General features: G+C 56.7%; 3 protein-coding genes across 7 annotated transcripts; 2 read left to right on the top strand and 1 right to left on the bottom strand.

Annotated features, from left to right (window-relative positions):
* The first annotated feature begins 10,033 nt into the window (after nucleotides 1–10,033).
* On the top strand, nucleotides 10,034–41,256 carry ZC3H4 (zinc finger CCCH-type containing 4). 5 transcript variants are annotated; one of them, XM_055145487.1, is made up of 15 exons: nucleotides 10,034–10,492; nucleotides 10,648–10,816; nucleotides 25,250–25,469; nucleotides 25,704–25,814; nucleotides 26,568–26,790; nucleotides 27,858–28,012; nucleotides 28,346–28,442; nucleotides 28,537–28,676; nucleotides 28,811–28,915; nucleotides 30,400–30,511; nucleotides 30,875–30,984; nucleotides 34,892–35,238; nucleotides 35,321–35,664; nucleotides 37,409–37,651; nucleotides 38,282–41,256. In XM_055145487.1, the coding sequence occupies exons 2-15, from the start codon at nucleotides 10,653–10,655 to the stop codon at nucleotides 39,817–39,819; spliced, it is 3,909 nt and encodes a 1,302-aa protein (XP_055001462.1). In that variant the 5' UTR covers nucleotides 10,034–10,492; nucleotides 10,648–10,652; the 3' UTR covers nucleotides 39,820–41,256. The 5 variants fall into 5 exon arrangements, with proteins under 5 accessions (XP_055001462.1, XP_055001467.1, XP_055001464.1 ...); XM_055145492.1 differs by lacking the exons at nucleotides 10,034–10,492; nucleotides 10,648–10,816 and adding an exon at nucleotides 10,954–11,091; XM_055145489.1 differs by lacking the exons at nucleotides 10,034–10,492; nucleotides 10,648–10,816 and adding an exon at nucleotides 11,611–11,663.
* Nucleotides 41,257–46,661: 5,405 nt separating this feature from the next.
* TMEM160 (transmembrane protein 160) lies at nucleotides 46,662–49,187 on the top strand. The gene is made up of 3 exons (XM_004607708.2): nucleotides 46,662–47,473; nucleotides 48,462–48,554; nucleotides 48,855–49,187. Exons 1-3 carry the CDS (start codon nucleotides 47,101–47,103, stop codon nucleotides 49,118–49,120), a joined length of 732 nt encoding a protein of 243 aa, XP_004607765.2. The 5' UTR covers nucleotides 46,662–47,100; the 3' UTR covers nucleotides 49,121–49,187.
* Nucleotides 49,188–49,273: 86 nt separating this feature from the next.
* Nucleotides 49,274–66,499, bottom strand: NPAS1 (neuronal PAS domain protein 1). The gene is made up of 12 exons (XM_055145979.1): nucleotides 66,359–66,499; nucleotides 65,183–65,371; nucleotides 64,424–64,659; nucleotides 55,921–55,994; nucleotides 55,557–55,646; nucleotides 54,474–54,651; nucleotides 52,596–52,711; nucleotides 52,345–52,502; nucleotides 51,360–51,466; nucleotides 50,944–51,091; nucleotides 50,179–50,273; nucleotides 49,274–49,840 (listed from the first exon to the last, which is right to left on the bottom strand). Exons 2-12 carry the CDS (start codon nucleotides 65,302–65,304, stop codon nucleotides 49,389–49,391), a joined length of 1,776 nt encoding a protein of 591 aa, XP_055001954.1. The 5' UTR covers nucleotides 65,305–65,371; nucleotides 66,359–66,499; the 3' UTR covers nucleotides 49,274–49,388.
* Between the last annotated feature and the right edge of the window lie 1,459 nt (nucleotides 66,500–67,958).

Here is a 67,958-nt window from a genome sequence, read left to right as displayed (position 1 = left end):
CCTTGCACGCGGCCGACCTGGGTTCGATCCCCGGCATCCCATATGGTCCCCCAAGGACTGCCAGGAGCAATTCCTGAGTGCAAAGCCAGGAGTAACCCCTGAGCATCGCTGGGTGTGACCCAAAAAGCAAAAAAAAAAAAAAAAAAAGCAAAAAAATAGGGACAAAAGAATTCACAGAACTCTTTTTGGGTCAAATTTTTGACTTGAGGGCCACACCCAACAATGCTCAGGGCTTACTCCTGGCTCTGTGTCTGGCAAATATGCACAATTCTGGTGGGGTCAAGAATTAAATCCAGCCAGCCACAAGGAAGACAAGTGTTTTGTTTTAGCTCTCCAGCCCTCTGCAACATTTTCAACATTTTGTGGCTGTGTATTTTGTCTCTATTTGTTGTTTTTTTGGCTTTTTGTTTTTGTTGTTGTTGTGTTTGGCTTACACCTGGCCATGCCCTGGGGTTACTCCTGGCTCTGCACAGAATTACTCCTGGTGGTGCTCAGGGGACAGTAATGGATGTCGGGGATGGAACCGGGGTCAACCACATGCAAGGCAAGTGTTCTACTTGCAGTACTAAGGCTCAGCCCGGTCTGTATTCTTTGTAGCCAGTCGTGGAATTCAGGCTGTTTGTGCCTGCTTTGGGCTTTGGCCAATAACGTCCTGAAACAGGATTCTTTTTCCTCTTAAACTTTTCTCTTAGAGACCCTGTCAATTCTCTTGGTTAGATCCCCGAAGAAAGGAAGCTTGTTTTTCAGTCACAGCTGCAGAGAACCGCTTTGGAAACAGAGACTTTGTAACTTAAAGGGGGCGGAGAGCCCTATTGAAGAGAGAGGCCCCCAGGGGGTCTCAGCATTACCTAATTACCTCCACACTGGTGATTCTCAATCCCACCTGCACATTAGAATTATCCCGGGAGCTTTTCAGCAAATACAATGCCCAGGCCCCACCTTCAGAGACTGATTAATTGGTCTGGGAGGAGCTGAGACACTGGGATTTTTATAAAATGCTCCCCAGACAATTTTAAAATGCAGGCACGCTGGTGTGCACAATGCAAAGAAAATCTGTGTACAGCCTCACTCCTGTCTCTGATTTGTCCCTGTTTTACCTGTTGGAACCCTTAGGCCTGTTTAGAGGATAATAGATTGAGGCCAGAGCAATAGTACAGCGGGTAGACCATTTAGCCAATCTGGGTTTAATCCCCAGCACTCCATAGGGTCCCCCAAGCGCAGCCAGGAGTGATCACTACTGCAGAGCCAGGAGTCAGCCCTGAGCATTGCCTGATGTAGAAAAAAAAAAAAAGATAATGAATTGAGCAGCTTTTAACCATACTTTGTTTTGTTTTGGGGTCACACTAGGCTGTGCTCTGGGCTGACTCCTGACTCTGCCCTCAGGAACCTCATGGCAGGGCTGGGGGACCATATGAAGTGTGGGGACTGAATCTGGGTTGGCTGACGTACAGAGCAAATCCCTGGCCCCACAATCATACTCTTGTTTTTTGTTTCGTTTTGTTTTGTTTTTCCTTTTTGGGTCACACCCGGGGATGCACAGGGGTTACTCCTGGCTTTGCACTCAGGAATTACTCCTGGCGGTGCACAGGGAACCATATAGGATGCTGGGAATCGAATCCGAGTTGGCCACGTGCAAGGCAAACGCCCTACCCGCTGTACTATTGCTCCAGCCCCCCATACTCTTTTAATTCTTCTGTATATTTAGCAGTTACTTTCGGGAATTAAGTAATAGAGATTTGAAGACTAAGCTGTTTGGGTATAAAACAAAAACCAAACCTAAAACAAAGTAGGATGCATTAGAGTAACTGAGGGCTGTAAAACTTATTGTTTGGGGCCTGGAGAGATAGTACAGGGTTTAAAGCACATGTCAAAGTGGGTTTAATCCCCAGCACCACACCCTCCCTGAGCAATGCCAGGTTTGGCCCTATAGGTCACTCCCAGCCCTTCCACCCCGCAAAAAAGGATTTATCTTTTGGACAAACCTCTGAAAACAAATAGTTCTGTAGAATTTCAGCATGAAAAGTTAATATCAGGGGGCTGGAACAATAGCACAGCGGGCAGGGCATTTGTCTTGCACATGGCCGACCCCAGGTTTGATTCCCAGCATCTCATATGGTCCCCTGAGCAGCCAGGAGTAATTCCTGAGTGTAGAGCCAGGAGTAACCCCTGTGCATTTCCGGGTGTGACCCAAAAAGAAAAAAAAAGAGAGAAAAGAAACAAATATAAATAGTATATATAAAGTGTAATATCGAGGGGCCAGAGAGATAGTACAGTGGGTAGGGCACTTGCCTTGCATGTGGCCGACCCAGATTTGATCCCCAGTACTCCCATATGGTCCCCTGAACTCCACCAGGAGGATCCCTGAGCACAGAGCAGAGGAAGCCCTGAGCATCGCCAGATGTGCCTTCCAAAAAACAAACAAAAATAATAAACGTGAATAGAAGTTAAACATGCTAATGTACATTGTAGACATTCTTTTCATTTTGAAAGAACAATCATCAACTTTGCTCCTCAGTTGACCATCCCCGATACTGTTCTGAAGACCTGCTTTCCTCCCTAATGCCCAAATAATGGCCTCGTCCTCATTATTATAATGCTCAAAAGATCCCCACAAATTTCCGAAACGCCCCCTAGGGAGCAACCCTTGTCCCCTTGAGATCCACTTGAGGATCAAAAAAACTCATTAATTTCCTGCCTTAATTTCCAAAATATCCTCTAGGGGGCGACATCATCTCCTTGAGAACTGGGTAAGAGTCTGCATCTAGTCTTGGCTTCCTTAAGGCCTCTCCCTGCGGACAGATCTGCAAGGAAAAAAGCCAGTGGAGAGAGAAGGGGAATGTCAAAGGCTGATAGCAGCAGAGTCCAACTCACAGTAACATGTTTCCTTTCTTTTGCAGGGTTTTGCCCACATTCCCTAGAAGGTTTCTGTACAGGTTATTCCTGGAACTGGAATTGATTCCAAGGTGCAAACTTTGCTCGTGGGGGGCCTGGGTTTGCAGCCCTGGCCTTGCACACGGCATCAGGAGCAAGTTTCCAGCACATAGCTGGAGCAATCTCGGAGTACCACTGGGTGTGGCATTCACACCCCAAAATTTAAAATTATATATATAAAAAAATAGTTATAAGGAACTGAATCCACAATTTCACACATTAAAAGCAAGTACTGGGCCAGAGTGATAGTACAGCAGGTAGGGCGTTTGCCTTGCACGCAGCCAACCCGGGTTCAAATCCCAGCATCCCATATGGTCCCCTGAGCACTGCCAGGAGTAATTCCTGAGTGCAGAGCCAGGAATAACCCCTGTGCATCGCCAGGTGTGACCCAAAAAGCTAAAAAAAAAAAAAATTATATATAAAATTAAAAAATTATATCCCCCCCCACCTGTGGTACAAAGAAGACACCAAAGAGTCACCCAGGAGCTGGGGAGGGGGGATGCGGACAGGTCCTCAGCCTGAATAACCATTGACCCAAGAGCAGTAAGGAACAGGTGCCAGGGAAAGCTGAGGTCAGAATGAGAGGCATTAACAAAATTTCCATCTCTGAGAAGCCCAGGAACTTGCTAGCTCTCATACATGTTGGAGACTCAGCAGGAGGGTGGCTGAATTTTTTTGTCTCCATTGTCACCCCATAAAAGAAGATTGGGGATGGTTACTCCTGGCTCTGCATTCAGGAATCACTCCTGGAGGTGCTCCGGGGACCATATAGGATGCTGGGAATTGAAATCGGGTTGGCTGCGCGCAAGGCAAATGCCCTACCCGCTGTACTATCACTCTGGCCCAGTACTTGCTTTTAATGTGTGAAATTGTGGATTCAGTTCCTTGAATTCCCTCATTAACCAGTAAGTGGCAAATGGCATGTACGTAACACATTTTTTTGTTTGTTAAGAATCCACCACATTTGGCAGCTCCCTGTGAATTCAAGGTGACTTTATTGGGAGGCTTGGAGATCACAAAGACAATGACAGGTGCAGGTAGAGCCCTTACCTTGCTTGCTGCTAACCCAGGGTAGATTCTTGGCATCCCATGTGCAACCCCCCCCTCCACAAGCCTCACCAGGAATGATCCCTGAGTGCAGAATCCTGAGTAAGCCACAACACTTCCAGGTGTGCCTCCCAAACAAAAACAAACAAAACAAAAAAGATTGGGATTTTTGAGTGGGTCAACAGACTGGGGTATGGTTTGAGTCAGGTTGGAGAGGGAAGTATGAGGGGGCTCTTTATCTGGTCCAGGATGTGGCGCAAGACTCATCTCTGCTTCACTTGTGTCTCCAGTTGGTGGGGGCAGGGACCCCAGCTTGTTATGAAACTCTGCTTCTGGTGCTTGTAGCTAGAAAGCCAGGAGACAGGGTTAGAGTGGGGGCAACGTGTTTAGTCAGATGCTTGCAACCTGAGATGGTCCCCCCAAAACCATTTTGTTCCCAGATCAGCTCTGGGGTTCCTGGAGGGCTGGTTGGGAGTCAGAATGGCTGGTGGCCCAGAGTGTTTCAGGGTCAGACTCGCTGGCATCTGCAGTTTTTCCAATCCCTGAGGATAATGGTCTGTTTCTAAAACTCAGAGATAAAGTTTGCTGGCGGGTTGGTAGGGCACTTGCCCTGCACATGATCACTGGTACCACGTAGGACCCCCTCCTCCCCCGCAAGCTCCACCAGAAGTGACCCCTGATAGCTCTGCACAGAGCCAGGAGTAAGTGCTGAGCAAATTGGTTGAGTGTAGCTTCAAAACCAAAGAACAATAAACAAAACAACCACCACCACAAAAAAAGTCAACTTGGCGATAACATCATTAGACAACATGCATCACTAGGGTGGGGGCTCTAGCTGAGAACCTTTAGGAATATTCCTGGAGGGCCAGGTGTGGCTTTCCCCGACACTTGTGCTCTTGTGCTCGGTGGGACATTAAGTACAATGTATAGGAGACCATTCCTCAGGACTGGGAGGCAGGAGAAATCAGTTCTAAGTATGAAGTTGAGAACCAGGCTGCCATTAACATTGACAGAGGTAGAGTGGATACTAACAAGAGCTCTCCTAAATTTTGTATTTTGAACTACACCCAACTATGCTCAGGGCTTTCTCCTGGCTCTGTGTTCAGGGATCACCCCTGTACTATCTCTCCAGCCCCTACAGTATTCTTTTTTTGGGGAGGGGGGATTGGAGCCACACCTGTCAGGGCTTAATTCTGCCTCTGCACTCAGGGATCATTCCTGGTTGGTTCAGGGAACCGTATGGGATGCTAGGGATCAAACTCAGGCTCACTGCATGGAAAGCAAGTGCCCTACCCAATGCACTATTACTCAGGCCCTACAAAGCATTTCTCAAGGCTCTCTTTTGGCTCAATCACAGGCAAAGGAACTTAAAAGATGGCTTCTCCTCTGCATCCTACAGACTGCAAGCCTCAAGCCAGTCTGAAGTTGCTTTCTCTTACTACCCCTCACTACCCCTTTCCTTTGTTGCTATTGTGGCAATGACTAGGAGGCACACACAGGCTTGGTCGTAGTACTCACATAACCTTTACTTGTGGCGCTTTCAGAGGTAGCTCACTCCATTGCATTGCTGTGAATACTAACCAGCAGAGCTGCCAGAACTCTGCTAGGGACATGTGGGCAACAGTCAGGTATCAAATTCAAACTTTTATGCGAGCAAGCCAGGTACTTTTGCTACGGAGCCATCCCCATGGCTCTGTTTTTCTTTTCTTTTTTTTTTTTGGTCAAGTGGTGATCAGGGCTCACTCCTGGCTCTGTGCTAAGGGATAACTCCTGGCAGAACTTGTGAGACTATGTAGGGTGCTGCAGATTAAATTTGGGTTAGTGGATTGAACCCAGGTTGACCATGTGCAAGGCAAGTGCCCTGCTTGCTGTACTCTCTCTCCAGCCCCTATTGTTGTTTTCATTCTATTTTTTTTTTGGGGGGGGGAGAGTTAATCAGTAGTGCTAGGTGGACTTACATGGTGCTGGGGGTGTCAATAATGGTTGTAGCCATTTTCAGGCAAACATTTTTGCTCTTTAGTATCTATTCAGCCTCTGTTTTTGCTTTCCTTTTTTTTTTTTTGCTTTTTGGGTCACACTTTGCAATGCACAGGGATTACTCCTGGCTCACGCACTCAGGAATTACTCCTGGTGGTGCTTGGGGGATCATATGGAATGCTGGGAATCGAACCCAGGTCAGCCGCATGCAAGGCAAATGCCCTACCCGTTGTGCTATTGCTCCAGTCCCGTTTTTGCTTTCTTAATCATCCAGAGAGTCTTTAACTTTTGCAGGGGTATGGGGCTAGAGCAATAGATAGAAAAGAGGGTAGGGTGTGTGCCTTGCACACAGCTGACCCGGGTTTGATCCCTGGCATCCCATATGGTCCCCCAACTACTGCCAGGAGTAATAATTCCTGAATTCAGAACCTGGAGTAACCCTTAAGCAACACCAGGTGTGACCCCCAAAATAAAAATAAATAAATTTTGCAGGGGTAGAAGGAGTTGAAGGGATTGTGTGGGGGTGATCGTGGAAGGCAGGGGTAGCAAAAAGAGAATGATGTAGAGATGTTTCTTGCTGTTGCTATTCTTGAGTCACATCCAACAGTGCTCAAGCATTACTCCTGCTTCTGTGCTCTGGGACATTCTTGGAGAGCTCAGGAGACCATAGAAGGTATGGGGTATGGGGGACCAAACCCAGCTCAGCAGCATGCAAGGCAAACGCCCTGCCCTTTGGAATCTCTCTGGCCTGAAGTTTCCATTATTGGATCACACCTCTGTGTCACGAGGAATATCTTCTTCCTCTTTTTTTTTTGGGGGGGGGGTCACACCCAGCGGATGCACAGGGGTTACTCCTGGCTCATGCACTCAGGAATTACTCCTGGCGGTGCTGGGGGCCCATATGGGATGCTAGAAATCGAACCCAGGTCGGCCGTATGCAAGGCAAGTGCCCTATCTGCTGTGCTATCACTCCAGCCCCTCTCCTTCCTCTTTTTCTTGATTTTGAAACTTTTTAACATAGGATATTAGCCAGGATCACTTTTAAAAAATACAGCCATCATGACGCTGACACCCAAGGACAGTAGATAGAAGGGCCAGAAAGACTGCTCCATAGCTGGAAGCATGAGCAGATGGGAGAAGGCAGCTGGAATAGAGAAGGGATCACTGAGAAAATGATGGCTGGAGGAATCGGTCGAAATAGGAGATGTGTCCTGAAAGTAGATAATGGACCAAACATGATCACCTCTCAGTATCTGTATTGCAAACCATAATGTCCAAATGTAGAGAGAGAGTATGGGGAATATTGTCTGCCATTGGAGGTAGAGGGAGGGTGGGAAAGGGGCAGGGGTATGCCAGGGATATTGGTGGTGGGGAATGTGCACTGGTGGAGGGATTGGTGTTTGATCATTGTTTGATTGTAACCCAAACATGAAAGCTTGCAACTATCTCACGGCGATTCAATTAAAAAAAAATACTGCCATGTAAATTCCGCATAAGTATGCTATTAAATGATCATCTTTCCTGTGCTAACTAATCTTGTGAGTGTGGGTGTGTGTGTGGGGATATACCCTGTGGTATGAGGGATGCAGAATTTACTCTTGGAAGTACCCAGGGTACCATGTCCACATGGTACCAGATAGAAGTTAGGCTTCAGTCCTCTGAACTTGGCCCCAGCTAGTAGCATTTTATAGAAAAGAATCACTAAATAACCATTATTAGATTATTAGATGTCAATTAGAAGCGAGATGCAGTGAGACAAGAAAAATGGGTTAGGAGCTAGAGTAACATGACAGCAGGTCGGGCATTTACCTTGCACGAGGCTGACCAATTCAATCCCTGGCATCCCCTATGGTCCCCTGAGTACCTTCTGGAGTGATTCCCAAGTGCAGAGCCAGAAGTAAACCCTGAAAACCCCTTGATGTGGTCCTACCCCCACTCCCCCAGCAAAGAAAGAAAGAAAGAAGAAAAAAAGAAAAATGGATTAAAGATCGGAGCTTTAAGGGCCAGTGATTGCACTCGGCCGACTTGGGTTCGATCCCCGGCATCCCATATGGTCCCCCAAGCACTGCCAGGAGCAATTCCTGAGTGCAAAGCCAGGAATAACCCCTGAGCATCGTTGGGTGTGACCCCCAAAAAAGCAAAAAAAAAAAATATGGGAGCTTTAGGGCTGTAGTGATACACAGCAGATAGGGCAGCACCCCATATGATTCCCCAAGTCCCGCCAGATATGATTCCTCAGTGCAGAGCTAGGAACAAATTCTGAGCACCTGGGTGTGACCCAGAAAACACAGAAATGAACAAAGATGAGTGCTTCTACAGTTGCCAGCAGGTAGTCAACGAGACAATCAGTTTATAACAATGAGTTTCTATAGTCCCAGGAAATTTCATTAGAAAAGAACCTTAAGGGCCTGGAGTGGTTCTACATCAGGTAGGGCACTAGCCTTGCCCCAGGCTGACCTTGGTTAGATTCCTGGCATCCCATAGCATCCCCCAAGCACCTCCAGGAACCATTCCTAAGCACAGAGTAAGGAACTACCCCTGAGCATTGTCCACAGTGGCATCCCCCATTCCCTTCCATGAAAAAAAAGGGTTTTAAATATTTTATTATTTACTTCTCCCTGAAGAGGCTCAAATTAGTCTCATGAAAACCACAGATCCAAATCCAGGGTCAGGAGACTTTTTCTCCTTTTATAGTATAATCAATAGATCACATGACTATCTGGCACCTCTCCTTCTCCTGTCCCAGGGTTTTTTTCCTCTCATTTCCAAGAATCCAAGTGATCCTTGATTTGTCAGGGCCTGAAATGCTATTTCCTCTGCCTGAAACGTTCTCTTCCCCTTCATATCTCAGCTGAAAAAGACACCAGCTCCCTACCCAGGTTCTAGGAGCCCCCGTTTACTAACTTGTTTTTTTTCATCTGGAACACGATCGGTTTTCAAGCTCCAGTAGGACAGAACTAAGTTCCTATCGCCCGTCACAGGACTGGTACAGGAGCAATTTAAAGCACTTGAACGGAGATTCTTAGATATAAACTGGAACGAATATTGCCAGAAGCTATGGACAGCCAACCCCGAGGGCAAAACCTTGCAGGTTGGGTATAACCCTGTCACCTTGAGCGGATTACTTAGAACACCGGATTGTCTGCTCGCAGTAAGTAGGAATACTTGCAGCTATGGTTAGGTTAGTACAGTTGCGACTGCAGTGGGACCGGATCAGGGGCTTCCACGTGGAACTGTCGGTCGACTAGGGACCACGCTCCAGGTGCTTAAAGCTATCCCAAAGCACTCCCATCTCCTTGCACAGCCGGAGGATGACGCCACCGGCCAGATGTCTAATGATGTCACCTCCGGGCCAGCAGGGCTGGCCTCGCCATGCTCGCCTCCTCCGGAAATGCACAAGGCTCCCTGCCTCCGGCTTTCGGTTCTATTTCCTCTTCGCAGCCCAAACTCCTTCCCTCCCCTGCTCGCATCTGACACTGGGTTCTTTCCGTCCTCTTTCTTTCGCAGTTAGCACTTTTTTGGCTCTGTCCCGCTGCTTCCGGGGCGAATTCCTCTCAGTCCACAGGGCTCTAAATTAATCTCTTTAGCTCCGCCCTTGTGCTCCTGCCACCAAAGTCCCTTCTTTATCCTCGCCTGGCCTCTATCGACTATTTCCGCCTCCTGTCCTCCACCCCCCCGACGCTGCCCTCGGCCCCTTCTGGACGGACGCCGGTGCCTTGTAGGTTTTCTTTTATTTATTTCTTTTTTTTTTTCCCCCCCTAGACCCGAATGGCTTCGGTTATTTCCGGCTTCCCCCGGTCCTTCCCCCCCACTCCCCACAGCGCCCCTGGCCCCGCCCACCTCCCCGCTTCGTTTCTTTCCGGCTCTCCTAGACCCCGCCCCGTTGACCAGCTCGGCTCTCCTCGGCCTTTTCCGCCACGCCTCTCGCCCTCACCCGGGCGCTCGGTCCTTTCCGCCACTGCCGAGCTCCGCACCACGTGATGCGAGCCCGCCCCACTCCCCTCGTTCCCCCTCCCACCTCGGCCGGCCTCCCGCCTCGGCCCCGCAGGCTCGTCCGGCCCAGGCCGCCATTTTGTGTGAATTTCTGACTGCGGCGGGGGCCGGGCGAGCCGGGGGCACTTCGGGGCGGCCAGACCAGACTGTCGGGTCGACTCTGCGGCCCCGTTTTCCTCTTCCGAAAAAAAATCCTCTTTTATTTATTCTCCCCCTTTTCCATTTTGATTTAACCCCCGCCTCCCCTCCCCTCCTCGGTCGCTCTTCTCTTCCCCTTCCCCCTCGCTTGCTCCACCGCGCGCGGCCCGCGCTAATCACACCCAACCACCCACCAGTGTCCGTGCCCGCCCCCGGGGTCTCCCGCCCCCGCTCCCGCGGGGTGTGTGTGTGCGTGTTGCGGGGTGCGTGTGCGGCCTCTGGGCCCCGATGAGGGCCCCGCGCCCGTGAGCGAGGGAGCCCCCCGGCCGGGGGCGGGCTGCGGAGAGCGCAAAGGCGGTGAGCGGCCGGCGGAGGCCGCGCCAGCGACGCGGAGGTCGGCGCAGAGGTGATCCCGAAACCGAAAAAAAAAAAATAGATCACATCTATCCGTGGCACCCCCGTCCCTCCGCGGGGGCCGTCGGAGCTCAAGTGTGCCCTGCCCGCCACGCCCAAAGCAGTCCTTTTTCGTGCATTAACATCCCCTCCCCCCCGCCCCCCAAGGAACTATGGAGGCCGCGCCCGGGACCCCCCCGCCGCCGCCATCAGAGTCGCCGCCGCCGCCATCGCCGCCGCCGCCGTCGACGCCTTCGCCTCCTCCTCCGCGTCCCCCCGACGGCTGCCCGGCCGCCCCGCACCTCCTCCACCACCGCCTCCCGCTCCCTGACGACAGGTCAGGCCCCCGGCCCGGCCGGGGCGGCGTCCCCGGGGGGAGGAGGAGGAGGAGGAGGAGGAAGGCGGCCGCCATGTTGGGCCGGGCCGCGGAGGAGGAGGAGGAGGAGGAGGAGGAGGAAGGGCGGGGTCGGGGGGTGTCTCTCGCTCGCTCGCTCGCTCGCTCTTTCTCGCTTGCTTTCTCTCCCGGCCTCATGCGTGTCCCCCCCCTCGCGGCGCTCGCCCGCTCTCCCTCGCTCTCGCTCTGTCTTTTTTGGGCGCCATGCTGAGGGGAAGGTGAGGAGGCGCCCCCCGGACCCCCCGCGCCCGCCTGCCCGCCCTGGGGAGGGGGCGCCGGCGGGGCGGGGGGGGAGAGCTGCGGAGGCCCGCGGGGGGACCCGGCTGCCCCCCGAGCGCCCGGAGCGGGGCCCGCCCTGGGCCCGGCCGCCCGTCGCCTGGCTTTGGGGAGGGGGAGGGGCGCCCGGACCCCCTTTTGACGGGGGTGGGGGGCTAGCGAAGCGCAGCCCGCCTCCTGGGGGTTTGGAGTCGGTGGTCTCCCAGGCCCCCCCCCGGCGAGTATCCTTTCTCTTGGGGGGAGCTGCACCCTGCCCTGCCTAGAGAGGTCCCCGAGCTTGCTTAGGCAGGAAGAGGGGGTTCGCCCAGGCCTTTCTCCATCCTTCCAGCGGGGGGGTCCCTGAGAGTGTGAGCTCTGGGACTCTTTTTGGGGGGGCGCGGGCGGTGTTTCTTAGCTATCCCTTAGTCACATTGGCGTGGGGGAATCTAGCCTTTGGTGCACGCCCCTTCCCCTTTGGGGGAGACCCCCCCTTCCCCATGTATTTACTTAAAGGAGAGGGGTCCTCTCGCCTTTCGTAAGTAGGTGATGCGATTTTTTTTTTTTGGTGGGAGTCGGGTGGGCGGCTGAGACCTGGTGTCCCTGCGCTGGAAGGGAAAGTGGATTCCCCCCTTTTTCACGGGCGGGGGTGGGGTTACCTCTTGGCGGGTTAAAATGGGGCGCCATCCCTTCCGGGGGAGCGAATGAGGGCTGGGGTACGGGGCGAAAGGGAGCGCCCGTTCCCCCCTCCCCCGCTGGGCTCTAGAAAGTGCGAAGTGGGTCGTTTTACCCCCCCCCCCCCGCAGCCTTGTAATAAAGGGGCCCAGCCCGGGTGCGGTGGAGGGTGAAGTTGGGGCCCCGCTTTCCCTGCTGTCGGAGGAAGAGGGTTTGGGGGTGCTGCGGATAGAGGGGGGGGCGTGAAGTCGAGGTGACCCTGGGAGCGGGTTGGAGGCTCAGCAGCAGTCCTGGGGGCGAGTGGGGGAGGGGACGGGGACGCGCCAGACTGGTGACTGCGAGGTCGCAGCCGCGTAGGGGGGGTGGCCCGACCACCCGCCCGCCCCTGCCAGGCTCCACTGCCCCTTCCCCCTCTCCCCGCCCCTCCCTTTCTCCACAGACCCTCCTTTGCCTTTTAAAAGAAATGCCACCCATACTCAAAGACACAAGTGCCGCAGTTTGGTGAGCCTTTACGATATTTTTTTTGTTCTTTTTTTTCTTTCTTTTTTTTTTTTTTTTGGTTCTAATTAAATGTATCGTCCTGGGACCCGCAGCCCATCGCAGCCCGACTCCAGTTCCAGGAAATAAACAGATTAGCGAAGGTCTGTTCGCTCAGCCCACGTTGGGCTTCGGGGCCCCTCTTGGGGGTAGGTGCTTTACTCAAAGGTGCTTACACGCTTTATTCGACCTCTGAGGAGTTCTCTTATGTCAGAAGTGTATGTCTTACAATGGGTTGGGATGGTAAGTAGCCTCTTTTATTGAGTAATTCAATTATCTCCCTCTTCTTGTCCCCTTCCTGCCTGCCTGCCTCTCGCCTGTAGACCAAAGTGATGCTTGAGAGAGTGACTTTGATAATGTTCAGATCAGGATTCTAAAACCCTGTTAACCCCTTTTAGACTTTGCACATCCTGTTGATGTTTTAAAAAAAATTGTTTAATTGAACGTACACAGTTTTCTCAAAGGAAAAAAAAGTGTTACTGTAACATGACAAAAACCTCCTTAAAAGGCCCGAGTTTTCAAGCCCTTGGCATCCCTCTCCCCATGGCAAACGATTGCTTTGTCTCGAAGAAAGTGGATACTTCAAGTTCCTTTGTAGCAGACAAGGTTACTAAAACTTGGTTTCTGATACTTGCATTCAAGTCAGTGCTCCCTTCTCTTCCCCTCCTCCACCCCATCCCTCCTCCCCCCAAAAAAGGAGAAAGAAAAAATAGTGGTTCAAGTAGATCCAATTTTCTCGTTTTACTCCAATGTCTCTTATGGTGATGGACGTTTAATTAAGCAAGTCATTTGTAAAGTACTGTCGAAGCACCAAATCTGTAAACTGTGTCAAGCCGCATTCTCCTCTGCCTGTCTCCACTGCTCCTTTGTTCGAAAGCACATGCCTGACCGTGAAAAGTTGATGCGAACGTGTTACACGCCCAGTCATGGTGGAGAGGAGCGAACACTATCTCCGGCCCCCAGTATGCCCCCCTCCCCCCCACCCCTGTCCAACACGTAACAAGGAAAAAAACAGCCACAGAAATGACTTGCAGAACCAAACACCACTTCTGATGTGTTTTACAAGCATATGTTCTTCCGTTAAAAAGACAAAACACGCTAAGGTCCATCTTACCTCTCGCCCGCCTTTATTAGCACCAACTTTTAACACCCAGCAAACTTTTCCACTCCCAAAGATGCTGCTTCTCCTTTTCCATCCTTCCAAGGAAAAACAGTTCACTTAACACAGAGGGGAGGAAACGCAAACTGCCATTCTGTTGGGGCCACCTGTTTTGTTCTTCCTTTTAATATGGACACCCCTTAACTGCCTGAAAGAGGTGATTTGAGGTTTGTGGGAGGAAAAAAGTATCCACTGTACAGTTCTTGCAAAAAAATGTCTGAAGCACAAACTATAAACACATTGTCCAGTGTGCAGGGTCAGCCAAAATATGAATTGCATTTATTTCCCATCCTTTGAAATTCCTCCCCCGGGAGCCAAGAGCAGAGACTGAATGCTAACAGTTGAACCTTCCAAATATCAAGGACTACTAAGTTCTAGAAGAATGCTGTTAAGTGGACTTTTTAAGATAAAATGTTAAGGAAATGGAATTTCTTTTGTAGGGGAAATTCTAGCAATTGTTCCTTGAATTGGAAAATTTCCCCCAAACATTTAAGAAGTTCTTGGTGGCAAACCAAAGCAGTGGTTGATTATGTCTTTTTTTTTTTTCTTTAACCCCCTTCTCAAAGGCATCTCAACCATCATATTCAAGAAGTCCCAGTAATTATGTGAAACTATCTTTTGGTAGCCTTTGTTTTTGAAATGTCACAGTACTACCTTTCTCCCCAAAAGAAACTGATGTACCAGTCTTAGTTAAAATTCAAATTAATGGATGTTGCAAAAAAAGCAAATGAAAAAAGGGTGTCACTTAGAATCCCTGATTTAACTGTAACTCTTAAACACTTAAACTCTTTACCAAATTAATATTTTCTGGGGAGTGGTCTAATCTGAAAGCAAATTTTCCCAGTAGGACCCAAGTCCATTGTGCCAGGAAATTGGAAAATTCTGATCACCAGACCCCTGTATTTCTGATCCCCTTCAAATGGGTTCTTAAAAAATATATATATATATATATATTTATATATACACCTCCTTTCTTTCCCTAGGCTTTCTAACTTGTGTCCTCTTCTTCCAAAAGGGTAGGGGGTTTTCATTTGCTCTGAAGGCTTAGCATCTTTGTTCTGGATGAGCTAGGAGAGCTAGCTGTTGGAGAATGTTCTAGGGCTTCTGAACCAGCAAGGCCTGCTGCCTGGCACAGGTGCTTTGCACCTGTGGGAAAGATGGCTTTTCCAGCTGTGGACCACCTGGCATGTTAGTTGTATTCAGTTGATTGACTTGGAGTTTGTAGGTCAGGTGGTGGCAGAGAGACCATTTCCTATTGAGCTGGTTTAGTGCTCTGCGGACCTCCCTTCCCTTCTCCCAGATCTTTTTTCTGACTGGGAGAGGTGACTGCCTCAGGGTTGCCTTATTGTCATTTCTACTGAGTTTTGTTGTTGTTGCTGCAGCTATCTGGTCTAAGCTCCAGCTCCAATTACAGTTCGAGACCTGTTCTTGCTTTCAGTCTCCTGGTTCCAGACTCTGGCTAGTGAGTAAATAGTAAAGTGAAATGGTCCTTTTGAAAGGAGCCAGGCGTTGGCCTGCCCCTCCTGACACAATAGGTGGGAAAAGGATGGTCTGAGGATTCCTGGTTGTCAGGGTTATTGAATCAGCTGAACCCGAGGCCCTGCAGGCACTGTCTGTTCCATGGCTGAGGGAATGGTGTCAGGATAAATGGTCGTAGGGCATTTTCCTAATTCAAACCCGGAAGAGTGGGAAAGCTGCCTGTTTGCAAGGAGCCAGATACCGTTCATTTGAGAAAGGTCAGACAGATTGCAGGGAGCCTGAACCGCCCAGAGAATTGGCCTGTCTCTTTGGGTACTTGGTGAAGGTGCCTGCAGGAATGCCCTCGACCAGCTTCTACTGTGGCTTCAGCAGGAAGCCCTGGACTGCTGGAAAAAGCGAAACTGTGATGGTGCCTTGCTCTTGGAATGTTTTATTCCGCCCCCCCCCCCCGCCCTCCCCCAGCAGAACACAGGATATTTTCGAAGTACAGTTTGTTTCTCTTGGCCAAAATGTCCTGAATGGGGGATTTGTCTTGTTTTGGTCATTTTACATCTGTGTCAGCTGGTGACTCAGCTCTCTCTGCTAGGCGAGCAGCAAGCGCTGTTGAACATTGGACCTGGGACAGGAGATGAAGGTTTTGGGGGCTGACCAGCCTGCTTGGGTAGGCTCTGCTGCCTTGTGCACTGGGAAAGCCTGCTCCTCAGGCTCCGAGGGGCTCCCACAGAACGCTTGGCTGTCGGCGTCTTGTTTTTCTCTCTTACGTGACCGTAGCGGGGATCTTGTTTTTTTCTCTTCACTGACTCTAGCAGTGGAAATTTGAGCTAGAACCTGCAGTCTGCTGGACAGACAGAAGCAGGAACATCTGGGGTTCCTGGCGGAAGTCAGAAACTTCCTTTCGTCTGTCAGCACCAGGCGCCCCCTTGCCCCTCAGGCTTGTGAGGACGGGAAGCCATTTTAGGGCCATGGTTCTTGTTTGCTCAGAGCTCTGATGAGAGAAGCTAGCACAGGCATGCAAGTGGCCTCCTGTCCTGTCCCCTGTCCGCCTTTTGCAATTAGGATGACTCAGTGCTTCAGTCCTGCTAGGCCTCTTGAGAATTGGGACAAAGCACAGTCCTTCATTGCCTGCTGACTAGTTCTGCCACCCCTCCCTCCCCGGGAGCAGGTCCTTTAACCCCTGAGAGTAAAGGTCCCAGCTGCCTGCCTGCTGGCCGCGCCTAGCCCTCCGGGAATTTGGCTGAGTCAGTTTGGGTTTTGTTCTTCCAGTAACCTAGCTGTCCCTTGCTTTGGTTGGAGCAGGAAAGTTTTCCGAGCTTGAGGAGCCTCTCTCCCCCTGGGATTTTATTTAGAGAGCTGTGCACGGACTGGCACTGTCCGTTCCAGGGCGTAGATGGCCTTTGTGGGTCTGACTACTGCCCGCCTGTCCACAAAATCAGTCCTTCTTGGTGAACCATAAGCCAGAGCTAGGGCTGGGCCGTGGCTTGGTGGTGGAGCACTTGCATGCATGAGGCTCTGGGAAAATTGTGAGGTCTGGCTAAATGGGCAGGTGACAGGCAGAGCCAGCCTGAGGACCTGGGCTCAGCATCTGGCCAAGCTCCTGGTTCTTGGGCTCAGAAATCATAAACCTCAGACCCATTAGGTCTCCCGGAGCCCCTGGCAGGCTGTAGAGCTGTGACGGGACTCTGGGGGCCGGGGGACCCATTGAGTTAGCTGTGGACCCAACTCAGTGTCCTGATCTTTCCTAAGGTGGGACAGTTTGTCACTTGGAGATAAAGATGACCTGTTAGGGACATGCGCTTCTGTGCGTAAGTGTATTTGCAATACCTCAGGGGCTCAGCACTGAGAAAGGGTCAGTGAAGTCCCTTGTCCAGGTCACAGCTCCAGGCAGCTGGAGGCTGACTAAGCTCCAGTCCCAGTGGCCATAGGCCTAGTGGAACTGGTGTGGTTTCCAGGCTGCAGTGGGCAGCCCTGAGTGGGCTGTGAGGCCACCAAGTAGTTTGTCTTTTAGGAAAAAATGGCAGAGGCCAGGATGGAGGACAACAAGGATTTAGTGTGATGGGTTGGCCCGAGAGAGTGCCCTGAGGGCTCGGCCTGTAGAGGCTCTGTCATCCCTGTGTTCTGTTCGGACCTTTCCTGATGCTGTTGAAGGCATGGATTTCCAGTGATCGGAGGAGCCGGGGACTTCCCGAGGCCCCATGTGGGTTAGAGCCTCCGCATCCTTGCTCTGGCCTGGCCCCTGGCACCTAGTGTCACTTGGCTAAATTTCCATTGCAGGTGGCTTGGATTAGTGCCCTCCTCATTTTCCTAACAGACACCAGGGCTTGGGTTTCCTCGGGATGCCAGACCCTGCCAGTGCTTGGGCTGGAGCAGTCCCCGTTACAGGGCAGACTCTGGGCTGCGAGGTGAGGACAGTCATGGACCCCACATCCTGGCAGGGACTGACTGGTAGCCGCTCAGTCACGCTTGGGCTCTTGCTGGTCATCCAGGAAGCTGTGATAGACACCAGGTGGACATTAGTCAGTGGTCACCCCCCACAGGGACCCAGTCAGGTTTTTTTCGTACCAAGTTGAGGAAAACTGATGTCCGCTGGGGTGAAGTGGATGAGGATACTGTGGTCAGTGGAGACTAGTACTGGGCTGGTGGAATGTTGGGGCGACTGCCGGCTTCTGCTCGGCTCTCCAATAGCCTGTGGCTGGCTGGAAATCAGCAAATAGCTGTGTATAGATCATTGCAGTTGTTGAGAAACCGGTGGGGTTTTTGTTGTTGTTTCTTTTGTTTTTTGGGTCATACCTGGCAGTGCCCAGATGTGGACACTGGGGGTTACTTCTGGCTCTGCTCAGGGATCGTTCCTGCTGGGCTCGAGGGACCCGGTGGGGTGCTGGGGATCAAACCCGGCTGGCTGCGTTGTAAGACAAATGCCCAGCCACTGTCCTATCGCTCTGACCCCTTAATTGGTGTATTATTAATAAGAAAATTTGCTTAGTTTGGTTTTGTTTTAGGGGCCGCACCTGGCGATGCTCAGGGGTTACTCCTGGCTCCATATTCAGAAATCGGGCAAGTGCTCTGTCCACTGTACTATTCTTTACCAGGTTTAGCGAGAAAATTTAAGAGTCCTAGTTTCTGTCGCTGTTTCTGGGTCACACCCCATCCAGTGGTGCTCAGTGCTCGAGGGGTCAAACTGGAGCTGCTCAGAGGCTTATGTGTGGGCTGGGGATTAAAACCAATCAGTAGCATGTCTGATAAGCCATTACCTGCTGTCCCATCTCTTCAGCCTGGCTCAGTCTCTTAGTTTTTAATCTTTTTTATTTTGTTTATTTATTTATTTTTTTTGCTTTTTGGGTCACACCCAGCGATGCTCATGGGTTACTCCTGGCTTTGCACTCAGGAATTACTCCTGGAAGTGCTTGGGGGACCATATGGGATGCCGGGGATCGAACCCGGGTCGGCCGCATGCAAGGCAAACGCCCTACCCGCTGTGCTATCGCTCCGGCCCCTATCTTTTTTATTTTGGGGGGCCACACCCAGTGGTGTTCAGGGCTTACTCTTAGCTCTGGATTCAGGGATCACTCCTGGCGGGGCTCAGAGGACCATATGGGGTTCCGGGGAATCACACCCAGGTTGACCCCTTGCAAGGCAAATGGTCTGCCTTGTGTGCTATCACTCTGCCCTGCCCAGACTCTTAAGAGGAAGTGATTAGGGCTGGGAAGATAGCTGTAAGAGTTGGAACCCTGGATTCCATCCCTGGCTCTCTGGTACCCCCACGCCCCCCCAAAATGGAAAGGATTATTTGTCTTGGTTGAATGTACGTTGCGTGAGCCAAATTGATTCCTTCAGAGGAGATCATGAACACGGAGTCTTACAAGTCTTCACAAGGTGTGTGATTAGATTTTCTTTTCCTGCCTGGAGTAGGAGAAACCGGCTATCCTTGGGTGAGACTCGGGTCTTCGCCACCTGGGCTGAAGCAGTCGATGGCTAGATGCAGGTTCAGGGCTGCGACGGGAGGAACCCCATTTATCAGGAACATCAGCTATTTGCAGAGCCAGTGGGAGGGGGTAGCTAGCTTCTCAGGAAGAGGAGGTGGCGTCTGTGCCTTGTCCAGGACCTGGCTTGTTTGAAGCTGTCTACAAAGATTGTGTGTGGGCATTAGGGGCCTTTTCTGCACTTGGAGTCTCCTTGTTTGCTCTTCACCTTGACTAGGATTCTTTTTTCCATAAACTCTGTCTCTGGTCACATTTTGAATGCCTCTGCCTTCATTTGATGACGGGAGGACTGTACTGGCTTTGCATCTTTGCCCGTGGAAACTGTTGACTCCTAAGCATTTTTCTGGGCCAGGTTAAGCACTCGTTTTAATGATCTCAGTGAATTCTCTGGAGAATTTCACCCAGCTTGAGACTCTGCCGCTGCCTCGGTGCTGGAGCTGAAACCAGGGCAGGGTATTCAGAGAACTTGCCTGCTGTCTTGATCCCTCACTTGGTCATTTCTTTGAACAGTGTTTCATGTCTTCTTAAGACTTAATGTCTTCCTTCCCTTGCTCAGTGAGACGTTTCAGGGCGGCGGTTGTTTTGCCCGTTGGCCTGTTGAGTAAATTATTCTTTAGATAATTTCTTAGGGTGTGTGTCTGTGCCTGTGTTCTCAGTGATGGCGCGCTGGCCAGGGGCCAGATCTCGGGTTTCAGCCCTGCGGTTTCCTGCTTTGGGGGAATTCCTCCAGTCCCCAGCCTGTTTGCCTGTGTGCCAAATGGAGGCGCCGCTGTGCTGCAGGGTGGGGGCATGTTGCAGTGAGCTGTGGAGGCGGGAAGCGCTCAGCAGGCCGCTGCCAGGTGGGAGATGTTAGGAATGAAGATTTCCTGCTGCTCTTGGGCCTCTGAGACGCCTTCGATTCCCTTGCAGAGGGATCGGCCTTGGTGAAGGTGATGTGCACGGCCCACCCCGCTGTAACCAGCTCCTCACCTTCTCGACCCTCAGGTTGAAGCTGTGCAAGGGCGTGGATCTGGGCTCTTGACACCCTTGTGGGGCAGGGGGATGAGTCCCTGAAGTTGTGTTTGCCTGAGACTGGCTCCCCTGGGGCCATGCTCCTGGCAGCAGTACTCACAGGGTCACTTCCTTCAGTGTCAGGGGCTCACAGATCACAGATGTGCCAGAATCACGCCTAGCACCTCAGCCCAGCACTGGCAATCAGATGTGAGGTCACACTGGCAAGCAGGTGCTTGAGCCATGGAGCCACCTCCTGGCCTGGCAAGTTCACTTCTTGGGAGGGGGAGGGGAAGGCCTTGGGCCCCTCCTGGCGGGGCTTTTGGGACCCTGTGTGATACCAGGCAGAGTTCGTGCAAGGACTCTGTGCTCCCTCCCACCAGGAAGGTCACTTCTTAGACCTTGACTCTGTCCTGTCTTTTCAGCTGGTGGCGCACAGGGTGTCTCCTTTCCCTTTTGAACTTTTATTTATTTATTTATTTATTTTGAGGGGGTATGGGAAGGTTTGACTACACCCGGTGATGCTTGGGACTTGGGAGGAACAAAACAAGCAAATACCAGGAATTGAACCTGGGGTTCTCAAGTGCAAAGTTTGCACCCCAGCCCTTCGGACTGTCAGACCTTCTCCCTGTTCCCTCCATCCTTACTGAAGCAAGCCCCAGCCTTAGCTCATTTCATTCAGTAGGAACCCCTCCAGTTTAGGAGTTCTTCTAAAGAGCGTCACCTGGATGGCCTGATTGGGCCTGACAAGATTACCAGTTACATCACGTTTCAGGCTGCTCCGATTTCTCCCATCTCCCCGTGGCCAACTTCTGGCAGGTTTGGATCTGGGTCTAGTCACAGGCAGAGAGGTGCGGGCTGAGGGGCGCTGGGCCCTGGCTTTGCTTCTCCCATGGCTGGTTGGTGCTGGCTCCCTGGCTGGGGCCAGGGTGGGCACGTGGTCATAGTGACGGTGATGTCACAGAGCCTGACTGTGAGCAGCCCTGAGAATGTTGAGGAGCAGGGTGACCCGGGGCGCATCTGCTCTTGCTCTCTGGTCAATGAACCGTGGTAGTATGGACACTGAAAAGCATGTGCAAGGCCCAATGGGTTATTTCAAGAACTTCCTGCCTCTGAAAATCCCTCAATGAGGGCCACCCCACCCCGGGGACTGCTGCAACCACGTCCTAAATTGAGGGACGGTCTTGGGGGGCCCTCTTCAAGTGGAGCCCAAGCCGCGAAAAGCAGGACTCAAGGCTGTGGTGCCCAGTGTCCGGCCAGCCCACGGGGCTGGCACTGGGGAGCCTGGACACCTGCGTTTAGGCGGGTGGTTAAACATTTGAAGAGGCGGAGCCGCCTTGTAATTTTTATAATTTTGTCCCTAGTTAATGGGTCATTCAGAGCCTACCCAGGCCATTTGTTGAGAGTTTGGGCAGTTAATGATCCTAACCCCGACCTTCACATTAACCTAAACGCCTCTTGTCAAGGGCACTCATGGTCTTCAGGTAACAGCCACTGTGCCCAGGAGATTGCATCTTTGTTATTGTTTTCTGCCTTTCTGTCTCTTTCTCCCTCTTCTCTCCACCTCCCCTTCTCCTCCCCCTACCTCTTCATTTCCCTCTCTTTAGGATGTGTCTCCATCTCTCAGCCAGGTAGAGCCCCAAACCCTGGCCTCAGGGACGTGTCTAAAGGATTCTGGACTTGCCATGCCTTGTTTGTGTACAGACTGTCCGCTCTCCTGACACGGTTCCCTGGCTTCCGGTGCTGCCAAGAATCCAGCTGAGGAAGGGGCGATGTTGGTCTCTTGGTCCATTTGACAGCAGGCTTTGTGGGGAGAGGACGGTGACCTCTCAGGTCCAGAGACGTGCATGTAGCAGTGCTCCTTCAGTGCTGAGGGACGTTAGCTGTGGCTTTTTGAGCAAATACTGCCTAGTGAATATTCTAGCAGGCATGCTCTATGTGTGGCCTTGTGGTTTTTGTTTAGTTAAAAGAATTTTTGGTTGGTTTTGTTTTGGGTTCATACCCGGCAGTGCTCAGGCCTTACTCCTGGCTCTGCACTCAGAAATCACTCCTGGCTGGTGCAGGGGACCCGATGGGGTGCTGGGGATTGAACCTGGGTCGGCCGTGTGCAAGGCATGTGCCCTCCTGGCTGTACTAATACTCTGGCCCTGGGTTAGCTTCTTGAAGCTGGTATTTGGTATTTGTGCTTGCTCCTGCATCACGGCTTTGTCCCTGTTAATTCCTTGATTCCTTACCTCCCCACCTGCTGTCCTGAGGTAGGGGCCATGGTTACCCTGTTCTGTGAATGGGAAAACCATGACCAGGTTCCTTCTACCAAGAGCAGAGGTTAGGGAAGAGGCCGAGTTCTACTGAACGCAGCCTCACACTCCAGGTGAAAGATGGGAGGGGGGGGGGGCTTATTCTGAAATGTGAGATTTCTTCCTTTTTCCTTCTGTCTTTTGTTTGTTACACCCAGTGGTACTTTGGAGTCATTGCTGGTGGTGCTCAGGAGACCCCAAGCCTTGCCAGGCACTGCGCCAGGGTCAGCCGCATGCACCCACTGCCCTACCTGCTGTACTATTTCTCTGACCAGAAACAGGAGATTCCTTTCCCTGGGACATTTGGCCCAGTTCGTGTTAGTGGTGGATCCCGTGGTCCGGTGTGTGCCCTGTTGCATTGTTGGAGGAGGCCGGCTTTAGAAGAGGCATCCAGCCCAGCGGGCAGCAAGGAGCCCGGGAGTTCGGCCAGGGGAGATAGAAAGGGTTACTTTTCTTGGTGGGTGGGGTGACAATCTTGTTTGTGCTAGCAGCCTATGGTGCACAGTGACTGCAGCTCAGTGGAACTGCCTTGATGTGGCCTGTCCTGTTCCTCAGGGCTCTTGCCCACTCGCAGCTGCCGGCAGAAATCATACAGCCAGGCTGGAGGAAGGGGACCCAGTATCCGCTCAGCCCTAAATGGGGAGTCTGGAGAAACAAAGTTGCCAGTCTTCTGTCTCCTGTAATAAGTTGTGGGTTTTCCGCCTGGGGCTGTTAGCCTCCTGCCTAGCGGGAGTCCCTCTCTCCCCACCTCTGGAGCTCAGGCAAGGGCAGTGGTTTGGAGTATCCTGGACCCTCTGGAGCCTTTGGACGGCAGGGCCAAGAAGTAGAGGAGCCGATGCCAGGGGGCCCCTGTGAGCCGAGCATTGAAGGCATGTCAGGATGTGGCCAGCTGGCACAGCTGCCCTGGCCAATTCCCAGAGCTCCCCAGGGATGGGGCTGCTGGGAATTTGTAGTCTTTCTCCAGAGGCTTGGTGGCAGGCTGCAGGCAGGAACCTAGTTCATTTCTGGCTTTTCTGGCACTCTCTCGCTCTCCTTAAATGCCCAGTGTCTAAAGGGCCAGTGCTGGTGGGGCTCTGCTCAGGCAGGCATATTTGGTTTCCAGGAGGGAGCCCCAACCTTCTCACACCCCCTCTCCCTTTGCCCCACGGTGCATGTGACCTGGCTTCCCCCTTCCACCCAATCAGGGGTCGCTCTAGCAGGGTGGTTCAGTGTGAGCCCACCTGGGACCTCTTTCTGCATCTCTCCAGGTCCTGGGATGCCGGCCTCCCTGAGACACATGTGCCTTGGAGCCGGCCACACCAGTTTCCCCAGTTGGGTGAGCGCTGTGTGCGCTTGTCTGCAACCCCAGAGGCTGCCTCATGTGTCGGGAATGCCTCTTTCTTCCCTCTTCCTGGAGAGCCAGCCCAGGCTAGCCCAGTGGCTTACCCAGACCCTCATGCCATTCGGGCACCAGCTGCCTCTTTGCATTGTTTCCTCCGAAACATCGGAGTCCTGTGTCCTGCGTTCTATGCCATCCGTGACCTCTTCAGGGCCAGCTGTGAGGACAGGCCCCTGGGTCCCTGACCCAGTTGAATGGGAAATGAGGGTTCACAGAAAGGGCCCAGCCCTGGGGCAGACAAAGGGAGAGAGGGAGTGACAGGCATGCTCTGGGTGGGAGCGAGCCCGGGTGAGCATCCCCCACTCAGGCAGCCCTGAGCCCGGAGTCTTGGGCCCTGGGGTCTCTGCCTTGCTCTTTTGGCCTCTTCCTCTCCTGAGGCCCCTCTCTGCCAGCTCCCCAGTCACTGCTTTCCCAGGGCCGCCAGGGAGGAACTCTCTTGAGCTTGCAAAGTACTCACAATTATGTTTTGCTGCTTTTTCTTTTTTTTTTTTTTTTTTGCTTTTTGGGTCACACCCAGCGATGCTCAGGGGTTACTCCTGGCTCTGCACTCAGGAATTACTCCTGGCAGTGCTTGGGGGACCATATGGGATGCCGGGGATCGAACCCGGGTCGGCCGCGTGCAAGGCAAACGCCCTACCCGCTGTGCTATCGCTCCGGCCCCCTGCTGCTTTTTCTTATTTTTTGGTTTTTGGGCCATACACAGCTGTGCCAGGGCTCAGGGGGCCACCTGTGGTGCTAGGCATTGAACCTGGGTCGGCAACACAAGGCCAGCACCTTCCCCCACCCTATCACTGCGGCTCCTCATTTTCTGCCTGAAACCAGCTCCTACACCTGTGAGAACTGTGTCTCTGGGTTTGGCTCACTGGCTAATCCTTTTGCCAGTGTCTTCCTCCCTGACCCCATGCCCCTCCGCTCCCCTCCAGGTTCCTGGCGCCACCATGCTCCTCCTGTGGGCAGCTATTTTCCTTCTGTGGGTGTTGGGGGGCCTGAGGGATCTCTGTAGTCAGGAAGTATGGGGAGTGGTGGCTGGATGGCATGTGGAGGTGTGGTCACTTAGCGGGTCAGCAAGGGCCAACACAGATGAAGGCCGTGTAGACTCTTTCTCCAGCCACACGGCCCTCCTGTTTCTGGCACAGAGAGCTGGGGCTGACGGGTGGGCCAGACCGTGCGCCATTCAGGGGCCTGGGCATACAGTCTGGGTGCATGGCATTCCGTGGGGGGTGCTCAGGCCCTCACAGGACACATCTGTCCTCTCGGTGCAGAATACCCTTCCCCATGGCTGGGGCCTCATGCACTTTGGGGGAAGGATGCTTATATGAGTGTCATTGAAGCACTGAGCACAGTACCTGGGCAGGCTTCCGCCTGGGTAACTGCCTGTGCTTACTGCGGCATGAGGCACATGGGACGCTTCTCTCTAGCTCAGGGTCCGGGAGCTCCAGGGAAACGCTGGCCAGGGGTAGGTCCTGCACTTGCCTGGGAAAGCAGACACAGACCCCAGGGGTGCTGGGGAGGGGACAGAGGCAGCAGCTCCCCAACTTCCTCCGGCCCCTGGCAGGGTTGTGCGCGGGCTCCACTCCCAGCTTACAGACATCGAGAGGGCCAGGGTCATGTGGGCTTTGGGTTGGTTTGCAGGGAAGATGGTGAGTTGGAAGAAGGCGAGCTGGAGGATGACGGGGCTGAGGAGACCCAGGATACCTCTGGAGGCCCCGAGAGGAGCCGGAAGGAAAAGGGGGAGAAGCACCACAGTGACTCGGAGGAGGAGAAGTCTCACCGGAGACTGAAGCGCAAGCGGAAGAAAGAGCGGGAGAAGGAGAAGCGGCGCTCGAAGAAGAGGAGGAAATCCAAACACAAAGTAGGTCCCCAGGAGTGCGGAAGGCCGCCCCCACCCCCACCAGTGGGCACTTGTCACAGTGTGGGCTTCCTCTGCCCAGGGAGAGGCTTATCTCAGACTTAGGAGCTCACGCTCCACTGCCACCAGTGGCCCTAGGTGGGAAGGTTAGCACAGAGTCCTCCTGGCACATTCAGCATGGCCCGTCCCACTCCGGGGCCACCTGCAGCGTGCTCACAGTCCCCCCATCACCCCCAGCGCCACGCCTCCTCCAGTGATGACTTCTCCGACTTCTCGGACGACTCGGATTTCAGCCCCAGTGAGAAGGGACACCGCAAATACAGAGAGTACAGCCCCCCGTACACATCGGTGAGTGACCTGCGCTCCCAACGAAGGCTGGGTCCTGGTGCAGGAAACTGAGGCTAGCGACTCTCTTGTAGAGTGAGCTGCTCTGAGCAGATGCCTTCCAGTCCTTGGCAGGACTCCAGATATTCCTTCCCCCCTGTGGAATAACTGACCTTCCGGGGCCACCTGGCGAGAGGGAAAGGAAGCAGGTTATCTGAAATGTCTTTGCGTCTGAGGTTAAATTTGTGTCCAGGGAGATTACAGAACAAGGGCATAAATCATACTTGTGTACTTTCCCTGCTGGCAGAACCCCATAAGGAACCAAATCCATGTGTTTTTTCCAGTTTTCATAGAGCTCCTTGTCCAGGGTCTGGAGAGATAGCACAGTGGCCAAGACAGTGGCCTTGCAGGTGGCCAGCCCAGGTTGTACTAAGGCCAATGCCCTACCTGGTGCCGAGCAAAACCATTGACCTGCAAAACTCCAGTAACGGAGAGCCGCTCCTTCCCGTGCTGGGCCCCATCCCAGGAGCTGCCCTCATCTCCTCCTGCTCCCACACATCAGGGCTCGTGCAGGCCATGAGTTCACAATTTCTTTTGGAAAGGAGCGCTTTCTGTGGAAGCTTCCTCTGGGCAAATGGCCTTTGCCGCTATGGCAGGGGGCCCAGTCCCCCGAGTCACCCCACAGAGCCTGCAGGTGCTCGGGCAGCGGGGGGGCGGGTGCCCTCTCGGGGACCGGGCGCCTAGGTTCTGTGCTGGCTCACTTCCTTTCCCACTCAGTCCCACCAGCAGTACCCCCCGTCTCACACCACCCCCCTGCCCAAGAAGGCCTACTCCAAGATGGATAGCAAGAGCTACAGCATGTACGAGGACTACGAGAATGAGCAGTACGGCGAGTACGAGGGCGAGGAAGAGGAGGACCTGGGCAAGGAGGACTACGACGACTTCACCAAAGAGCTTAACCAGTACCGGCGCTCCAAAGAGGGCAGCAGCCGGGGCCGAGGTGACCGCTGGGGCTGCTGGAGGGCAGGGGTGCTTGGCAGATTGATAGAGGTCAGGGAGTGGTTGCCCTAACCCTCAGCCTCTGTTCCCATGCCTGATCGTGACCACGGCCCCTCTGAGCCTCAGGGTGCGGGGGAGGTCAGCATTCCCAATCTTGGTGGGCCTCTTGGGACCTTTCCCTGCCAAAGACTGCCCGGACCCTGACAGCTTCCAGAACCTCCCAATTGAGCAGTTTACTTAGCCAGAGACCCTGCTTGTTCTGAGTTGCCAATTATTTATTTTAACATTCCCTTTTTATTATTTGTTTGTGGGCCATGCCCAGAGATGCTCAGGGCTTACTCCTGGCTCTGCTCTCAGGAATCACTCTTAGCAGGCTCGGGGGCCTGGGATCAAACTTGGTCGGATCCGTGAAAGGCAGGTGCCCTCTCTGCTTCGCTGTGGCTCCGACTCTATGTAGTTGTGGGGGCCATACTGCTGTGGAAGCTACTCCTGGCCCTGTGCTCAGGGGTCTCCGGGTGGTGCAGGGCTGGGGATCTAGCCTGGACCTCCTGCCCCGTCAGCAACTCCTATCCCTGCTTGTTTATACTGTTTTGAGGACAATGGCACCATATGCCATGCCAGGGGTTGGACCACCGTAGCCTGGCACCCTCCTGGCCCTGTCCCCTGAGTGGTTGCTCTGCAGGGGTGTGTAGGCCAGCACCATCAGGAGAAATGTAGTGTAGGCCGTGTGGACTCTGGTGTTTCCCAAGTGAAAGGAGCAGTGGTTAGCACTTTACCCCAGCCTGCAGTCAGTTCACTTAAAAGTCCCTTTCTGCCCATCCGCCCCATCAGTCAGCCTTGCTGCAGGGCCCCAGCAGGGGGCAGCTGCTCTCAGCATGCAATGAGGGGTGCAGGCATGTGTCCTGGCTACTCTTTCACCCCCATCCCAAGGACTCGGGGACAAGTAGGGTGTCCAGTATGGCAGGGAAGACTTCCTGGAGGAGGGCTGAGCCGGCAGGGGGAGGCAGTGTGTGTGCGTCCGTTGCTGGTGCTCCTGGAGGCTGACTCACTTTCCACATCACCACGCAGGCAGCCGAGGCCGGGGCAGGGGCTACCGGGGCCGAGGAAGCCGAGGAGGGTCTCGCGGCCGAGGCATGGGCAGGGGCAGTCGAGGCCGGGGCCGGGGCTCTGTGGGCGGCGACCATGCGGAGGACGATGACGACTTCTACGACGAAGAGATGGAGGTGAGGGTCTGCGGCCGCCCAGCGGGGGTGAGAGGGGCCACAGGGACGGGTGGGGGAGGGGTGGAGGTGAGGGCTGGCTCGGGTCTGGCGCACATGGGGACCTGCTGTCTGGGAGGAGCGGCCTCATCTGGGGTTGATCCTGGGTTGCTGCGCCAGCTCCGCATTCAGGATGGAGAGATGCTCGCTGGGGCCCGGAGGAGCTTACGAGTCCTTCCTGCCCCTGCTCTTGTCGGAATGCCATGTGTGAGGGGGTGCCCTGCCCTGTATGCCTTGGGTCGCCTCTCCCGGGCCCTTGGGTTATGCTTGGCTGCTTCTTCCTTCCTGGAATCCCAGTACGGCGAGGGTGAGGAGCCTATGGGGGACGAGGATTACGACGAATATTCCAAGGAGCTTAACCAATACCGCCGGTCCAAGGATGGCCGAGGCCGAGGTGGGCAGGGAGCATGGGCGGGCCTGTGTGTGTGTGGGGGGGGGGGCACCTCTGCAGACCCGGCCTGTGCTGACCTCTGCCCATCTCTCTACAGGTCTGAGTCGGGGCCGAGGTCGGGGTTCCCGAGGTCGAGGGAAAGGGATGGGCCGGGGCCGAGGTCGAGGTGGAAGCCGCGGCGGGCTGAACAAGGGCGGGGTGAACGATGATGAAGACTTCTACGACGAGGACATGGGCGTGAGTCTGCTTGCCTCCCTCCTTCCCGGCTTCCCTCCCCCTCCTGGGCCCCTCACGCAGCTCCCCTGGGCCTTGCTGCTGCTGACACCCCCTGCCCCTTACCCTCCCATCGACACACTCCGTGACCCTCACAGGATGGTGGAAGCTACCGGAGGAGTGACCACGACAAGCCCCACCAGCAGTCCGACAAGAAGGGCAAAGTCATCTGCAAGTACTTCGTGGAAGGGCGGTGCACGTGGGTAAGTGGCTGAGGGAGCGCCGAGGCCCAAGGGCACAGCCCCCAGCCAGCAGGCAGAAGCTCCTCATCACTCAGTGCTCAGGGGTCATTTTCGGTGGTCTTGGCGATCATGAAGTGCTGGGACTTAGCCCAGGCTTCTTGCATGCTAAACCTGTGCTCAGCATTTTTATTTTACTTTTCTGGGTTTTTAATAAAATTATACCCAGCAATGCTCAGGGGTTACCCCTGACTCTGCACTCCGAAAGTATGCCCTGCGGTGCATGGGGGGACCATATGGGATACCTTGCATCAAACCCGGGTTGGCCACATGCAAGGCAAGCACTCAACTGACTGTCCGATTGCTTTGTCCCCTCAGAGCAATCGGACAGTCAGTTTATTTTCTTTTTCTTAAATTTCTTAAATTTATTTATTAATTTATTTGGTTTTTGGGGCCAACCTGGCGGTGCTCAGGCTTATTCCTGGCTCTGTGCTCAGAAATCACTCCTGGGGATGCCAGGGATGGAACTCACAGAATTCAGTTGGCTGTGTACAAGGCAAACACCACCGCTGCTGGACTAGTGCCCGGGCCCCAGTGCTCAGCTCACTAAGCTCTCTCCTGCCTGGTTTGGGGGGGGATTTTTTTTTTTCTAAGAGGAGCACACTTGGGGGCTGGAGCAATAGCACAGCAGGTAGGGCGTTTGCCTTGCACGCGGTCAACCCGGGTTTGATTCCCAGCATCCATATGGTCCCCTGAGCACTGCCAGAAGTAACTCCTGAGTGCAAAGCCAGGAGGTAACCCCTGTGCACTGCTGGGTGTGACCCAAAAAAAAAAAAAAAAAAAAAAGGAGCACACCTGGTGATGCTCAGGGCTTACTTTTGGCTCTGTGCTTAGGAATCACTCCTGCTGTGGGTTGGGGAACATGTGAGGCCAGGGCTCCAGTCTGGGTCAGGAGCATGCTGTGCCTGCACTCTGCCTCCTGTACCATGTCTCTGGCCTGGACTTTTTTGTTTGTTTTTTTCCTGAAGATTTTCAATCAGTTCATAGGCCTTGAACCTTGTTTATTCAGAGTGTGGGGACCATACCTGGTCCTCTCGTGCAAGGTGCTACATCTCCCAACCTCCACAGGGGCTTTTGAAAACAGAAAACCAGGCAGTGTGGCTCTCTCTGGGAGCTTTGTCCTCACCTCCTTCACCTGCTTTGCTAGAGGGGGACTGGCCCTTGGCGTCTCAGCAGGACACGTGTCCGAGCACAGCAGGGCTGTACCAGGGCTCGAAATGCTTGGGATGAGCTGCTGCCCTGCAGCAAGTTGGGAGGGGAAAGCTGGGTGGGGAGACACAGCTGGGGGCCACTCTGGGGGGGGTCTCAAGCCACTGTGGGTGGATCTCGGAAGCCACCGGGGACTGTCCCCTCACTGCTGCTCCTCCGATGCGGGGTGCAGTGCTGACTTGCCACCCACCCAGCAGGACTCCCTGCTGCTCCCAACCTCATCTCTGCTTCTCTTTCAGGGTGACCACTGTAATTTTAGTCACGATATCGAGCTACCAAAGAAGCGGGAGCTGTGCAAGTTCTACATCACGGGCTTCTGCGCCAGGGCCGAGAACTGCCCCTACATGCATGATATCCTTTGGGACCTGTATGGTCACCATGGTGTCCACGACAGCATCTGTCATCTCACTGCACGGTCTCCCTCATTTCACCTCCCATCTCATCCCCGCTAGCCTTCCCCTCCCTGTCACGTGGATGGGTGACCCGTGGACAGGTTACAGACTCCAGACCACTGCCATGTGCCGTTGCCTGTGGCAAATCACCAGATGTCTCTGCCCCTCACGGCACCTGGGGCCTGGTGGGAGGCGGGTGGAAGGCGACCCCCCCCCCAGCCCAGCTTTGGGCTTCTGCCCCTTCTCTCCCCAATGGAGGAAGTGAGCACTGCCCTCGGGCTGGGGAACCCAGAGCTGACCATTGGCCTTGACTCCTGGGAACGCGACTTTCCGTGCAAGCTGTACCACACAACGGGGAACTGCATCAACGGCGATGACTGCATGTTCTCCCATGAGCCCCTGACTGAGGAGACTCGGGAGCTCCTGGACAAGGTAAGGGTGGCCACATGCGCCTCCCTCTGGCGCAGCCAGTGGACTGCTCCTTCTCCTGGGAGCTGGTCCCAGAAATGGAGGCGGGGAGGGGGATGAGGAGGGGGCGAGAAAAAGAGAGAGGGAGAGATAAGAGAGACTGTGGAGGGGGGACGGGGTCTTGTCAGGAGCTGCTCTCTGCTTTGTGCTAGAATCACTTCTGCCCATGCTGGTGGGGACTGACCATGTAGTGATCTCTTGGCCCAGTCAGCCTTTGTGGCCTTTGCTCGCTTGTGGAGAGGTACAGGTGAGGTTGTGCTTAGCAAGGAGCATTCTCTGGAAGGCAGGGGACCCTGGAACTCCTCTCCCATCAGCTGACGTTGCTCCTGAAGTTCCCTGAGGGGTTGGGCTCCCCAGCCTGAGGGAGGAATGTGGGCCCTTTCCTTCCTGCCCTTTGGGGGCTGCCCTGAGGAGCTGGGAACGGGGCTGTTAGTGTGAGAGGTTGGGACCAGGCCTGCCTGCCCTGCAGCCATCCACTTCAGGGATTTGCCCTCAGTGCCTTGTCCTGGTGACCCACCCATGGCCAGGGAGGGGACATCTTCTCTTGGAGACCACTCCTGGAAAAAGCTTAGGGGACCGTGACCCTGGGAAGAAGCTGCTGTCCTATGGGGCCCCCTAGTGTGGGAAGGAGGAACTGGGCACTGCCAGGCCAAGGACCGCCCCCTGCTGGGGCTGCTGTGTCTGCGCTTGTGCCAACTAGAGCAGCACAGGTGGCCTTGGAAAGATAGACAACAGCAGCTTTTGCTTCACCCACCGAGTACACCCACACCCAAGCAAAAAGCACTGAAACAGCTCCCCCCCCCTTTTGGGCCATACCTAGCCGTGCTCAGTGTTACTCCTGGTTCTGCACTCAGGTGTCATTCCTGGCAGTGCTCGGGGAACCATATGGGGTGCAGGGATAGAACCCAGGTCAACCGTGTGCAAGATTAGCAGCAACCCCCCAACCCCCGCACTGTACTGTCACTCCAGCCCCACAGACACTTTTTTTGTTTGTTTTTTTGGTAACCCCAGCAATACTCTTCTCAGGGGTTACTCCTGGCTCTGCACTCAGGGATCATTCCTGGTAGTGCTCAGGGACTATATGCCATGCTGGGAATCGAACCCGGGTTGCTGTATGCTATTGCTCCAGCCCCGGAAAGCATCAGTTTTATCTCCCATGTAATTTTAAGCCAGTCTCTTAAGTGAAAGTCTCAGTAGGCTGAGAATGAGTGCTAACCTTACAAACGCAGCATAGTATTTGGAGGGTCCAGTGAGCCTTCAGGGAGGCCTTGGTCAGCTAATTGCTGCCTCCTGGTTGGCCATGGCGGTGCTATTAGGGAGCAGACGTCAGCCTTCTCTGGGGTCTTCTCCCCACGTCTCGTTTCGGTGACTTCTTTCCTTCCATCCTGGTGGGGATGCACCTGCCGGGGTGAGCAGTGTCTTCTCAGAGTGAGAGTGAGGAGCAGTCAGCTCTCCCAGACTGGCCTTCGGGCCCTGCACCAGCACCACCAGCCCACTCTGTCGCTAGCTCCTGCCCGCATTTGGACACATGCGTGTTGTGCCCTCTTTTTTTTTTTTTTTTTAATTTTTGGCTATTTTTGGTCATACCCAGCGATGCTCAGGGGTTACTCCTGGCTCTACACTCAGGAATTACTCCTGGTATTACTCAGGGGACCATATGGGATGCCGGGGACCGAACCCGGGTTGGCTATGTGTAAGGCAAATGTCCTACCCGCTGTGCTATCGCTCCAGCCCCTCCTTCTTGTGCCCTCGTGAGCGTGGTTTGCACATGATCTGGCCACTGGCTTTGACGTTATTGGCTTAATTTGGTGGCGCATCCGGGTGTAGTTTGTAGCCATGTTCTTATCTGTCCTTCCATTTTTCTTAACCTCGATCCTCCCTAAAATTCCTGTCGTGTGTTAATAAACACAGGATCTTTGGCTGCCCCGGGACTCAAGATGCCCCCATCACCCTGCCAAACTCCCCCAACACTTCAGTGCCTGCCTCAAGTCCCCCGACTGCCCCATGCCCCCTCCTCCCTGGGCTGTCCCAGAGTCCTGCAGGATGGATCTCAGCCTTTCAGTGGGTGCAGTGGGCCTGTGGGGACTCTGCTGTGGGTCACTGTGTAGCTGCGTTGTGTTCCCGTAGGTCACTTGAACGGTGTATTTCCTGTCAGCTGTAGACATCCCAAATGTTTCTACTTTCAGGCAGAATTTTTAAAGAAAGTTACTTTTGAGGGCAGCCCCTCCCAGCAGTACTCAGGTTGACTTGTCCATCCAGTGGGGGCCTGGTGAGGGCAGGCAGGTACCCTGGGCGCCCAACCCACAGTTTGCTCTCTGGCCCCGGAGTTAATATGTCAGCTCCCAGGCCAATTGTTCCAAGTGTATTTCCTTGGCCTGGTGAGTATCTGGGCCTGCCCGCCCATATGGCTGTCCTGTCCCAGGAAGCCCTGGGGTCCTTCCGTCGTCCGGTCATGTGCTGGCTGAGTTGCCTGGCGAACTGGAGAAGGGCTGTATCCACTGGACTCCTGCACTGGGTTCTAGGCGGGGTTTCGGGAAGAGGCCACAGGCAGAGGTCTGTCGGAGTGGGAGCCCAGGACAGGTGGACCTGGGGGTCTTGGCATCCTGCAAGGAAGAAGCCAGCGCCCCCTGGCTGCAGTGCGGGAGCAGGAATCTTCTGGGTGGCTATTGGGGATCGGGGGCGCCTGTTGGCCTGGTGTTCATGCTCGTCTGCTGTGCTAAGTGGACACAGTGCACTGCTCCCCACACAGCACCCCAGACCTGCCTTGTCAGTGGCTGGCTCAAGCTGGGGGATGGTTTTTGGTTTGTTGCTGGCGAATGAATAACCATGCTTCCGCCTCTTCCTTTCTTTTTAAGAACCTGGCAAGGTTGCAGCTGTGACCAAGGCAACTGAGCAGGGGGCACTGGGAGAATGGGGCAGGTGGGCAGGATGTGGCAACAGCCCTCAGGAGGTTCAGACAGCTGTTCTGTGCCAGGGACTGGGGTTGGAGTTGAGAAGGGCCTAGAAGAGGCCCCATCCCTAGAACCGGGCTGGGGCTGGGACCCTGGAGGAGGCAGGAAGTGCGGCCGGCAAGCCGACCAGCTTCAGGCCCTCTCAGGCTGGATGCCACACATGTGGCAGTGCCCCCTGCCCCTGCATCCCCGTACTGCTGGCCGCGTGTGGAGCCCACCTGGGCTGGGAGACCCATGGCCCTGGGACCAAGGCTTTCCCCTGAAGACCACTCCTTTAAGTGGGGGAGAGGGGGTCACACCCAGCAGTGCTCAGGGTTACTCCTGGCTCTGTGCGTAGGAATCTCTCCTGGCACTGCTTGGGGTTCATATGGAATGCTGGGGATTGAACCTAGATTGGCTGCATGCAAGGCAAATGCCCTACCCCCTGTGCTGTCACTCTGGCCCCTAAGCTACCGATTCATCATATATGTACCCTGGCCAAGGCCACAGTCCTCTTGGACCTACCCTGAATGAAAGAAGGTGCCTGACTCCTGCCAGGAGGGGCCATCTCCACCCCCACACCTCCATCCTCAGTGGAGAAGGAGGAACAGTGGGCCCCTGGCAGGATGTAGGGCTCCCTGGGTCCCCACCTCCCCAGGCCCTGGTCCCAGGGTTTGCCGAGGAGATGCCTAGCTGTGCTCATGTCGAGATTTTACTCCTGTGAAAGGTCCCAGTGCAGTCAGCAGAGGGCAGGGGTTTGGAAGGGAGCATTGGGATCTGGGAGCTGGTTGCAGATCACGTGATGCAGGACTGCGTCTGCCTGTGGGTGACAGGGGAGGTTGCTTGAGGCCCAAGTGCACACAAGGCATGTGTTGCCCTTTCTTTGGTCTCGGGCTGGCCCCTCCCGGCTGTGGTCACTCCCCGGTGCTCCTTCCCCGCAGATGCTGGCCGATGACGCGGAAGCCGGTGCCGAGGATGAGAAGGAGGTGGAGGAGCTGAAGAAGCAGGGCATCAATCCTCTGCCCAAGCCACCCCCCGGAGTGGGCCTCCTGCCCACCCCACCTCGGCCCCCGGGACCCCCAGCCCCCACTTCGCCCAATGGCAGGCCCATGCAGGGTCCCCCTGGGCCGCCCCCGCCTCCCCCACCCCCGCCCCCGGGCCCCCCCCAGATGCCCGTGCACGAGCCGCTGTCCCCGCAGCAGCAGGACATGTACAACAAGAAGATCCCGTCCCTGTTCGAGATCGTGGTGCGGCCCACCGGCCAGCTGGCTGAGAAACTGGGTGTGCGGTGAGTGCGGGGCCCAGGGGCTGTGTGCTGCTTCCCGCGGGGGCTTCACGGACGCCCTCTCACAAGCATTGTTTCCTCCTAGGTTCCCTGGACCCGGTGGTGGCCCCCCAGGGCCAATGGGCCCAGGGCCCAACATGGGACCTCCGGGACCAATGGGCCCAATGCATCCCGACATGCACCCGGACATGCTCCCCGACATGCACCCCGACATGCACCCCGACATGCACCCTGACATGCCCATGGGCCCCGGCATGAACCCCGGCCCACCGATGGGACCCGGAGGGCCCCCCATGATGCCGTATGGGCCAGGAGACTCCCCACATGCGGGAATGATGCCCCCCATCCCGCCCGCCCAGAACTTCTATGAGAACTTCTACCAGCAGCAGGAGGGCATGGAGATGGATCCTGGGCTCCTGGGAGACGCAGGTACGTGGGAGGGGACCCCGCGCCCAGCAGAGCATTGTGGGGAGCGGGCTGCTCAAGCAGGCTGCCTCTGACATGCCCCGTCCGTGCCTCCCATGCACTGCTGGCTCAGGAGCAGCTGGGCTGAGTGGCTAGCGGGCCCTCGCCAGGGCAGCCTCTTTCTAGAAGGTTCCTGCTGGCAAATGTCAGCCTGTCTTGTCCCGTGACCAACAGTTTTCCTCTCTGCCCTTCCTTTCTTGGTGACAGACTCGGGGCAGTTCAGGCAGAGCTGCAGGCTTGGGCCCCTTGACGGAATCCACATACCAGTTCCTGGGTGTGAGGTGCATGCGGCTCTGAGTGAGGGCTGGAAGCTGCTGAGGCAGGGTTGTGCCCACTGCTACTTGGGGACAGGAAAGCCATGTGGCCGGTGGGCGGGAGAACGGGTCCAACCCAGTGCCCACGTGGAGACGGAAGGGCCCAAGTGATAGCCCGGAGGCTTCTGGCCTGCTGTGGTGTCACCTGGGAAGAGGGGAGGTGGGTGAGCATGGGGTGGGCAGGGGGCAGTGCTGGGCTTCACGTGGGGGCTGAGGCCTCTCTTTGTCCATGCTTGGCAACGGGGTGGGTGTCCAGGCCTAGGGTCCCAGTCAGAGGTCAGTGGATATTAGAGGCCCTGTTCAGGGGGTCCTGGGAGCCCTCCAGGCTTGCCCAGAGACTTTCTTCCATGTGTAGGAGACGTTGGGAGATTTTGCCCTTTTGTTCACTCTCAAGTGACTCTCAGAGGGTCCTAGGCTCCCATGGGTGTCAACACTTCAGTGCAGGAGTCCAGGGTGATGTGGTTCCATCCGCCTACAGGGCCATGGCCGTGGTGCCGGGGACCAGAGCGTGCCTGAGGCCTGTGCTGTGCAGATGGCTCTCCTGGGCCCGGGCCTGCTGTTACTAGCTGACGGGAATAGGGTTCTTGGGGCCATGCCGAGCTCTGCTCCCTTCTGCTGTGCGGGATCGAACCAGGTCCGCACTTGCACGCACCGCAGCACCACTGCGTCTCTCTGGCCCTGTTTGGCTTTTTTAGACCCTACAAGTCTACGTTAGTTTCTGCTTCTGTGGCACCAGCCACATCTGAGCGAGCCTGATGTGGATGTTGGCTGTGCACATGGTGCAGCGGCCAAGTACAACATTCTTCCCCCCTCCAGCCCCATCGCCCACAGGGCAGCTGTCCCTCCCCAACAGTCACAGTCCCCCCAGTAGCTACAGTGTCACCCCCTCCCTCCCCTGCTTGGCTGTGTATGAGAGCAGGAGACCCGACAGCCTTCTGCTTTGGAGGTGCTGTGGGGAAAGCCCCGAGCTGCCTCCCAGGTGGGCGCGCATTTCTGCCTTTGCTCCTAGAAGGGAAGCCCGAGGGCCTGTGGGCTGGCAGAGAGCAGTGTCTGTGTCATTGTCACTTGCCCTTCCGCCTGTGCCATAAGCTCGCATTTTCCCAGCTGGGCTTCAGTTCCCACAGCTGCCAGGTGCAGCGTGGGGATAATGGGACCCCCACACTGTGTCTGTCTGTCTCTGCAAAACTGTTTCTGCACATCCCTCGGAGCCTCGGCTGTGCCCGGCTCTGTGCCCTCCTGTGCCGTCACTGGCTCATTCATCTCACGGTGACCATGGTCAGGGCTGCACCCGAGGGGGTGGCATCCCACCGGGCTGCAGTGCACGCAGGTGAGGGCTGGGGTGGAGCTGGCGCTCTGAGCCCCTCCGACACGCGCCCCGCTTCTTCCCGCCACAGAGGACTGCGGGCGCTACGAAGAGCTGCCTGGGGAGCGCCTCTTCCCCGAGCACCCTCTGGAGCCCGACAGCTTCTCTGAGGGAGGGCCCCCAGGCCGGCCGAAGCCGGGCGCCGGTGTCCCCGACTTCCTGCCCTCGGCTCAGAGGGCCCTGTACCTGAGGATCCAGCAGAAGCAGCAGGAGGAGGAGGAGAGAGCAAGGAGGCTGGCTGAGAGCAGCAAGCAGGACCGGGAGAATGAGGAAGGCACGTGTCGGGGGCTGGGCCACCGCCCGCCCAGCAGGGGAGAGGCCGGCCATGATGAGGGCTGGTTTCTCTCGGAAATGAGCCTGTGACCGTGACCCAGCCGGTGGGGGCTGCTGCATGTGGCCAAGGAGCTGGCGGGGTGGCCTGGCCCCCAGGAAAGGGAGGTGGGCTGTTCCCTGGAGGAGACAGTGGCTGCTAGGGCTGACCGTGTCCTTGGGATGGAAGGAAGCGCTCACAGTGCCCCGTTCTCCAGGCACTTTCCGGGAGGCCCCTGACAGATATGGCTGGTACCACCTACAGGAATGGCTCTATGGCCAGCCGCCTTGGAGCATGCACCCTAATTGGGGGGCAAGTAGGGGCCATGGGAGTGGGCCGCCTCCTCCCCACAGGTTGCACTGGGGCCAGTGGAGAGTCTCTTACTGGTCCCTCGGGCAGAGCCGGGCCACTCAGAGACCCCCCCGCAAACGGCGGCGCCCAGACCGGGCCTTGGGGTCTCGCGTGTCTCAGGCTCCTGACGCATGCCCTGCCCTGCGTGCCCGGAGCATGGGGCAAGCTGGCGCTCGGGACACCCCGTGACCGCCTGTGAGGCTCTGGGGAGCCACTTACCTCCATCCCTCTGCTCTGCCACAGGTGACGCAGGAAACTGGTACTCGAGTGACGAGGACGAGGGCGGGAGCAGCGTCACATCCATCCTGAAGACCCTGCGGCAGCAGACATCCGGCCGCCCCCAGGCCGTCATCGGGGAGCTGAGCGGCAGTGGGCTAGGAGACCCCCGTCTCCAGAAGGGCCATCCCTCCGGAAGCCGGCTGGCTGATCCTCGCCTCAGCCGTGATCCCAGACTCTCCCGTCATGCAGACACCCCCAGCGGGCCAGGCCCTGGGGACACGGGTCCCTCGGACCCCCGGCTAGCGCGTTCCTTGCCTGCCTCAAAGCCCGACGGCAGTGGTCTTCACTCCAGCCCTGCAGGCCCCAGCAGCGCCAAGGGCTCGGGTGTGGTGCCCGCAGAGGAGGAGGAGGGGGAGCGTGCCCTGCGGGAGAAGGCAGCCAACATCCCCCTGGACCCGCTGCCTGGGCACCCGCTGCGTGACCCGCGCTCACAGCTGCAGCAGTTCAGCCACATCAAGAAGGACGTGACCCTGAGCAGGCCCAGCTTCGCCCGCACTGTGCTCTGGAACCCCGAGGACCTCATCCCCCTGCCTATCCCCAAGCAGGACACCGTTCCGCCCGTGCCTGCAGCCCTGCAGGCCATGCCAGCCCTGGACCCCAGGCTGCACCGCGGCTCCGCCTCGGGACCCCCCAACCCCCGGCAGCGCCCAGGCACCTCTGCAGACCCCAGTGCGGCCGGCTCCAACCTGCCCGACTTTGAGCTCCTCTCCCGCATCCTCAAGACTGTCACTGCCACTGGCCCCTCCGCTCCTGGCGACAAGCCCAGTGACCCACGAGTACGGAAGGCCCCCAGTGACCCGCGGCTGCAGAAGGCCAGCGATGCCGCGGCCTCCAGGGCCACCAAGCCCGGCCCCCCCGACCCGCTGTCTCCAGGCAGCAGCCCCAGCGGAGAGGGCTCCCCGCCGGCCACCGCACCCTACGACCCCCGCGTGCTGGCGGCTGGGGGGCTGGGCCAGGGTAGCGGGGGTGGCCAGAGCAGTGTGCTGAGTGGCATCAGCTTGTACGACCCCAGGACTCCCAACTCGGGTGGCAAGGCCCCGGAGCCAGCTGCAGATGCAGGGGCCCAGCCCAAGGGCCCCGAGGGCAACGGCAAGGGCCCAGGCAGCGGGGGCGTGGCCAGCAGCGGGGGCGGGCCCGGTGGCAAGGCCAAGGAGCCCCCCTTCGTGCGGAAGTCTGCGCTGGAGCAGCCTGAGCCGGGCAAGGCCGGGCCGGAGGGAGTCCCGACCCCGGCCACAGACAGATACAACAGCTACAACAGGCCCCGGCCCAAAGCCCCTGCTGGCGGCACCGGCACCCCTCCCACGGAGGGCGCCCCGCCGCAGCCCGGGGTGCACAACCTGCCCGTCCCCACCCTCTTCGGGACAGTGAAACAAGCGCCCAAGACAGGCTCCGGCAGCCCTTTTGCAGGCAACAGCCCGGCGCGTGAGGGCGAGCAGGACGCGGGGTCCCTGAAGGATGTTTTCAAAGGCTTCGACCCCACCGCCTCCCCCTTCTGCCAGTAGTGTTGGGCCCCAGGCGCCGCCCGCACCCCCTCTCAGGGTCGCGGCCAGAGCGGGGCAGGGGGTTGCGGCGTGTGCTTCTCTCTCTAACTCTTCTCTTCTTCCAGTAGTTCTTTCTGTGAGACATAAACTGTATAGAATCACCTTGGTTCCGTCAGTGCCGCGGCCCGGGCCTCAACAGAGCCCCTGGGTACTTGGAGCTGTGAGCAGAGCACGGGGCCCTCCTGCACCAAGTGTCCCCCAGGCCTCCCTCACCCTGTACCCCGGCCTGCTCTGGAGCTCTCCACGGGGTGCAGGGCCTGGAGCCACTGGGGGGTGTGTTCTTGTCAGTATTAGCTGTCCGTGGGGTGGCCGCCCCAGGCCCCCCAGGACTGCTCAAGGATCCGAGTGTGAGGTGGTCACTCCCCAAGTGGCGTGTGCGCCCATCTGCCTCACCCGTGGGCGCTGGGGTTCAAGGAGCATCGCAGAGCAGAATCTGTGGACACCTCAGAAAGGGGAACTGGAGTTGGACGCGCCGGGTCAGCTGGGCCCTCCAAGAGAGCCCGGGACCCTGCAGTGAGGGCAGGGCACAAATGCCGCCACCCTGCTCATGTCCGGCTGAGCCGGGAAGGAAGCAGGCCCCTGGCCCAGGCCCTCAGCCCCTGCTTCCAAACTAGAACCCTGGAGAGGTTCTGGGGTGCTGCTTTGCACTTGCCAGGCTGTCTCCCCCGTCCCCTTCTTTCCCTCTCCCCCTTCCCCGTGCCACGCCCCGCTTCCTCCTGCTAATAATGAAATCTGGTGACTCAGCCAAGGCCCCCCCCTTTTTTTGGTAGTATGGGAGGTGAACAAGGCTGCTAGACCAGTCCCCCCCCTCTGGAAAACAAAGTTTCCAGGCATGGGGGCGCAGCACCCGTGGTGGGGGGCTTGGTTCGTGGCAGTATCCGTTGTGGTAATAAGCAATCATTGGCGAGATTCCGCCAGCGTCCCGGGCACCGCCGGGCGGGGCCCCTGGGCAAGGACTCCGCACCGCCGTGGGCTTTTCTCTGCCCTCCTTGGGGAATTTCCTTTTGTAATAGAAAAAAAAATGCTTTTATAAAATCGAAATTTGTGGATGAAATAGAAGCTGGAAACTTTCCTCTTGGAATATTCAGCCTAAGGACCTCATGGAACGATGAATTCACCCCGAAGTTTCACTTGCCATCAGGCCGAGCTTTTAAAGGAAAAAAAAAATGTTCTCTAACCAGGATTGTAACAAAAGTGTAAATACTATTCAGAGTCAAGAGTCGATGGTGCAAATATGTATATAACGTACTGTATTTTTACAATGATTGTCGCATGCCTCTATTCCCATCCCCCATTTTGTACTCCACACCCGTCTTCCAGAAACTTCGCCTGCCCTTTCCCCCATGTTCTCTTAATCCAATAATCGTATTACTGCCATTAAAGGATGCAGTTATTTTAGCAGGCCTGTGTTCTCCGTTCGCGCTGGGCCCCAGCTGCTCTAGCCGGGGGATCACAAGGAAAGTGGGGCGTGGTGGGTTTGTCGTTTCCCCACCCACCACCACTCCCATCCCCTGGGGCCTGACACGAGGGAGGTGAGAGCAGACTCCTGGCAACTGAGGCTGGTCTCACTGCACCTGGGTCAAGAGGGCGTGGCATGGCCCTAAGCTGCAGGTCCATAGCGAGAAGCCACAGAGGCCTAGGTCTGTCCTCACCTCCTCCATAGCTCCTGCAGCGGGGAAGCCAGGGCCAACGGGCCAGGGGTTGAGCCTCAGGGCTGCATCACCGATGTCCTATTCATAGCTGCAGGTCTCTTGGGACACTGAGCCCCATTCTGATGTCTGATACCCCCTGCCAGCTTTGCAGCTGGAACTGGAGGAAAGGGAGGGCTGGCTGGGACGGGGTCCCAGGCTCAACTGCAGCTTCAGTCACCACACACTCCTGAGCTCCGAGTGACACCCCCTTCCTTCCACCACCACTGCCACCAGCACTGCAAAGTATGGGCCCCCAGACACAAAGAAGGGGGGCCGGGTGAGGAGTACCGAGTTGCGGGTGTGACTGGCAGTGCGTGCCTAGCAAGTTGAAACCCAGAATTTCATTACTGCTAGCACCTGGTTTTCTGAGTCCTGCTGGGTATGGTCTCAAAACCACACAAAAAACGGGGGTGCACCCACCCATCAGCCTTTCAGTTTAAAGAAGTGGGGGCCGGCGAGGTTGCCTGATGGGGAAGGTGCTTGCCTGGCTGGCACTCCGCCAATCCCAGTTCCATTGCTGGCACCACATAGGGTCCCCCCCAGGCCCTCTGATCTCCCAAGTGCAGAGCCAGGAGTAAGCCCTGGTCACTGCCAGATGTGGCCCCAAGACAAAGTGTGACCCGTACGGCGCACAGTTAAAGGAATCTGGCCCTCAGGGCCCACTGTGGTCATGAGGTCAGCTCCCGTATGCTCCTGCTCTTCGGAAGCCAGAGAGGTTTGAAGCAGGGATTGAGAAGGGTCAGTATCCCAGGACCAATCAGGGAACCCTGCCCAGACACCCTTCCCAGAACCCCAAACTTCCTGGGTCCTTACACGAGAGGGAGATGACCTCAGTGCATGACCAAAGGGAAAAGAAGCTGGGAGCAGGGGCCTCCCCAGCAGCGCATCCTCAGGGCACCCATGCCTTGGGGGTGACCTCACTGCCTCCTGCTTCCTCTCTGCTGCCGAAATTGTCAGGAAACCAACAAGAAGAAGGAAGAGGAATTTGTATTTTGTACCTTCAGCCTGGCTGTGAAGGAAGGATTAGGGGTGCAAGAGTGTGGAGCCAAGATCCCCAAATCTGACTCCAGCCAGGGAACTGTGCTGTCAGCTGTATGGGCCCTCGCTATACTTTCAGGGATGCAGTCGGGCGACACCCGGCAAGGGCTCAGAACTCCCTCCTGGCTCTGCGCTCAGGGACCACTCCCAGTGAGGCTTAGGGGATCTCTGTGCTGCCAGGGATGGAACTAGAGCCGGCCACGTGAAGGTCAGCACCCTCCCTGAGCTCTGCAGCCCTGGCCCCGCTCTCGGGGGTTCAGTCCTTGAGCCTTACTCTCCTCAAAGGCTGTGTTCGAGGAGTTTGCAGGGGGAGGAGAAGAGAGAATGAGGGGCCCTCCGACCACCAAGCCCTGAGAGATCTGAGATCTGGGCCAGAAACTGGAGTCCTGGCCAGAGGCTATAATAGACAGGTGTGTATGAATTACAACACTTGCCTCTGTGAGGGAGGGGAAGCGAAAATCAAAGATGATTACATCTGTTATTCAGCAAAAATGGGACTTCAATCTGAGCCTGCCAGGAGTGATTCCTGAGCACAGAGCCAGGAGTAACCCGCTGCCGGATGTGACCTAAAACAGACACACACACACACACACACACACACACTCACTCACTCACAACACACACAATTTCCAAGGTGATTCTTTTCTTGGAAAGAACTGTGGGGTAAGTGAATAATGAAAGTGTGGGGTAGGCCCAGGGATGGGGCTCAGGCCTACCCTGTATCCTGACCCCCTCAAAAGTTTCTGGTTATTCTTGGGGGTATCTTGGGGCCTCCCATTTTTGTTGTTTTGGTGCCACATCTGATTGTGCTCTGGGGCTGTGTTTCAGTGCTCAGAGACCAACTCTGCAGTGCTCGGGAGACAGGCAGTGCTAGGGTTGAACCCTGGCTTCCTGCATGTAAAACCTGTGTTCACATTCTTTGAGCGCTCTCTCTCTCTCTCTCTCTCTCTCTCTCTCTCTCTCTCTCTCTCTCTCTCTCTCTCTCTCTCTCTCTCTCTCTCTCTCTCTCTCTCTCTCCCACTTCTAGTTTCTCAGTTTCCTTTCCTTTGCTTCCTTTCCTTTCCTTGTCTCTTGTCCACACTCTGCAGTGCGCAGGGCTTTGGCTCTGTGCTCAGAGGTCTTTCCTGGCTGGCATGGCTCAGGGGACCAAAAGGGGTGCCAGGGATCAAATCTGGGTCTGCTGTGTGCAAGTCATCCACAGATCAAACTTGCTGTGTTCAAGGCAACCTACCTGCATTACTATCAATCCAGCCTTAGTAATTAAAAAGAAAAAATATAAATGCTGCAGTTTTTCTTTTCTTTTTTTTTGCCGGGGGTGGGGGCGGGGTGGGGCGTGGTAATCACATGGTGATGTGGGACACTCAATGATGCTCAGGGATTGGACTCAGGAATTACACCTGGCGCTTGGGGAAACATATGGGATGCTGGGGATTGAACACGGGCCAGCCTGGTGCAGGGCAGGGCAAATGCCTTTCCCTCTGTACTTCGGCTTTGGGCCCCTGAGCTCATTTTCAAATCAAGAAAGGTAGGTTTGTTTGTTTGTTTGTTTGTTTGTTTGTGTTTTGGGTCACACCTGGAGATGCACAGGGGTTACTCCTGGCTTATCCTCTCAGGAATCACTCCTGGCGGTGCTCAGGGGACTATATGGGATGCTGGGAATTGAACCTGGGCCGGTCACATGAGGCAAATGCCCTACCTGCTGTGCTGTCGCTCCAGCCCCAAGGAGGTGCTTTTGTTGTTGTTGTTGTCTGTTTTAACTCAGTTGGTAACAATGTGAATCACATGGATAGATCTTTGTATATTTGTGTGTGTCCAAAGAGTGAGAACATCCTTACACAGAAACATCCAGCCCTAATCCACAGTAGTTACCCCAGGGTGGAGAGACAATGCCCAGATAAAGCACTTTCAGAGCGATTCCCAGAGCACAGCACCAGGTGTAAAACCTGAGCAGCATGACCGGGTGTGGCTGCAAACAAACAAAAGACAACAAACATCTGACAATGCAAATGTTTGAAAACCTCCCACTGTGTTGGTGGGGCAGGGCGATGGCTTGGAGGCAGCGTAGGGACTAACTCACCCAGATAAGGCTGTGAGCTCAACAACTGTTAAGTTGTGGAGTTGATACAACTGTAAGCTCTGGGAAGAAAATCACTGTTAGGACCAAACAGCATCATGGTCCGAACTCAGGCCTTGCAATGGGGCTTCCCAGCGCCCTCTGAGCAGCTGACAACCATAAGGGACTGGAGTGATAGCACAGGGGTAGGGAGTTTGGCTTGCATGCGGCCAACCTGAGCACTACCAGGAGTGATTCCTGAGAGCAGAGCCAGAGGGAAGCCCTGAGCATGGCTGGATGTGGCCCTGCCAAAAGAGAAACAGAAGAAAGAAAAAAAGAAAGCACAAAAAGGATTTCCAAGGATGAGGTGGTGGAATGGCTCAGTTTGGGTGGGGCTCTTGGTGGTCCTGGCTACATCTCCCAGCACACGGGGGACTAGTGGAGTAGGGGGAAGGCTCTTGGATGAGTTAAGGAGAAACTTTATTCCTAAAGACCCTTGTGTAGGGGCTGGAGCAATAGCACAGCAGGTATAGGGCGTTTGCCTTGCATGCGGCCAACCCAGGTTCGATTCCCAGCATCCCATATGGTCCCCCAGCATGACCAGGAGTAATTCCTGAGTGCATGAGCCAGGAGTAACCCCTGTGCATCGCCGGTATGACCCAAAAAGCAAAATAAATAAATAAATAAATAAATCCCGTTGCTCATCGATTTGTTCAAGCAGGCACCAGTAACGTCTCTCATTGAGAGACTTATTGTTACTGTTTTTGGCATATCCAATACGCACGGGTAGCTTGCCAGGGTCTGCTGTGCGGGCTCCACACTCTCAGTAGCTTGCCGGGCTAAATAAATAAATAAATAAAAAGTTAGTTGCTTATTTAAAAAAAAAAAAAAGACCCTTGTGTAGAGAAATTGTAAGTGTTTCAAATTGCAACTACCAAGGGCTTGGCATGCTTTTCTCCTCTCCCTGGCCATGCTGGACTGGAAAATATGTAACAGGAAATGTATCTTATGTGTCTTTCTGGGTACAACAGATTCTGGGGAGCCCTGCCAAATTCTGGGCTATTTAGGTGGTGGATTGAGCTACAGGCCTCTGGAACCAGTCAGAAGGTGGGAGAAGGACCAGATTCAACAGTTACCCCGAGAAAATGTGCAAATGTTGGAGACTTACAGGACAGGCGCCCTGGAGTCAGGGGAACACAACCCCTACTTCTCTAATTGCCTTCTACATTCTGAAATTTCCTGCTCCACAACACATACCCTTGGTTGTGGCAGCTGGGTAGCGTCAGGTAAAAAATCTGGAGAAATGAGACACGGGCTGACCTGGGTTCAGTCTCTGGCACCCCATATAGTCTCCAGAGTCCCGATGTGGGTCAAAAACCAAAAACAATATGTTTTTCATTGAGGCTCAATGACTGATCTGCAGGTTTAGGCAAGGAAACAGGATCTATCCCCAGTTCCACAAGGTACCAGCAGGAGGGACCCTTCTCCCCATGAGAGGAGCTGAGAGTAGCCCCGAAGCATTGCTGTGTGAGGCCCAAAATTTGAGGTAAAAAAAAATCCACAATTGTTTTGTTGCAGTGGATTTGACACCCTTTGGGGTGCCCACAGAGTTTTGCGTAGATGGGGTGCTTATTGTTTTTTTGTTTGTTTGTTTGCTTTTTGGGTCACACCTGGCGATGCACAGGGATTACTCCTGGCTCTGCACTCAGGAACCCAGGAACCACTCCCGGCGGTGCTCAGGGGACCATATGGGATGCTGGGAATCGAACCCGGGTCGGCCGCGTGCAAGGCAAATGCCCTACCCGCTGTGCTATTGCTCCAGCCCCCGATGGGTTGCTTATTGGTTCTGGGATCATGTGAGGCAGGGGATGGAACCCAGGTTTTTTGTTGCATCAGCCTTCTTTTATAGCTGCACAGAAAAAAGACCGAGTAGTATTATCATAAATAATCATAATTAGCAGAAATTACTTGTTGATAGGATTTATTGTGAGGTTTAATTCTTGTCTCCTCTAGATTTTGCAGATTTCCCCCCTTCCCCCATTTTGGGTCACACCCGGCGATGCTCAGGGTTACTCCTGCCTCTGAGCAGGAGTTTCTGCTGGTGTTGCTGGAGGTACCATTTAGGATACTGGGGAATCGAACTCGGCGTGGCCAGATGCATGGCAAATGCTCTACCCACGGTACTATTGCTCCGGTCCCAATTTTGCAAAGTTTTGTTTTCTTGGACATCGGATTTAAAACTACTTTAGTTCGTTAGAGATGTAACTCAGTGACGGAGAATGTGCATCTCATGGAGGAGGACCTGGATTGGAGCACCAGGCACGCACAGAAGTAAAAACTACAAGTCCCAGGCGACCACATGCCGCAACCTCCTGAAGATGGACCTTTTCTTGGGGGCAATGCGCGATGGTACTCGTAGTTCAGCCGCGTTACGAGGCGGGACTCGAAGTACCGGCATAGATGAGAGAGGCAGGAACCACCGTTATTCTTACCAATGGGCAGTGCGCAGTGCCCTTGAGTGGCTCCGGAAGGACCAATGGATGCGCGCGGAGCCTGAGTGACGGGAAGTGCAGCCTACGGGCGGCTGGTGGGGAGGGCCCGGGCGCGGCGGCCGTAGTGCGAACCATGGGAGGCGGCTGGTGGTGGGCACGGGCCGCCCGCCTGGCCCGACTCCGCTTCCGGGGGCCGCTGCTGCCGCCTCCGCGGCCCCGGAGCGGCGGCGCACGGGGCTCCTTCGCCCCCGGCCACAGTCCGCGCTCTGGGTCCACGCCGCCACCGGTGTCCGAGCTGGACCGCGCCGACGCCTGGCTCCTCCGGAAGGCGCATGAGACAGGTCTGTGGCGGAGGCTGGGGCCGGTCGGGGGGTCCCGGGACCCACGTTCCGGACAGCCGAGCTCTGCGCGCGAGGCCTCGAGGCTCCTGCTCGAAGCGGGGCCCGGGATCCGGCGGGTCGGGGCAGCGGGGCGCAGACAGGAGGGTCGGACGGGACAGGCGACCTTGTGCAAACGATCGGAGATCCTTGCAAAGAGAGCTCAGCGCGCGCGAAGTGGCCCGCCAGGGGGAGCGCGGTGCAGGGGCCAGGCCGGCTGGACCGGGCGCCCCTCTCTGCAGGAGGCGGGAGCGGGGATCCCCAAAGAGGAGGGGGCCGCTCCGCATTGGACGGGGCAGCAGCCAATAGAAGAGACGCTCGCGCCTAATTGGAGGGCCAGATGATCCAGCCCCCCAGAGGGCGGGGCCTCGTTGAGGCCAGCGGTGGGGGTGGAAAGGGCCCATACCCTGGGAGCAGGTGGGGGCCTGGCGGCTATAACCCAGTCAGTACCATAGGGCCACCTCAGGGACGCCCTTGGGTCCAGTGACTTGGAGAAGGTGGTATCAGATGATGGGTTTCGAGATAAATTAAAGAGGGTGTTGCGTGGGATTATACAGGTGGGGAGGGGGGGTCCACCAAGCTGGCCTCTGGTGTTTGTGGGGGTTATCTTCCCGTCCTCAGATTTTATTTTGTTTTTGGGCCACACCTGGCAATGCTCAGGGCTGCTCAGGGATCACTCCTGGTGGTGCTCAGGGGCCCTATGGGATGCCTGGGAACAAACCTTGGTGCGGCGTGTGCAAATGCCTTACCAGCACTCTGGCCCCGTCCTCAGATTTTGGTCCTGCATTTTGGGGCCTAGATTCATCAGTTCTTCAGACTTGCATGACTTCCGTACTGACGGGTTTAGGGCAGAGCGGGGCAAGGTGGGCGCCCTTGGGAAGAGTTGGAGACTTGGGGTATGAGGAAAAGCTTCCGGCTCCTGACCTGCACGCCCCGGCCCCTCCCCCTCCAGCTTTTCTCTCCTGGTTCCGCAATGGCCTCCTGGCGTCGGGCATTGGGGTCATTTCCTTCATGCAGAGTGACATGGGTCGGGAAGCCGCGTACGGTGAGCACAGGCGCCCCACGAGGGCGTGAGCCCAGTACCCCTCTCCCTGCTCAGTCCGCATGCTCTCATCTGCCCCTCACTTGTGCCGTCTCCCCCACATCCCCGCCTGGGCGCTAAGGGGGCCAAGGGCATGGTGGGGTCCTCATCCAGCCTTTCCGACCTCCGCCCTTCCTCTGATCCTGGATCCCCAGCCCCAACCTGCCAACCTGCGATACCCCGTCACAGCTGGTGCCTCCTGCCTTGGGCCCGCCCCACTCTGCCCTCTGCCCCCTGATGCCAGTGCCCTGCCCTCTTTCACAGGCTTCTTCTTGCTGGGTGGCCTGTGTGTGGCATGGGGTGGCACCTCATACGTGGTGGGCCTGGCGGCGCTGCGCGGGCCCATGCAGCTGTCTCTGGGAGGCGCGGCGGTGGGCGTGGCCGCCGTGCTGGCCGCCGGCCTGCTCTGGGCCTGCGCCGTGGGCCTCTACATGGGCCAGCTGGAGCTGGACGTGGAACTGGTACCCGAGGACGACGGGACAGCCATCGAGGAGGACCCAGACGATGGGGGACGCCCACCCCCGGAGTGAGCTGCAGGACTGCAAGCACTGGCCCGAGAGCCCGCGGTTGGGGACATTAAATCTGACCCTTGGCCGACTCTGAGTGATGCTTCGTGTTGTCTGGAGGGAGGCGGTGGGGGAGCTGCGGCGGCGGGCAGAGCACCAAGAAGCAGGAGACGCGCATCCAGGGCACCCAGAGACTGAGCCCCAGGTCGGAGCAGGTTTAATTCTCAGGGTGGGCCTTGGGGGTTGACCCTGGCCCTAGGGTCTGGCTCTGTGGGTGACCCCCCTCCAGTCCTCAGTCCCCCTTCCGTTGCACCCTGGTGCCCGGGGGCCCGGCATAGGGCAGGGCCAGAGTTGGGTAGAAGGCCTCGGGGAGCACTGGCCCGGGCCCCAGCCGCTGCAGGTGTGGGTACATGAGACCCAGCTCCGCGGGACCATAGCGGATGGTTCCGGGCGTGCACAGGCCCCGCACCACCGGGGACAGGAAACCGGCGTGGAGCAGGGAGGGAGGGGCATCCCCGGGCGGCCCCCATGGCTGCACCAGGTCCTGCTTCAGTGCCCGGATGACCGACGTGGACTCGGGCCGCAGCAAGGCCGGGGCTCCGGGCAGCTCCTCCTCGCTGCTGTCCTCCAACCCCCGCGTGTCCCCAGGGCTGGGCTCGGCTTTGATGCGCTTGCTCCGTGTCTCAGGGGCGGGGACCGGGGTCGGGGCCGGGGGCGCAGTCAGTTTCCCTTTCCGGGAAGGTTCTGAAAAAAGCAGACTCTGAGGGGCCCTGCTGGGTAGGGCCCCGAAGCAGGGCTCCCTCTCTACTGCGGGGGTCCCTGGGACCATCGGGCCCTTCGATCAGATCCTGGGTATTTGTGGTCATCAGAATAGGGGAGGGGAGGGAGGGATGGTGCTGGACCCCCTCCAGGGCCCCAGCATCAACAGAGGGGGGAGTGGGGACCCTGCCAAGACCCCTAGAGCTTTTCCTGGGGAGAGAGATGTTCTCTGCGCGGCCACACGCTCCGCGCCGGCCATGGGGCTGGGAAATGCCAACTTCTTGTTCCCACCTGACTGAACCTGCCCATGGCTGGGGGCTCACCTAGGGGCTCGGGCTCTGGGCTGGACGAGTCCTCACGGACCACAGTGGCTGGAAGCTGGAAGGCATCCAGGGGTGTCTGGCCACCTTCAGCTTGGCTGGGGGGACAAGACAGAGGCCTGGGAACAGGGCAGCCTCTGAGGGTGGATTCCTGCCTGCCTAAGGGGGGGGGCGCCCCCCGTTCTATGGGGGTGAGCTTCTTTGCCTGATTTGAAGTACTGGGGTGCATCACTAACCCCCGTCCCTCAAAAAATTCCTAATTTGGCCTCTCCCTCTGCATGCTGGAGGCCCAGGTTCGAACCCTGGTCATAGCGGAGCCCCCTGGAAGTGATCCAGAGCACCGTCTGGAGCACCTCCAGAGGACTGCCGGGGGTGGCCCCCAGCATGTCTGGCTGTGAGTCTCTCAGTTTTAATGTCTTTTTGTTTTGGGGGGGTCATATCCGGCGATACTCAGGGGTTACTCCTGGCTCTGCACTCAGGAATCACTCCTGGCGGTGTAGGGGGACCGTATGGGATGCTGGGATTTGAACCCGGGTCAGCTGCGTGCAAGGCAAACACCCTACCCGCTGTGCTATTGCTCCAGCTTCAGTCTCTCAGTTTTAAAGCACGCCTGACGCCCCAGTTCCCCAGAATTGAGACGTTATCAGAACCCAGAGCAACTGGACATGACCCCCCCACCACCACCACGTGGCCTCCACGTGCACATGCGCACCACCTCGTATCCTCCAGCCTATGGGGCAGACCCAGACGGGCGTGCACAGCCCTCACCTGAGCACGTGGCTAACCCACAGCACATGGCGTTCCGCCGGGCTCTTCCCGTTCACAGCCACGGTGGCCACGGACTGCAGCCACACAAAGCCGCCCGCTCGCTGCAGCCAGCGGTAGTACCCGGTGGCCACCTGGCCCTTGTCCAGCACTGTCCCCCGGGACGGGGCAGGAGCAGAGAGATGGGGGCGGGAGTGACAGGGAGACCGTGGGGATGGTGGGGCACAGAGAGAGAAAAGGGCAGGGTCCGAAAGAGCAAGAGGTCACCTCGCGGAGGTCCCCAGGCTGGCACGGGGACCCCACAGTCCCTCATTCTCCCGTCCTGCCCCAACCCAATTCTGAGCGAAGCTCTGGTTCTTGGTGGAGGGGGGTCCCGGGATGCAGAGCATGCGCAGGCGGGCAGGGTCAAAGAGTCTCACAGTCCACGTGGCTTTGGCGGATCCTGGCTGCATCCTGTCCATGGACAAACTGGTAGCAGCTGCGGCCCACAAGCTCCGAGGGCCCCAGATCCATATGGTCGCTGATTCTGAGGAAGGGTATTGGTGGGGCAGCGAGCCAGGACCCGGGGCCACAGGTTGGGGGGAGAGAGGGGTTAGTTCCCAATCACCTAGGGTTCAAACTTTTCCTAAGGCCTCAATTTCCCCATCTGGGAAATGGGTGTAATAAGTGTGTCCCTCCTGAGGCAACTGGCATTCTAGGTGAAGAGCATCTGCGGCAGCTCTGAGCATGGGAGGCCCCTTCTCGCTTCAGCACCCCTCAGAGAGGACTGCTGGGGAGACGGCTCAGGGCTGAAGGCAGGTTCACTTTGCTTGTGAGCAGTTGGGTTCGACCTCTGGCACCACATGGCTCCCCCAGCACAGAACTAGGTTTATCCCAAGAAGAATGAAAGGTGGGGGCTGGAGCGATAGCACAGTGGGTAGGGCATTTGCCTTGCATGCGGCCGACCTGGGTTCGATTCCCAGCATCTCATATGGTCCCCTGAGCACCAGTTCCTAAGTGCATGAGCCAGCAGTAACCCCTGTGCATTGCCGGGTGTGACCCCAAAAGCAAAAAAAAAAAAAAAAAAAGAATGAAAGAGGGACTGGAGCAATAGTCCAGTGGGGAGAGTATTTGCCTTTCACGCGGCCCACCCAGTATCATGCCTCAGCATTCCACCGGGTCCCCTGAGCACTGCCAGGAGTGATCCTGAGTGCAGAGCCAGGAAAAGCCCCTGAGCATCGCCAGGTGTGGGCCCAAAAAACAGCAACCAAAAAAGAGCAAGCAGAGAGACAGAGCAAAAGGAGCGTGTCCTCTCCCCTAAAGGTGCCACCCCCTTCGCTCCCCTTTCACTCTGCTCCTTATGGCTGCACCCCAGCGCACAGCCCCAGCCTGCCTGCACCCGTGCCCCGGCCCCCTCCCGGGTACCTGCTCTCACAGGCAAGGATGGTGAGCGCCAGGCTGAGGCGGAAGACGATCGTGTGCCCGTGCAGTGGCAGCTCTGCCAGCGGGGCGGGCGGTAGCGTGTGCCCAAGGGCCACCAGGCCCAGCACGCGCGCCCGGACACGGCCTGTGACATGGATGACCTGCGGAGGGGTAAGGCTGAGGGGTGTCCATTATGGACCTCGGGATCGCCTCACCCGGCACCACGGGGGCTTGGGGGTAGAGCCCGTACCCACCTTGTACCCTGAGGCCTTGAGGTGCAGACCCCTTTTGGTGAGCGTGGATTTCATGCGGACGAAAAACGAACGTTCCTGGGGCTGGGCCTCAGACGCCGCTGCAGCGGGGCTGGCCTCTGTGGCAGGGAGGGAAGGCAAGGTCTGGGCAAACTCAGGTCACTGCCCCCTGCCCACCAGCTAGCTGGACAAGGGGTCCTGGCCACAGTCAGGTGGGTACTCACCTGTTCAGTGGCCACGCTGACCGCCACCTTCCCCTTGAGCTGCGGCCCACACTTAGCCATTCTGAATCTCAGACCTGGCTTCATCCCTTCCCCTCACAGGCCAGCTTGGCTCCCCTGGTGGCCTCAGAGTTGGGCCAGAACCGCTGACAGTGTCCACTCATGACAATCACTGAGGTGAGACATCTGCCCCAGACCTGGAGGCTGGGTTCCATGTGCCTCCAAAAGCCCCCTCAGCTCCTGCCCACCTGGAGGAGCAGGAGGTCACTCCAGAGACAGGACAGTTCCTGCCCTGCTAGACTCAGCCTGGGAAAGCAGGAAGAATGCCTCAGGCAGGGCTGGAGCGATAGCACAGCGGGTAGGGCGTCGACCCAGGTTCGGTCCCTGGCATCCCATATGGTCCCCCAGCATCGCCAAGAGGAATTACTGAGTGAAGAGCTAGGAGTAACCCCTGAGCATCGCCGGGTGTGACCCAAAAAGCAAAAAGCCAAAAAAAAGAATGTCTCAGGCCTGTGTAAGGTTGGCTATCAACCAGGGGTTGGGCTGTCTCAGAATCATGAATAGATTTTCTCCAACCCTGGGTCTTCAGCTCTAATCCATGAACCAGAGCCAGTCAGGGCATGCAGGAAGTTGGAAGACCACAGCTGGTCTGTGACCTTGACTTGAGCTGCCGTCCGTGAGCTAGTGCAGGACAGGCACTGGTCCGCAGGTAAAACAAGTTAAAGAATGGTCCCCACCACCACTGTAGCGATAGGACAGCTGGGAGGGTGCTTGCCTTGCATCGACCCGGGTTTGATCCCCAGCAACCCTAAAGTCCCCTGAGCACAGAGCCAAAAGTAACCCCTGAGCAATTGCAGGGCATGACCTAAAAGCAAAAACATCCACAAAATATTCTATTGGTAGGAAAGGCTGTCGCAGAGTGGTTCAGCATCTACATTGAAAAATACTTTCCAGGGGCTGGAGCAATAGCACAGCGAGTAGAGCGTTTGCCTTGCATGTGGCCGACCCGGGTTCGATTCCCAGCATCCCATATGGTCCCCTGAGCACTGCCAGAGGTCATTCCTGAGTGCAGAGCCAGGAGTAATTCCTGTGCATCGCCAAGTGTGACCCAAAAAGCAAAAAAAAAAAAAAAAAAACTTTCCAGGAAAGCATGCAACAGCCTGCCTGCCCCCTGCTCTCCCAATATGCAGGGAACCCTTCACCCGAGAGAAAGGTCAAAAGACCCAGCAGGACACTAGCCTGGCCCGAGAACCCAACTGAAGGCTTGATAGAACTGTGTGACCTGGAGCAATCAACTTGGCCTCTGTGTGTTGTGCCAGCTTTTATTCCTCCCTCAGGAAAGCATCTGGTTTTGAGATTATGTACTTAAAGGCACAGCACAGGTAAATGCCCCATCCTTGGGCATCATTCTTTTACCATCATTCTTTTACCATCATTCTTTTACTCAGGCACCCACCACTCTTGAGCAGAGAGAGGGGTGTTTCTAAAGCTTATGTCTTGGGGCTCCAGGCCGTTGGGGAGAATCCTAGGGAGCCAGGAAGCCTCCGTTGAGACTCATGCACCTCACATCATCCCAGGCGGAATGACTCCCGGGGAACGTGGGGCGTCTCCGTGCCTCCTCCACTCTCAGGCTTTATTCTCCAGGGGCCCGAGGAATTACCGATCTCAAGGGTGTCCGCCAGCGAGGAAGAAGAGTTGGAAGAGGAGGAGGAGGAAGAGGGGACGGAGGGCGGCGTGGGAGGCCCGGGGATCGCCGTCCGCAGCCCCAGTTGCTCCAGCACCTCGGAATGGTCCCCCGGGTGGATGTAATCGAAGACGCTGCTGCCCGTCAGCTCCACCTGCCGGTGGTGGAGGGGAATGCAGGGGCGGATGAGGCGCGCAGTCATTAGCCCTTCCTGCAAGGTCTTACTGCCAGTCTTGTTTTTATTTAAAAAAAAAAAAAAAAAAACCTAAAAAATGGGAGGGGCGGACCCAAAGCGATAGTACAGCTGGTAGAGCGCTTGCCTTGCACGCGGCCGACTTGGATTTGGTCCTCGGCATCCCATAGGGTCGCCTGTGCACCACAAAGAATAATTACTGAGCACAGATCCAGGAGTAACCCCTGAACATCGCCAGGTGTGACCCAAAAGCTTAAAAAAAAAAAAAAAAGAATCAATAGATTGGGCCGAAGTGACAGTACAACAGGCAGGATACTTGCCTTTCATATGGCAGACCCGGGTTTAATCCCTGGCTCCCATATGGCCCCTCTGGGCCCCATCAGGAGTGACCCCTGACACAGTACTAGGAGTAAGCCCTGAGCCTGCTGAGTGTGGCCCAAAAACAAAAAAATAACGCTCAGCACCACATATAATCCCCTGCCAGGTGTTATTCCTCAGCACAGAGCCAGGAGGGCGACCCCTGAACATTGCCAGGTGTGGCCCCAAATGAAAAAAGTATTTAAAAAAATCACCAAACAGGGGCTGGGTAGCACAGCAGGTAGGGTGTTTGCCTTGCACGTGGCTGACCCAGGTTCGATTCCCAGCATCCCATATGGTCCCTTGAGCACCGCCAGGAGTAATTCCTGAGTGCATGAGCCAGGAGTAACCCCTGTGCATCACCGGGTGTGACCCAAAAAGAAAGGGGAAAAAAATCCACCGAACAACAACAAAAACTCTGGCTGTTCCTAAAATCCCTATGCCAACACACTGAACTTTCCAGATTTGTCAGAAATCTTTGAAAAACGGACCCACAAAGGAACCCTTACCTGTGAGAGGCCCAGGTAAATGGAGACGGTCTCTGAGATATAGAGAAACTTCCCTTCCTGGCTCAGGGCGAACACGAAGCCATCCAGGGACTAGAACGGGGAGAGGGGGCCGTGGGAGTCAAGCACCCATCTGTCCGTCGGGTAGTAAGGGGGACTGCAAGTTCCACTCGGGTGGATTATTCGGGAAGGCAGATGCTTTGGTGGCCCGTGAAATGGGCCGACAGGAGGGGCAGCCCCAGCTCCTCCCTCCCACCCCCAGTTCAACCGGTTCAACACCCCGCCTCCGGCGGATCCTGGGTAAAGGGGTGCAGTTCCCAGAAACGGCCACTAGGTGGCGGTGAGGAGCAACAGGAAAGCGGCTCACCTGCAGGATGTGGCCACCCAGGTGCTGCTCGAAGACTTCGGTAATCAGCGCCACGGGGCCGCGTCGGCCTGGGGCTGGGGGCAGAACGGGGGACGCGGGGCCTGTTGGTCGGCCTGAGCCCTGGCCCGATGGGCAGGCCCTCAAGGAGTCAGGCTACAAATCTCCCTCTCATTTCTGGGGAACAGAAACCGTTTGGGGTAATCTGGGGCAGGGACCCTGGTATAGGGCAGAGACATGGGAAGGATGAATGGAAACACAGCGAGCCAGAGCCAGAGCACAGCCAGCAGGGCTTTTGCCTTACATGCGGCCGGCCCGGGTCCGAGGGTCCGATCTCCAGCATCCCATATGGGCCCTCAGCCCTGCTAGGAGTGATCCCTGAGTGCAGGGTCAGGAGCCAGGCCTGAGCATCGCCAGGTGTGGCCCAAAACCCAGTTAAAGAAAAAAGACAGGTTGGCTGCTCAAGTCTGTGTTCTCCCTTCACCATATCTCATTTGTTTGTATGTTTCCTGCTTGCTCATTTCCACTGAGGCACATGCTTTTCTCTTTCCCCTCATACTTTTCTAAATAAAGTTTCAATTGAAAAAACTACCTTGATGGGGGGCTGGAGTGATAGCACAGCGGGTAGGGCGTTTGCTTTGCACGCGGCCGACCCGGGTTCGATTCCTAGCATCCCATATGGTCCCCTGAGCACTGCCAGGGGTAATTCCTGAGTGCAGAGCCAGGAATAACCCCTGTGCATCTCGCCGGGTGTGACCCAAAAAGCAAAAACAAACAAACAAACAAAAAAAACTACCTTGATAGGCTGAAGCGACAGTTCAGAGGGTAGAGCGTTTGCCTTGAACACGCCCAACCTGGGTTCAATCTCCGGCATCCCAAATGGTACCCCCTGAACACCGCCAGGAATAATTTCTGAGTGCAGAGCCAGGAGTAACTCCTGAGCATTGCTGGGTGTCACCCAAAACAGGAAATAAAAAAACAAACCCTGGGGCTGGGAGCAATAGGATAGCCGGTAGGGCGTTTGCCTTGCACGCAGCCACCTGGGTTCGATTCCCAGCATCCCATATGGTCCCCTGAGCACCGCCAGGGGTGATTCCTGAGTGCAGAGGCAGAAGTAACCCCTGTGCATCACCAGATCCCGAAAAAAAAAGATTTCCAGCCCTGGGGCTGGAGCAATAGCACAGCAGGTAGGGCATATGCCTTGCACACGGCCAACCTGGGTTCGATTTCCAGCATCCCATATGGTCCCCTGAGCACCACCAGGAGTGGTTCCTGAGTGCAGAGCCAGGAGTAACCCCTGTGCATCGCCAGGTGTGACCCAAAAAGAAAATAAAAAACCTACCTTGCTTACCACCAGGAATGATCCAGAGTAACCCCTAAGCATCGCCAGGTGTGCCCCCAAAATAGTAATAAATAAATAGACTACCTTGCTTCACACCAAAAAAAAAAAAATTAAATAAAAAAGACACACAGAGGAAAACACCAGGAGTGTCCGGAGAGTGTTTGCCTTGCACACAGCAAGGGCACCCCATGTGGTCTCCTGAGCACTTCCAGGAGTGATCTGAGTACAGAGCAAGATGTTTAGCCGGCTGTGGCCCCCCAAACAAAAGAAACACATTTATTTGTCAGCACGAGAGCATGAACAGTGCACAGGCCTGTGCTGATGGCAGCTGGGGAGCGAGAGGTGACCGGGAAGGTCTGACCCTGCCCTTGCAGTGTGCGAAGGCCAGGCGAGATGATCAATAAGTAAGAAACCAGGGGGCTGGAGTGATAGCACAGCGGGTACGGCGTTTGCCTTGCACGTGGCCGACCCAGGTTTGATTCCTAGCATCCCATATGGTCCCCTGAGCACCACCAGGAGTAATTCAGTAATTCAGTAATTCAGCCAGGAGTAACCCCTGAGCAATGTTGGGTGTGACCCCCCCCAAAAAAAAGTAAGAAACCAGCAAATGTCTCGATACTCTTTGTGTCTGTGATTCTAAGAGCAGGAGAAATAAGGGGCCCCCAGGGCAGTCCTGCAAGGAGGGCGCTTGCCTTGCACATACAGGGAGCCCAGGATTAGCCTCAGCACTGCGTGTGTGCCCTGAGCGCCACCAGGAATGACCCATGAGCACAGAACATGAGTAAGGTCTGCATTGGTTTCTTCCCCCAAACAAAACAGACAAAAGGTCAAAGGTCCTGGGGTTGGAGGGATAGCACAGCAGGTAGGGTGTTTGCCTTGCACGCAGTCGACCCAGGTTCGATTCCCAGCATCCCATATGGTCCCTGAGCACCACCAGGAGTAATTCCTGAGTGCAGTGCCAGGAGTAACCCCTTTTCATTGCTGGGTGTGACCCAAAAAGAATAAAAAAAGGTCAAAGGTCCTGATCCCGAACTGGGAAAGGGACTGGAGAGATTGTCTGGAGAGATATTCCAGGGCTCAAGGCACTCAGGCTACACTCAGTGACCAGCCGACCAGGTTTGAATCCCTGGCACCAAATGGTCCTGCGAGCACTGCTGGGGGTCACTCGAGCACAGAGCCAGGAATAGCCACTGAGCAACACTGGGTGTGCCCTTCAACCCGCACTATTGCTCTGACCACCCCATTTTTTTTTTTTAGGTCACACCCAGCAATGCAGAGAGGTTACTCCTGGCTTTGCACTCAGGAATTACTCCTGGCAGTGCTCAGGGGACTGTATGGGATGCTGGGAATCGAATCTGGGTTGGCCACATGCAAGGCAAACTCCCTACCCACTGTGCTATCACTCCAGCCCCACCAGTCCGTTTGTTTAAGATACAGAGGACAGATATAGGCACGAAGGAAATTGAAGCAGCAAATGAGAGCTGAAGCCAGAAAGCCAAAGAAATGGAGATGCAGGAAAAGAGATAAGGAGGGAGGGAGAAAGAGAGACAAAGAGACTGAGAGCCATTGGTGGAATGACAGAGACACAGCAGCCCCCACCCCGCCTCTTGTCAGGAGCAGCTGGAGGACAGACGTGGGATGGACCCCTCCCTGATCCTGTAGAGAAAGCCCCAGGGGGTCCAATTCCCAGATCAAGAGTGGTCCTGGGGGGCTGGAGTGATAACACAGCGGGTAGGGCGTTTGCCTTGCAAGTGGCCGACCCCGGGTTCAAATCCCAGCATCCCATATGGTCCCCTGAGCACCGCCAGGAGTAATTCCTGAGTGCAGAACCAGGAGTAACCCCTGTGCATCGCCAGGTGTGACCCAAAAAGCAAAAAAAAAAAAAAAAGAGTGGTCCTGGGATGACCAGGGGCCCCCAGCCTGAAGCATCTTGCAGGGTCTGTTCTTGCCTGGCTGTGTGTCCTGGGACCAGTCCCTTCACCTCTCTGACCCCAGCTGTCCTCTCACGGGCAGGTGGGACATTCAGTCAACAGAGACAGAGAGGGCCCAGCAGGTGCGCAGAACCTGGAGTGTGTTCGATTCTTTCCAGGGGCCAAAAGAGAGAACAGTAGGGGGCTGGAGCCATAGCACAGTGGGTAGGGTGTTTGCCTTGCAAGCGGCAGACCCGGGTTCGATTCCCAGCATCCCATAGGGTCCCCTGAGCACCCCCAGGGGTAATTCCTGAGTGCAAAGCCAGGTGTGACCCCTCCCCCCAAAAATAAGATAGCACAGCAGGGAGGGCACTCGCTTTGCATGCAGCCTGTTCGGGTTCAATCCCTAGCATCCCATAGGGTCCCGTGGGCCCACCAGGAGTGATTCCTGAGTGCAGAGCCAGGACTTGGGTAACCCCTGAGCACCGCTGGGGGGTGGCCCAAAAAACAAACAAAAATAAGATTTCCAGACCTTGCAAACCCCAGGCAGGAAGCTCCTTCCCGGGACCTCTCACTGCAAATCACGCCCTCCTGTAACGAGCCCCGCCCCTGTGGTCACCCACCCGGCCGTGAGCCCCGCCCCCTGCCTGAGGACCTTTACTCCCCCCCTTCCCCAGCCGGGCCTGGGGCTCCAAGAACAATAACTGGGGCACAGCGCGGTGTGAATGGAAACCCCTCCCCCGAGACGCAGCGGCGAACCAGCCGGGTGACAGGCGGGAACAATGCCTCTTGCTAATTGTCGCAATTTTCCCTGTCATTTCTGCTAATTCCTTCATTTTCCCTCGCAGGATCAGCCCGGGTCAGACGGAAAGGCTGCAATTTCAACCGTGTTCCTGGGCACGTCGGGGAGGGCGGAGTGGGGGGGCTCAGCCCCCGGCTGTCCCCACCCCCATGGGTCGTTGTCCCCCGCCTCTACCCAACCATAGCCTGATGAGGTCCTATGTTCCCCACTCCCGAAATACCTGTCCACTCCAACTCCGGGGCCACTGCCCTATGTTCCTTCTAGCCCCCACATCCTGCCCTGGCCCCTCATTTCACAGGGCACTGCCCCAGATGCAGATTCCAAAGGTCCATCACTCACTCAACAAACGCTTGCTGCGCTCCCCAGAGCCTGAGACCCCTCAGAGAAGACATGGGTGGGGGTGCAGGGGGCCTTGCTGGCGTCATCAGGGATCCTCCAGGAATAGAGGGGGAAAGCAAGCCTCCTCCTGTCCCCCACTCTCAACCACCCTCAGAGATTTGCTATCGAGAGGGGGAGAGAGAGGGTCAAGGGGCTGACACTGAATTCCCCTGGGGTGTTTGAGGGGAAGCGATCAATGATGTCCCCTCATCCCAAGTCCCTCATCCTTTGAGAGGAGGAAGAAAATGAATGGCCATACTGCCTGGCCTTGTCCATCTGAGAAGTGGGTTCAGTGAAAAAGCAGAAAAGGCCTGTGGGTGTGAAATAACCCTTAAGGGGCCAGGGAGATAGTGTGGGAGTAAAGGCACATAGTGAACCCCAATTCTGCCCCTGGCACCACGGAGAGTTCCTCAGACAGGGCCGGGAGTGATCCCTGACGTGGCTGGAGAAAGTAGTATGGTAGGGAGGGCGTTTGCCTTGCACGTGGTCGACCAGATTCGATTCCCAGCATCCCATAGGGTCCCCAAGCACCACCAGGAGTAATTCCTGAGTGCAGAGACAGGAGTGACCCCCCCCCCCAGCATTGCTGGGTGTGACCCAAAAAGCAAAAAAAAAAAAAAAAAAAAACAGTGGTCCCTGAGCACAGAGCCAGCAATAAACCCTGAGCACTGCCAGGTCTGGGCCACACCGCCCTCACCCTGGGGAAAAAGAAAAAAAGAAGAACATTTGTGATCCCAGGCTGCTCCCACAGTGACCTCCGGCATCAGAGGCTCAGCCAGTCCCAGGGCTCTGCCCACATCACCACCCACTCCGCTCCGTGTCCCTCCGCCCCGCAACAGGCTCCCCTGACTCCCCTCCCGGTGTCCCCGAATCCTCACCCTGCCCTACACCGCTCTCTCTGAGCGCTGCCCCCCAGCCCCACTAATCTGCTTCTTGCCTGTACTCACGGCCTGCCGGGGAGGCCAGCCTGACCTGGGGATCCAGAAGCCACCCCCACCCCCTTGTGGGCAAGAGGCACCACAGTCCCCCAGAACAACTGCAGGCCTGGCCAGCTGGAGCAGCGGGTGGGCCAGGTAACAAGCAGAAACAGAAGCAGGGGGGATGAATGCGTTGGAGGGTGCTCCCGGCAGTGCTCAGGGGGCCTTGAGGTGCTCCTGTTCCCGCCGCACCATGAGCCACTCTGGGCCCTGGGGAGGGTGCCTGGGGCTGCTCAGGGCTTACTCCTGGCTCTGTCCTCCGCGTGACCCCTGGACGGGAGTTGGGGGAGCCTAGCAGTGTTGGGGAGCCAAGTGGGGTGGACTGTAAGAACCATAACCCGTCTACTCCTTCTCTGCTCCCCATTTGTGGACCGGAGACTGAGGCCCAGAGGGGGCCGGAGGGCTGCAAGGCAGGGCCCTGATGAGACTGCGGGCGCCCAGACCTGCACCCTGACTCTGAATGTCAGCTGTGTGACCTTGGGAAAAGGGGGGGTGTCTTAGTTTCACTTCAATAAAACAGGGAGTCGGAGCATCCTATCCCCAGGATGGTGGAGAGCAGGTGCCTTTGCACATCATGTTTGATGTGCACTATATTATAATTATTTTTAAAACTTTTTTTTCTTTTTTGGGTCACACCCGGCGATGCTCAGGGGTTACTCCTGGCTCATGCACTCAGGAATTACTCCTGCTGGTGCTCGGGGGACTATATGGGATGCTGGGGATCGAACCCCGGGTCGGTTGTGTGCAAGGCAAATGCCCTCCCTGCTGTGCTATTACTCCAGCCCCATAATATTATTATTTTTTTTAAGTAAAACAAGTTTATTGTGGAATAAAGGGTGGGAAGGAGAAAGGTAGACAGGGACACACTCAGTCATAGGACAGCAGGGGGGCGCTTGCCTGGCACGTGACTCTCCTGGGTTCCACCTGTGGCACCTCATATGATCCCTTGGGCCCACCAAGGGTGATCCTTGAGCACAGAGCCAGGAGTAAGCCCTGAGCACCGCCAGGTTTGGCTTCTCCCATCCCCCAAAAGATAATGAGCTCAAGAGAGAACTGGCTTCTCCAGGATGGGAAAAAAAAAAAGTCTGGGGCTGGAGCGATAGCACAGTGGGTAGGGCGTTTGCCTTGCACGACCCGGGTTCGATTCCCAGCATCCCATAGGGTCCCCTGAGCACCGCCAGGGGTGATTCCTGAGTGCAGAGCCAGGAGTAACCCCTGTGCATCGCCAGGTGTGACCCCCCCAAAAAAAAGTCTGTTGTTTTTTTTGGGGTTTGGAGTCATACCTGCTGTGCCCAGAGGCTGCTTCCACCTCTGTGCTCAGGAGTCACTCTGGTGAGACTCAGGGATCATGCAGTGCCAGGGTTCGAACCCCCAGGGCTGTGGCGTGCCCTCTCTCAGCTTGTTGCTCCTTGTAATGAAGGGATGTGGCCTTGAGGCACATGCCCTTTAGAATGTGGCAGAATGGGGTGTGACTAGAGCCATCTACAGCAGGTTGGCAGCTGAACTGGGTTCTATCTCTGGCATCCCATAAGGTCTCCCAGTCACCAGTCATTCCTGAGTACAGAGCTAGGACTAACTCCTAAGCACCGCCGGTGTGATGCTCCCACAAAATAAAAAGGGGGGAGCAGAGGTGGTTACCTCAGTTTCCCGATCTGCACTACGGAAGCAGGTGCTTGTTTCTGATTGGGAGAGTGGGGATACCCCTCAGTCCCCAATTTGGGGGACAGAGGAAGGAGGCCAGGAAGTTCTGTCCATCTCTCTCTCTTCTGGCTGTCAGCCCCCCACTCCTCATGCAGACAGAAGGTGTCGGTTATGAAATCCAGCAAGCCCCCGCTCCCCTCAATTGCCCAGCCAGGCAATGTGGGGGGCTCTCAGCATCCCCCATCCTTCTCCCCCAGGCTCTGGGACAATAGACAAGATGTTTATCCCGGCGTGCACATGTTGTTCGGGGTAATGACAGTAATCAGCCGGCTAATGCCGCATTCTCTCGGCGCCAGTCAATTCAGCTAATTACCGCCTGGGAAGCCGGATTATTTAAATTTAAATGGTGATTTATTGCGAGTTTAATCAATGCTATTTTCTCTCCCCCCTCCTCTCTTGGGACCAGGGCAGGAGGGGAAGTGGAGCCCCTCCAACACCACCCCAAAGCCGCCCCTTCTTGGGGAAGGAGGAGGGCGTACGGGGGGTACAGGATTCGCTATCTCTAGGTAGAAGAGGGGCGATGCGATGAAAGGCAGGATAACAATAACCCAGCGCTTCCCGGGACCCCCACTAACAGCCTGAATAATCCTGACAGATCGTCTGTATCTGTGTTGTGTGTCTGTCACTGTCTCACAGGCGTTTCTTTGTGGACTTCCGGGGTGCCCCGTCCCCCTGGTCAGTGTCCTGCCCATGGTTTTCCAGAGGAGAGCAGGAGATGGTCAGGAAACGGGGCACAGCACCCGTCAGTCACCATCTGCAAGCCAGAGGCTCTGTGCTCCGGCGTCAGCCCTGGCGGTGCAGGGATGAAACCCGGGTCTGTGCCTCCAGCATCCTCGCCCCAGGGCCCCCTCCTCACGAGTCATCGCCCCCCAGAGGCACCAAGATGGGCCTGATGCGACCCTCCGGGGTGTCACGATGATCGTGATAGGGTGATCATCTCCCTACCCCCACCACTTCCGGCGGCCCCAATTCTTCCCACCTGAATGAATCCCCACTCCTGGGTTCCTGCGGGTGGGGGCGGGGTCTCTGGCCCACAGAGGCTGTGAGATGCCGGCAGCCGGGAGGGTAAGAAGGGCGGCCACTGTGAGAACTGAACTGTTATACAGGATCCCAGCAGCCGTGAGGGTCACATGGACTAGAGGTCTCATCCCTGAGGCTGCCAGAGCCAAGAGGAGGCGGCCACCTGCGCCCACTTCACAGATGAGTAAACGGAGGCCGGGAGTCTGGCGGCCTGTCCCAGACTGACTCCAGACCCTGCGCTGCCTCTTGGTCCTGGGGTGGGGCCACCCCGGGAGCTCGAGTCTCAGGTTTTAGGCGAAGACCAGCAGCAAGGACCCGGGACCCTGCCCGGCCCGCACCCCGCGCCCCGCACCCCGCGCCGAGCACGCGCACTCACCGAGGCCCGCGGGGGGCGCCGCGGCCCGCAGTCCCCAGGGCGGCGTCCCGAGCGAAGCGAAGCGGCGCAGTCGGAGGTAGGTGACACTGAGGCGCACGATGGACGCCTTGTCCAGCTGGCTGGAAATGGCTCCAGGCAGCGGGAGCAACTTGGCCAGCTCGAAGAATTCCAGGTTTTCCTTCCCGCGCCGCGAGCGCGCCGCGTTACGAGATTTCTCCTTGCGCTGCGCCTGCAGGCTGGGCGGGCGGCGCGGAGGAGGCGTCAGCTGGGGTGCGTATTCCCCCACCTTCCCCCAACACCAGGGTTAGGGGGTGTCGGTGAGTCAGGGGGCAAATTCCGTCTACTGGAGTCTCGGGGTTCGGGGTGGGGGGACCCGATGGGATGCAACACTGGAGACAGGGGCCAGAGCTGAGCGTAAACTCTCACTCTCATGGTGAGAACAGATGCTGGGATGTGAATTCTGGGCGGAAGGAGGCTCCAGGATGATGGGGAGAAGGGCCGGGAAGGCAGCGCCAGGGCCGGAGCGCATGCAGGAGCCCGGGCTTTGATCCCCGGCACCACATGGTCCTGAGCCTCTCTGGCTAGGACAATTTATTAAGAATACTGGGGATTAATACTGCGCAGGGGTCGGTCTAGGGACAGAAACGGTGCTGCGAGGCTGGGACAGCGGTAGTGTGAGAACCCCGTGGCGCTGACGGGGGGGGGGGGGTGGGGGGGTGGATGGGGGCCCAGACGTGGGGCAGGGCGGCGCTTTCTCACCAGGGTCCCGGCGGGGCCTTGACACCCAGTCCCGGCAGAAAGTCCCACGGGACGCTGCCGCCACGACCTCCCCCGCCTTTGGTGTGGCTGCCGCCGCCGCCGCTGGGGTAGGGGGGCTCCATCTCCGCGGGGGCGGGCTCAAGCGGGTTCGGAGCGGCCTGCGGGGCTCGAGTCCCGCGTCTCCTGCAGCTGGAAAGAGCCGGAGGCAGCGGGGGGGGGCGGCGCGGGGAGAGGGGCGGGAGAGAGTCCTGGGGAACTGAGCGGGACACAGGATCCCGGCAGAGGTGCGGGGAGAAGGGGGAGGCGAGACCCCCGCTGGAGAGGAGTGCCTCAGTTTCTCCACCCCGACGGCCCGGGCACGCAGCCCAGAGCTCCTACAGCGCCTGGCTCCGGGCGCGGACGTGCCCCGCCGTCGCCTCCCCCGCGCCGCCCGCCAGCGCGCCCGCCTCACGCCCGCGCCAGGCCGGCTCCCGCATACCAATGGGCGCACGCGGCGCGCATACGGATCCACCGGCCCGCGCGCTGCGTGCCAAGCATGCCCAAGGTGGGCAGGGGGCGGGGGCCTCGCCGGGGGCCCAGCGCCCCCAGAGCCCGCAGCCCGGGCCCCGGCGCTCCCTCCAGGCCCTTCCCTGAGTCCAGCTCCCCGTGGCTGCGGTGCGCCTGTTTTTCCCGGCCCGGAGAAGGGGCAAGGGACAGCAGGCGGGTGCGTCCCTTCAGGCCCTGCCCGCGGACCCCCCGACCCGGACCTCGGGTGGTGCCACGTGTCCAGGCCACCAAATCCCCGCGAACACAACTTCCTCCCCGAAGCTCCGGGCGTGCGAGCCCCAGCCCGCGACGCAGCGCCCGGCGCCTCCGTCCCAGGACGCCCCCAGGATGGAGACGGCACTCGGGGCCCAGGAAGCTGGGGGTGCCGGCCCCCCGGAATCAGGCTCTCGCCCACTTGGGTCCTCTAGCCCGAGGGGCTGGTCTCCTGCACGGCCTCCCCAGCCAGGGGGGCCACATGCCCCAGATGTTGACGTCTAGGCGCCCCTCGCCCCCGCCCCCGCAGGTCCGCGGGATAACGGATCCCAAAGGCCAAGCCCCTGGCTCCCCGGAGTTCGACCCTCTTCTGCAGGACCTCGCACTTCCCCGGGACCCTCGCCAGCCTCGGGGGGCAGCACCCCTCAGCCTGATTACCTGGCGGCAGGGCTGAGTCCGGGCGCGGCGTGGGGCCGGCCGGGCGGCGCGGAGGGGCGACCCCATAGAGCCCAGGGCGGCCGACTCGGCGGGGCGCGGCGGTGGCGCGCGGCTCCCCTCGGCCCCGCAGCCTCCGAGCGGCGCGGGCGGCGGGGCGGGGCCTCCCGGAGCCCCGCCCCCAACCCCGCCCCGCGTGCAGCCTGCCGCGGGGGCTTCCAGGCTGGGAGACACCCCCCCTCGGCCCAAGGCAGCTTCTGGGGACTGGTCCCCTCCCACTGGAGTGAGAGCCTCATCATCGGAACGACCCCATCCGTCCCCGAGGGAACACGGGAGTCAGCCTCGCTAAACCCCTTCGATGGGGTCCCGGAGAGAGCTCGAAGGTTGCATTGGTCCCCACACCCGCGACACCCCCGAGTTCGATTCCGGTCACCGCCAGATTTCCCCCAGCACAGAACCATGAGGCCCTGACTCAGATGAAGACTCACCGGAAGCGTCCCCCAGGCTCCCGGCACTGACCGGAGGTGCCCTTCCCCGCCAAGAAATTTTGTTTTATTTTGATTTGGGGGGCCTCACTTCGTGGAGCTCAGGGGTTACTCCTGACTCTGCACTCAGGAATCACTCCTGGTTATACTCAGGGGATCTATGGGGTGCTGGGAGTCCAACCAGGTGAGCTGCGTGCAAGGCAAGAGCCCTACCCACTACAGCTCTGCTCCCCCCATTCCCCCAGTAATTTAAAAAATAAACAGCCAAGAGAGATAGCAAAGAGAGATGAACAGAGTTCAATCCCAGGCTCCACATGGTCCAAACACTGAATTGTGAGTGGCTTCCAAGCTTCAAAATTGTGGGCCCCAAACCAAAATTAATAAACAGCAACAACAACAATGAAAGAACCTGCCTGTTGGGGTTCAAATCCCAGCCCTATCACTTACATGCTGTGTGACTTTGGTCAAGGAGTGTGGTCTCTCTGTTCGTCTCCATAATTCTAGCCACGTCTCAGGAATGCCTGTGGGTGTTAACACGGCTTCCAGTTGTCAGAGTGAGACCTCGAGGGTCCCAAGGCCGGCACCTCATTTCCCAGATTCTCTGCCTTTCCGTTTGTCCACCTGTGCACGGAGTTTTCCTGCCGGTGTGGATGGTGCTAAGGGGACACAAGCATTAGACACTTTCCCCAGAGCCAGACTCATGGCCCGGGGGCACTGACTGACAGTCTTCGCAGGAAAACATTTCTGGCAACTGCCGGAGATGCGTCGGGACCCCCAGTGCAGCAGGCTTATTAGGCCTTCCCGCCAAGCATATTCGAGGTCCACACTTGAAACTTTTGTATTTTGTGCCACAGTCAGGGTCAGCTGTGTTCAGCTGCTCAAGGCTTACCCCTGGCTCTATGCTCAGGGATCCTTCCTGGTGGACTCAGGGGATCATCTAGGGTGTTGGGGAGTGAATCTGAGTCAGCCACATACAAGACTAATGCTTTACCTACTGTACTGTTGCTCTGGGCTGGAGCGATGGCACAGTGGGTAGGGCGTTTGCCTTGCACGAAGCCGACCCGGGTTCGGTTCTTCCATCCCTCCCAGAGAGCCCGGCAAGCTACCAAGAGTATCCC

The sequence above is a fragment of the Sorex araneus genome, chromosome 8, assembly GCF_027595985.1.
Source record: "Sorex araneus isolate mSorAra2 chromosome 8, mSorAra2.pri, whole genome shotgun sequence".
Lineage (NCBI taxonomy): Eukaryota > Metazoa > Chordata > Mammalia > Eulipotyphla > Soricidae > Sorex > Sorex araneus.
Note: the sequence above shows the minus strand (reverse complement) of the source record. Positions and strands in the feature narration are given on the sequence as shown.

Bases quoted from the DNA above. Each gene is read 5' to 3' on its own strand.
- NPAS1 (XM_055145979.1), bottom strand. From the start codon at position 65,304: ATGGAGCCCCCCTACCCCAGCGGCGGCGGCGGCAGCCACACCAAAGGC. The intron at 52,503-52,595 runs GTGGGTACGGGC...ACCCCTCCGCAG, and splicing joins TCAAGGCCTCAGGGTACAAG to GTCATCCATGTCACAGGCCG. The intron at 50,274-50,943 runs GTGAGGGCTGTG...TTGTCCCCCCAG, and splicing joins TGGGTTAGCCACGTGCTCAG to CCAAGCTGAAGGTGGCCAGA.
- TMEM160 (XM_004607708.2), top strand. From the start codon at position 47,101: ATGAGAGAGGCAGGAACCACCGTTATTCTTACCAATGGGCAGTGCGCA. The intron at 47,474-48,461 runs GTCTGTGGCGGA...CTCCCCCTCCAG, and splicing joins CCGGAAGGCGCATGAGACAG to CTTTTCTCTCCTGGTTCCGC. The intron at 48,555-48,854 runs GTGAGCACAGGC...CCTCTTTCACAG, and splicing joins GGGTCGGGAAGCCGCGTACG to GCTTCTTCTTGCTGGGTGGC.
- ZC3H4 (XM_055145487.1), top strand. From the start codon at position 10,653: ATGGAGGCCGCGCCCGGGACCCCCCCGCCGCCGCCATCAGAGTCGCCG. The intron at 10,817-25,249 runs GTCAGGCCCCCG...GTTGGTTTGCAG, and splicing joins CTCCCGCTCCCTGACGACAG to GGAAGATGGTGAGTTGGAAG. The intron at 35,239-35,320 runs GTGAGTGCGGGG...GTTTCCTCCTAG, and splicing joins GCTGAGAAACTGGGTGTGCG to GTTCCCTGGACCCGGTGGTG.